This window comes from Arachis hypogaea, chromosome 6 (assembly GCF_003086295.3).
Source record: "Arachis hypogaea cultivar Tifrunner chromosome 6, arahy.Tifrunner.gnm2.J5K5, whole genome shotgun sequence".
NCBI lineage: Eukaryota > Viridiplantae > Streptophyta > Magnoliopsida > Fabales > Fabaceae > Arachis > Arachis hypogaea.
The window spans coordinates 62,403,428-62,475,516 of NC_092041.1; the positions used below are offsets into that span (position 1 = coordinate 62,403,428).

Here is a 72,089-nt window from a genome sequence, read left to right on the forward strand (position 1 = left end):
CCTAAGTTACTAGTTTAGTATAAAAACTACCTTTAGGGATTCATTTTGTAACTCATGACATTTTTACATTTTATATTGTATCTTCTAAGGCATGAGTCTCTAAACCCCATAAGTGGGGGTGAGGAGCTCTGCTGTGTCTTAATGGATTAATGCAATTACTATTGTTTTCTATTCAATCACGCTTGATTTTATTCTGAGATACTCACTCATACTTCAAAATAGAGAATATGATGATCCGTGACACTCATCATTATCCTCAACCTTATGAACGCGTGCTTGACAACCACTCCCGTTCTATCTGAGCTCAACGTAGTCATTGGGTGAGAGCTTGAGTGCGTATCTCTTGGGTCTCTGATCTATGGACCGATTCCATGAGATTAGAACCTTCGTGATAGAGGCTAGAACCAATTGGCAGCTGATGAGCGGATATTTTATACGCTTTTTGGTAGTGTTTTCATATAGTTTTCAGCATGTTTTATTCACTTTTTGTTGTATTTTTATTAGCTTTTATGCAAAAATCACATTTATGGATTTTACTATGAGTTGGTGTGTTTTTCTATAATTTCAGATATTTTTTGGCTGAAATTGAGGGACCTGAGCAAAAATCTGATTCAGAGGCTGAAAAGGGACTGCAGATGCTGTTGGATTTTGACCCTCCTGCACTCGAAGTGGATTTTCTGGAGATACAAAAGCCCAATTGGAGTGCTCTCAATCGCGTTAGAAAGTAGACATCTTTGGCTTTCCAGAAATATATAATAGTCCATACTTTGTTCGAGATTTGATGGCCCAAACTAGTGTCAAACGCTAGCGAGAGACCCTTTTTTGGCGTTAAACGCCAGAACTGGCACACTTCTTGGCGTTAAACGCCCATTTCGGCACCCAGGGTGGCGTTTAACTCCAATTTAAGGCATATGCACGTGAAAGCTTGGAAGCTCGGCCAAAACACTCACCAAGTGGGCCTCGAAAGTGGCTTTATGCACTATCTGCACCCAGTTACTCATTTTCTGTAAACCTAAGTTACTAGTTTAGTATAAAAACTACCTTTAGGGATTCATTTTGTAACTTATGACATTTTTACATTTTATATTGTATCTTCTAAGGCATGAGTCTCTAAACCCCATAAGTGGGGGTGAGCAGCTCTGCTGTGTCTCAATGGATTAATGCAATTACTATTATTTTCTATTCAATCACGCTTGATTTTATTCTGAGATACTCACTCGTACTTCAAAATAGAAAATATGATGATCCGTGACACTCATCATTATCCTCAACCTTATGAACGCATGCTTGACAACCACTCCCGTTCTATCTGAGCTCAACGTAGTCATTGGGCGAGGGCTTGAATGCGTATCTCTTGGGTCTCTGATCTATGGACCGAGTCCATGAGATTAGAACCTTCGTGATAGAGGCTAGAACCAATTGGCAGCTGTTGAGCGAATATTTTATACGCTTTTTGGTAGTGTTTTCATATAGTTTTTAGCTTGTTTTATTCACTTTTTGTTGTATTTTTATTAGCTTTTATGCAAAAATCACATTTATGGACTTTACTATGAGTTGGTGTGTTTTTCTATAGTTTCAGATATTTTCTGGCTGAAATTGAGGGACCTGAGCAAAAATCTGATTTAGAGGCTGAAAAAGGACTGCAGATGCTGTTGGATTTTGACCCTCCTGCACTCGAAGTGGATTTTCTGGAGCTACAGAAACCCAATTGGCACACTCTCAATCGCGTTGGAAAGTAGATATCTTTGGCTTTCTAGAAATATATAATTGTCCATACTTTTTTCGAGATTTGATGGGCCAAACTTGCATTTAAACGCCCACAAGAGACCCTTTTCTGGCGTAAAATGCCAGAACTGGCACCAAAGCTGGAGTTTAACGCCCAAACTAGCATCCAAACTAGTGTTTAACTCCAGAAATGGCACATGCACGTGAAAGCTAGGAAGCTCAGCCCAAATACTCACCAAGTGGGCCCCAGAAGTGGATTTCTGCACTCTCTGCATTTAGTTACTCATTCTCTGTAAACCTAGGTTACTAGTTTAGTATTAAAACTACTTTTAGAGATTTATTTTGTAACTTATGACATTTTGAAAAATCCTATTGTATCTTATACATTATGAACCTCTAAACCCCATAGGTGGGGGTGAGGAGCTCTGCTGTGTTTCCATGGATTAATGCAATTACTACTGTTTTCTATTCAGTCACGTTTGCTTCTTTTCTAAGATACTCACACGTATTTCAACATGGAGAATGTGATGATCTGTGACACTCATCATCATTCCCTAACTTATGAACGCATGCCTAACAACCACTTCCGTTCTACATGAGCTCAACATAGTCATTGGGTGACAGCTTGAGTGTGTATCTCTTGGGTTTCTAATCCACGAGTTTGACCTGCATCTCTTGAAAACAGAGCACTCAAACTCGTGAGATTTGAACCTTCGTGGTAGAGGCTAGAATCAATTGACAACATTCCTAAGATCCAAAAAGTCTAAACATTGGCTGTGGTATTCCGAGTAGGATCTGGGAAGGGATGACTGTGACAAGTTTCAAACTCGTGACTGTTGGGTGCAGTGATAGTGTGCAAAAGGATCAATGGATCTTATTCCAACACAAGTGAGAACCGACAGATGATTAGCCCTGCAGTGAGAACCGTAGCCGGACCATTTTCACTGAGAGGACGGATGGTAGCTATTGACAACGGTGATCCACCAACATAAAGCCTGCCAGAGAAAGAGCCATGCGCGTTTGGAGAAGAAGACAGTAGGAGAGCAGCGATTCAGAAGACAGAGCGTCTCCGGAACCTCAACCTATTCCTCATCACTGAATCACAAGTATCATTTATTTCATGTTCTTTTACTTTTTACAAATAAAACTAAGAATTGTTATTTATATCCTGACTAAGAATAATAAGATAACCATAGCTTGCTTCATGCCGGAAATCTCCGTGGGATCGATGATAAACCACTATTTTATGGTTTATATTGTGTATAATTATGTGGTTTTATCATGATCCTAACCCACTTATTCATTAATTTAGCATGCATTTATATTTCCTTTCTGGAATTATTACATGGTTGAAAACTGCTTCCTAGAGACTTTTTATTATGCATTTTAGTTCTCCTTTATCCCATTCGATGCCGTGATCTGTGTGTTAAGTGTTCAGGCTTTATAGGGCATGGATGAGTTGGAAATTAGAAGGGAAGCTAGCAAAAATGGAAGGAACACAAGAAATTGAGGAGACAACCAGCGAGAAGTGACTCGGCCGCATGGCTCACGCGTTCGTGCGGAAGAGGAGAAATCGCGGTGACGCGGCCGCATGGCTCACACGACCGCGCGGAAAGGGAAAGCACAAGTAACGCGGAGGCGTGGACGACGCGAACGCGTGGCACGGAAAAACGCAAATGACGCGTCCGCGTGGACGACGCGATCGCGTGACATGTGCGATCTGCATAATCTGCAGATTTCACTAGGGGCGATTTTGGGCCCTGTTTTAACCCAGTTCTCGGCCCAGAACAGCAGACTAGAGCCAGAGGACATGCAGAAACGAAGAACAACATTCATTCTACACAGTTTTGAGTTTTTAGATCTAGTTTTACTCCTCCTCTAGGTTTTCTCTCTACACAATTGATACTCTTAGGATGTTATTTTTCTATTACTTTTGCATTGGGATATTGAGAAGAGTCGTTACCTCATCAAGATTTCGTCATTCTAGTTCGTTTTCTTTACTTGGCTTTACTCTTCCATGTCCTTTGCTTTGTTAATTTTACCATTGGAATATTATTAGGATTTATTCAATATAAGGATTATTCTTATTTTAATTGGATTATTTTTAATTTCTATTTACAACGTCTTTCTTTAATTTCTTCTCGTATGTTATGAATTTTGCATTTACAATGAGCGAGTAGTTCCCTAACTTGATGGGGAGTTGATTGAAAGGAACCTATTGAGTTGGAAGGCTTGAAAGAGAGATTGTAATTGGGTTTACTGTTGGATTGCCTCCTAGTCACTAACACCAATCCCTTTTAATTAAGTGGATTGCAATTTGTGAACAGACGTAGCATTCCAACTTGTTTGACTTTCCTTTGCTTAGTAAAGGATAACAAAACAGAATAACTTTTAATTATCAATTAATCTTGAGAGTATTCCAACTATAATAGGGATTCCAACTAATCAACTCCTAGTCAAGGCCTTTATTTACATTGTTCAAATTCATCAATTTAATTTCCTGTTATTCAACTCAAACCTTTTTGAAAACATCTGATTAATAAAATAGCACACCTTTCTGCAACTCGTCGGGAGACGACCTAGGATTCATACTCCCAGTATTTAAAATTTGAATTTCTGTGACATATTTCTAAATTGATATGTGGATTTTCGGTGAGTTAAGAACTATACTTGCAACGTACACATTTTAATAATTTTTTTAATTCACCAATTTTCGCTGCATCAATTTTTGGCGCCGTTGCTGGGGAGTTGCAACAGTGTGTTAATTTATTGATTGGTATTTATTTCTATTGCAATTTTTTTTCTTTTCATTTTATCACTATGAACTGCACGTTTCTTTCGTTAAATGACGCGTTCGCTTCTTGATCCAAGCTTGCCAGCATTTGACCCTGAAATTGAAAGAACTATTTCGCATATAAGGCGAGCAAGGCGTAGGCGACTCCTCTTTGAGGACGAACCTGAACCGTCATTTAAGGAAGAAACAACCCCCCTTTTCTACTGATCCAGTTCATTTACGTGCAGGTGACATGGCAGCACCTAGAAGAGTCACCATCCAGTAAGAAGGAGCCCCTGATTTTACGCACCAACCGTTCCAGGCGCACCACCCAGCAGTAGCTATAGATTTTGAAATAAAATCTTCACTACTCAACTTGATGCCCAAATTTCATGGCTTACCTGCTCAAGAGCCTATCAAGCATCTCATGGATTTCCAAACCGCTTGCTCTACTGTTAAGCATGATAGAGCTGATGAAATCTCTATTCTATTAAAAGCCTTCCCGTTTTCTCTGGAAGGAAAGGCAAGAGAGTGGTACTACACTCAGCCCAGAGAAACTATTTCCAACTGGGATACACTTAGGAGAGAATTTCTGGATAAATTTTTTCCAGCTAAAGTTGCTGATAAGCTAAGAAAGGACATGTCTATGATCGTCCAGGACGAATTTGAAACCCTCTATGAATACTTGGAACGCTTCAATACACTTCAAAATGCATGTCCCCATCATATGATTGACAAGATAGTCTTACTCGGTTACTTTACATAGGGTCTGAGACCTCAAGATAGGACCATACTGGAAGGTGCTTGCAATGGTTCTATAAAAAAGCACAAGACTACGGACGAAGCATGGCAATTGATCAGAGACTTAGCTGGCTCTACTAGGAATCATTGGCAGAGACAAAGTCAGTCAAGAGCTGTTGTGAAGGTATCCACTAATACAGAGACTACCACTATAGCCCAGAATCTATGTGAAATTACTAACTTGCTGAAGCAGATGCAACTGAATCAATAACAACCTCAGCAAGTTCAGCCTTCTCCACCACAGCACAGCTAGCAGTTAGTCCCACAAAGAGTGTGTGGCATCTGTGCAGATTATAGTTACTATACCGATGAGTGTCCGCAGCTCCAACCAGAAGACAATACTGTAGCAGCCACTCACAACTTTTATGACTGCTCCAATCAAGGGTACAATCAAGGTGGCAACTATAACCAAGGATGGCAGGATAATTCCAACCAAGGCTGGAGAGACAATTCTAACCTGGGTTGGAGGGACAATTCTAACAGAGGAGGCAAAGATAACTGTTCCGAGGGTTACCTGAAACGTGTAGCTCGGTCGTCTGGAAAGACCCGAGGTGGGGGTTCAGGGACCCGAGCTTGATATGTAGAGTGGTTGGTGGTTGTACCTGCAATGACACTCCGATGCTTAAGTTAGCATGGGTCCAAGCAGATATGTGTAGAATGTGGAATGAATGCCATACATGGGTGCTCCAGTGTATTTATAGTAGTTGGCCGCGATCTTCCCTGGATAAGATATTCTTATCTTATCTTATCTTTGGGAGTTTTATCTCTATCTTTGTGGAACCGCCTTTTCTAGGCCTTTTCGGCCTTTAGCTTTTGGGCTGCGTTCCTTTTGATGGGCCTTCCTTGCTTTATTTGTCCGAGGTCCGACCTGTAGGTGTAAGCCTTAGGGCGAGGTCGGACCTTTTTATGGGTTTGCCGAGTTGGGGGAGCTCGGTCAGGGTATGAACAGTGCCCCTGCCCGAGTTCGTCCTTTTTGGGAGGTCGAGCTCGGGCATAGTAGTTTTTCAAAATTCAAAAATGGCCGTTCCTGCATTTATTGCATGTTACCGTTTTTCCTCGATTTCCGTTCGGGCTCTTGTGAAGGCTTTATTTATTTGCCCCTTTCCTCCTTTTTCTGCGTTTTTTGTTTTTCCTTATCCTTTCCGAGCACTGCTTCTTCTTTCTCTTTGCTCTGCTTCCCCGAATCTCTCCGTGTGTCTTTCTGGGGTTCCCTCTGCGCCGTCGTTTCGTTCTCCTTGCTTCGGAGCTCGTCGCCTTCGTTTCTTTCTTCCAGGTTTGTTCCCATGTTTCTCTTTTCTTGTGCACATATGCTTCTGTTCTTCGTGTGGCTCTTGTTTGTTTTCTTTTTTCTTTATGCCTGGGTTGCCCCGAAAGAGGCGCCGCCATTGCTTGTTGTTTGCATATGGGGGGGGCTCTTTTTTTGTTCTCCGGTATTTTTGTTCCGGGTTGCCGCGTTCTTGCTTTGCTGAATGGGTTTTTGCTGTCTTCTTTATGTGATTTTTGCTTGCTGCTGTATTCTTCTTTGTAGGTAAAAATTTTATGTCTCGAAAGGTTCTTCAAGCGATGTCGACTAAGATTCCATGTGGTCTTGGTTGGGTAGACCCTCTTCCTCTAAGAGTCCCTTCTGTGGTAGATTCTGAGTATTTAGCTAGGTTCCGTAGGCACTGTAGCATATGTGAGAATAGGGAGTCTGAGAGGGATTACGAACTAGTGGCCCCGGAATCCGAGGAGAGAGTGTGCTTCCCGCCTTTAGATAGTTCCGAGAAGCTCTTCTTTTATGCTTATGATTGTTTTTTCTCTAAGCTGAGTGTCCGACTTCCCTTTACCGATCTGGAGTCCGAGGTGTTATGGTCTTGTAACCTTGCCCCTACGCAGCTCCATCCAAATTCTTGGGCGTTTTTAAAGCTGTTTCAACTTTTGTGTCAGTTTTTGGGCGTCTCTCCCTCTATTTCTCTTTTTTCCTATTTGTTTGTGTTGACGAAGCCGGGGTCGGGTGGAGGGAAGGTATCTTGGGTCTCTTTTAGAGCTAACCAGGGGAGGAAGTTTTGTACCTTGTATGATGAGTCCTTTCATGATTTTAAGAACTTTTATTTCAAGGTCCGGGCTACTGGAGACGTCCGACCTTTCTTTCTAGACGAGAGTGGGGAGCCTTCTTTTCCTCTTTATTGGCAGGAGAATGTAGTGTCTGTTAAGTATACCTTTGAGAGTCTAGATGAGGTGGAGCAGGCTTTTGTGGGTGTGGTAAGCAGTTTATGGGGTCGGGCACCTCACTTGGACACGAAGAAAATGTTGGGAGATCCAAGCCTTCTCCGTTCCGAGTTAGGTAGTTCCCGACCTCTCAGAGATTCATCTTTTTTAGTATTTTGGTTTTCCTTGTTTTGGTGGAATTTCTGTTGTGGTAATCCTTTTTCTTTTATTTCTGCAGAGATGTCTTCTCAGGCGGATTCCATGAAGTTCCTTCGTCGGACGAAGAAGTCTGTGGCTGCTCGGAATATCGAGGCTGGGGAGGCTTCTGCCCGATCTTCTCCGAAGAAGACTACTGTGGGTGTCACTACTCGGTCGAAGACTATTCCGACTCCCCAGTTCCGAGCTATAAATCAAGATCCCCCGACCTCTGGGCCTGCTACCTCTTCTCCGCCTTCGTCCTCGGGTCCTCCTCCCAAGAAACAGAAGACCTCTCAAGAGCTTGCGGGTTTTAATGACAAGGATTTTGATGCTCTTGGTTGGATTGAGCAGCATATTCTCCCTCAGACCTTTATTTCTACTGATGATGTATCTATGGAGCATCATTTTCAGTATATGGCGCGGAGTTGTGTCCGGATGGCTAGTCTTCATGCCGCTATTGCCCGGGAGTTCAAGAAATCCCCCATTGGTGCGACCAGCTCCCGACTTGAGAAGGCTCAGTCTGAGTTTGAGAGGATTAGTGAACTGAAGGCTGCTAGGATTACTGAGCTGGAGGCGTCTCTGGAGAAGGAGAAAACTAAAGCTACCGCGGCTGTGGCGGCAGCGAAAGCATCTGAGGAGATGGCGAAGGCGGCGACGGAGAATTATACTCGGATATATGCCGAGCTTGTGGAGACAAAGGAGAAGTTGCAATCCGCTCAGGATGATTTTTACAAGCTAGAAGGTCATGTGGCTAAGGGTATGGATGCTATGTTTGAAAATTTGAAGGCTCAGGTCCGGGTTCTTGCTCCTGACCTGGATCTGAGCTTATTTAGTACGGATAACGTTGTTGTGGAGGGAAAGATTGTTCCTGCTCCCAACGAGGATGAGGTTCCGGTGTCCGACCCCAAAGTTCCGGTTGCGAACCCGTCTTCACTTTTGGCCGAGGAGTGGTCTGGTGTGGAAGTTTTGAACCGAGATGACGGTGCCGTCAATGCTGTCCCGATTTCTATGTTTCCTCTGCAGCCTTCTGTTGATGTGGAGTCCGGAAAGGACCTTGAATCTCTGTAATCCTTTTATCTTTGGTTTTTGCCCGGCCTGTGGGCTCTTTTGTTTTTGAATGGTTTCTGTGGACGCTTTGGACACCTTTTTGCTTTTAGCTACTTGTAGTAACTTTTTAGCTTATTATGCGGTGTTTTTTGCTCGCGTTTTGCCTTTTTGTTCCGCTTTTATGCTTTTTAGTTGTCTTTGGATAACAACCTTTTAGCTAGCGCTTTTTGAACTTTCCTTTGATTTCGTTTTTTCGCTTGTACTTTTTAGTTGTTTTTGTATAGCAACTTTTTAGTAAGCGTTTTCGAAATCTTTGCTTTCGCCATTTTAAGGCTTCTTTCTTGGATCCGGGTTTTTTCTCGGACCTCGGGCGTTCGAGTACCTCCCTTTGTTGGGTCCGACCTTGTCGTTGGTCGGCCTTTTAAGTTATTTTTGTAATCTCTTTTTATTTGGCTTTTTGAGCCTTTTCAGAGTTGCTTTATAACTTCTCACATTAATTTTCAGGATTTGTTTCAACACGAGGAAAATAGAAAAATTTGATTAGTATTAAAAAAAAAGAAAGAATATTTACAGAGTGTTTACCCTTGACTAGGTCGGGTGTCTTTTTGACCGGGTGTCTCATTAAAAAACCCTTGTAGGGAAAAAGAGTACACCTCGGGTTATCTTTTTCTAGCTGTAGTATCGTCTTAGATTGCAGGCGTGCCAGGCCCTGGGCAACTCGTTGCCTTCTAGGTCGGATACTTTGTAGTAGCCTGTTCCTAAGACTTCTGTTACCTTGTAGGGCCCTTTCCAATTTGCAGCTAGCTTTCCTTCTCCCGACTTTTGTGTTCCAATGTCGTTTCGGATTAGAATCAGGTCGTGAATGGAGAAGCTTCGTTTTATTACTTTCTGATTGTATCTGAGGGCCGTTCGCCGTTTTAAGGCTTCTTCTCGGATCCGAGCTCTTTCTCGGACCTCGGGGAGGAGGTCGAGTTCTTCTCTTTGTGCCTGCGGGTTACCTTTTTCGTTGTAGAAGATGGTTCTAGGTGACCCTTCATCTATTTCAATAGGAATCATTGCCTCCATCCCGTAAGCTAGTCGGAATGGCGATTCTCCTGTTGTAGAGTGCGGAGTTGTCCGATATGCCCATAGCACCTGGGGGAGCTCCTCGGCCCATGCCCCTTTGGCCTCTTGGAGTCTTCGTTTTAACCCGGCCAAGATGACTTTATTTGCAGCCTCTGCTTGTCCATTGGCTTGTGGGTGCTCGACCGAGGTGAATTGCTGTTTGATTTTTAGTTCGGCCACCAAGTTCTGAAAACTTGTGTCCGTGAACTGTGTTCCATTGTCCGTTGTGATGGAGTAGGGGACTCCGAACCTTGTGACAATGTTTTTGTATAGGAATTTGCGGCTTTTCTGAGCCGTAATGGTGGCTAAGGGTTCAGCTTCGATCCACTTTGTGAAGTAGTCGACCCCTACTATGAGGTATTTGACTTGCCCCGGTCCTTGTGGGAACGGGCCGAGTAGGTCAAGTCCCCATTTTGCGAAGGGCCATGGTGCGGTGATGCTGATAAGGTCTTCTGGTGGTGCCTTGTGGAAATTGGCGTGTTTTTGGCAGGGGGGCATATTTTCACAAATTCCGTTGCGTCTTTCTGCAAGGTCGGCCAATAGAACTCGGCTCGGACTACTTTTTTGGATAATGCCCGAGCTCCAAGATGGTTCCCACACATGCCTCCGTGGACTTCTTCGAGGACGTTCTTTGTTTCTGAGGTCGGGACGCACCTAAGGAGGGGATTTGAGAATCCTCTTCTGTATAATGCGTCGTGAATTAGTGTATAATTCTGAGCGTCTTTCGTGAGTCTTTTGGCTTCCTTTCTTTCGGCAGGAAGAGTTCCCGACTTCAGGTAGTTGAGTATGGGGGTCATCCATCCTTGCTGTTGGTTGGATATGTTTAGCGTTTCTTCCTCTCTTAGCACGGAGGGGGATTGTAAGGTTTCCTGGAGGAGACTTCTGTTGTTGCCTCCGGGCTTGGTGCTGGCGAGCTTTGAGAGGGCGTCTGCCCGGGCGTTTTGTTCCCGAGGTATGTGCTGAATCTGTATCTCTGAAAAGTTGCGTAGTTGTGCCTGTGTTTGGTCCAGGTATTTTTTCATGGTGGGGTCTTTGGCCTGGTAGCTTCCATTTACTTGTGATGTGACGACCTGGGAGTCGCTGATGATCGTGATTTTCCGGGCTCCGACCTCTTCGGCTAGCTTTAGACCTGCTAGTAGGGCCTCGTATTCGGCTTGGTTGTTCGAAGCCTGGAACTCGAATTTTAGGGATAGTTCTATCCGCGTTCCTTGGTCGCTTTCGAGTATAACCCCGGCTCCGCTTCCAGTTTTGTTTGAGGACCCGTCGACATACAGGTTCCATGAGAGTGGGGTTCCAGGGGTCTTAGTGTATTCTGCGATGAAGTCGGCTAGATACTGAGATTTTATGGCAGTCCGGGTTTCATAATGGAGGTCGAACTCGGACAGCTCCACCGCCCATTGTAGTATTCGTCCTGCCAGGTCTGTTTTCTGGAGGATGTGTCTCATGGGTTGGTTTGTCCGGACTTTGATGGTGTGGGCTTGAAAGTAGGGACGGAGCCTCCGAGCTGTGAACACTAGGGCGTAGGCGAATTTTTCTATCTTCTGATAATTTAATTCGGCCCCTTGTAGTGCCTTGCTTACAAAGTATATGGGGTGTTGTTCTTGGTCATTTTCTCGTATTAACGCTGAAGCGACTGCTCGATGTCCAACCGAGAGGTATAGTACGAGTTCTTCTCCCTTTAAAGGTCGGGTTAGGATTGGTGGCTGCCCGAGGAATTCCTTGAATTCTTGAAAGGCTTTTTCGCACTCCGGGGTCCATGAGAAGGGTTTTCCTTTCTTTAGGAGTGAGTAGAGAGGTAGTGATTTTATTGCTGATCCTGCCAAGAATCTTGATAGGGCGGCTAGCCTTCCATTCAGTTGTTGTACTTCTTTGACACACGTCGGGCTCTTCATATTGAGTATCGCTTGGCATTTGTCCGGGTTCGCTTCGATGCCCCTTTGGGTCAGCATGAAGCCTAAGAACTTTCCGGCTTCTGCGGCGAAGGTGCACTTTGTCGGGTTAAGTCTCATGTTGTGTTTTCTGAGGGTGCCGAAGACGCTGGTGAGGTCGGTCAGCAAGTTTCTGTCTTCTTGTGTCTTTACCAGCATGTCGTCGACGTACACCTCCAGCTGTAGTCCGATGTGTTCTGAGAACACTTTGTTCATTAGCCTCTGGTAGGTTGCCCCTGCGTTCTTCAGCCCGAAGGGCATTACTACGTAGCAGTAGTTTGCCCTTGGGGTTATGAACGAGGTCTTTTCTTGGTCGGGTCCGTACATCGGGATTTGATTGTATCCCGAGTATGCGTCCATGAAGGAGAGATATCTATAGCCTGAGGCTGCGTCTACTAAGGCGTCGATGTTTGGTAGAGGGTATGGGTCTTTGGGGCAGGCTTTGTTGAGATCCGTGTAATCGACGCACATCCTCCATTTTCCGTTGGGCTTTTTTACTAGGACCACGTTTGCGAGCCATAGGGGGTATTTTACTTCCCTAATGAACCCTGCATCTAGCAGTGCTTGTACTTGTTCTTCTATTGCTTGCATGCGCTCGGGTCCGAGCTTTCGGCGTCTTTGTTGGATAGGTCGGGATCCCGGGTAAACTGATAGCTTATGGCACATCAGGTCGGGACTTATGCCTGGCATGTCGGAGGCTTTCCAGGCGAAGAGGTCGGAATTCTCCCTTAAGAGGGTTGTGAGTTCCTCTTTTAGGCCCGTTTCGAGGTTTGCTCCTATGTTTGTTGTTTTTTCGGGTGTGTTCCCGATCTGGATTTTTTCGGTTTCTCCCTCTGGTTGTGGCCGAAGATCTTCTCGGGATTGAACTCGTCCGAGTTCTATTGTGTTGACCTCTTTCCCTTTTAGGCTCAGGCTTTCGTTGTAGCATCGCCGCGCTAGCTTTTGGTCGCCTTTTAGGGTAGCGATTCCTTTTGTGGTAGGGAACTTCATACAGAGGTGTGGGGTTGAGACTATAGCTGCCAGTCTGTTTAGGGTTGGTCGCCCAATGAGGGCATTGTATGCTGAAGTGACGTCGACTATAATGTAGTCGATGCTTAATGTTTTAGATTGCTCGCCTCTTCCAAAGGTAGTGTGTAGCGAGATGTATCCTAAGGGATGGATCGGGGTATCCCCTAGCCCAAATAGGTCGGTGGGATAGGCCTTTAGTTCTTTTTCCTCAAGTCCGAGCTTGTCGAAGGCCGTTTTGAACAGGATATCTGCTGAGCTTCCCTGGTCAATCAGGGTTCGATGTAGGTTGGCGTTTGCTAGGATAATGGTGATTACCATTGGATCGTCGTGCCCGGGTATTATCCCTTGAGCATCTTCTCGGGTAAATGAGATGGTAGGTAATTCGGGCAGGGGACTGTCTTCTCGGACGTGATAGACTTCTTTGAGGTGTCTTTTTCGCGAAGATCTGGATGTTCCTCCGCCTGCAAAACCTCCATTTATCATGTGAACGTGTCTTTCAGGGGTTCGCGGGGTTTGTTCGGCCCGATCTTCGTTATCTCCCCGCCTTCTCTTCCTGGTCTCTTCTCCTTTCTCTGCTATGTATCTGTCGAGTTTTCCTTCTCTGGCTAGTTTTTCTATAACATTTTTTAGGTCGTAGCAGTTGTTAGTAGAATGACCGTAGAGCTTGTGATATTCACAGTATTCGGACCGATCTCTCCCTGCCCTCTTGTGTTTTAGCGGTCGGGGCGGTGGGATCCTTTCGGTGTGGCATACTTCTCTGTAGATGTCTACCAGGGAGACTCGGAGGGGGGTGTAGCTGTGGTATTTCCGTGGCTTGTCCGAGTTGGGTTCTTCTTTCTTCCTCTGTTCCCGATCTCGATCTCGGGGTGGGTAGGTTGATTCCTTCCTAGAAGAGTCTCTTAGCTGGGAGGTTTCCTCCATGTTGATATATTTTTCTGCCCGCTCCTGCACCTCGTATAGGGAGGTCGGGTATCGTTTGGATAGGGATTGGCTAAACGGTCCCTCTTTTAGGCCGTTTGCTAGTCCCATGATGGCTGCTTCAGTGGGCAAGTGTTGTATGTCTAGGCAGGCTTTGTTGAATCGCTCCATGTATTCTCGGAGAGTTTCTTGGTTACCTTGTTTGATCCCGAGTAGACTGGGGGCATGTTTTGTCTTGTCCCTTTGAATAGAGAACCTTGTCAGAAATTTTTTGGTTAGGTCTTCGAAGCTGGTGATTGATCTTGGTGGTAGGTTGTCGAACCACTTCATGGCTGACTTGGTGAGAGTGGTGGGGAAGGCTTTGCACCGAATCGCGTCGAAGGCGTCGACTAGGTACATTCTGCTTCTGAAGTTGCTGAGGTGGTGACTTGGATCGGTGGTGCCGTCGTAGAGATCCATATCGGGTGGTTTGAAGTTCCGCGGTACCTTCTCCTTCATGATCTCTTGCGTGAAGGGATCATGGTTACCTTCAAGGGTGGTGCCGCGTTCTGTCCGGTCTTTCAGGTTAGCCTCTATTTTCCGCAGTTTTTTCTCTAATTCTCTGCGCTTTCGAGTCTCCCTTCTCAGATCTTGTTCAGTTTTTTTCTGCTTTTTTATGTCCTTTTCGAGTTGTTTCAGCCGGTTTTGTTGTGCCCGGACTGTTTCTAGAATTTCCGAGCTCTTCTCTTTTTCGGAAATTTGTGGATCTTTGTTTGGGAGTGATGTCTTTGGGCGATTCTGTTTCTTTCCTCCTGGAGTGCGTGGTGATAGAGGGCTGTCCGGTCGTTCTCCGGTGTCAATTTCATCCTCTTGTTCAGATGCAGCGCGATCATTGTTGTGAGGATTGTCCGCCATGGTAGAGGGATGACTTCCAGGTCCCCGGCAACGGCACCAATGTTCCGAGGGTTACCTGAAACGTGTAGCTCGGTCGTCTGGAAAGACCCGAGGTGGGGGTTCAGGGACCCGAGCTTGATATGTAGAGTGGTTGGTGGTTGTACCTGCAATGACACTCCGATGCTTAAGTTAGCATGGGTCCAAGCAGATATGTGTAGAATGTGGAATGAATGCCATACCTGGGTGCTCCAGTGTATTTATAGTAGTTGGCCGCGATCTTCCCTGGATAAGATATTCTTATCTTATCTTATCTTTGGGAGTTTTATCTCTATCTTTGTGGAACCGCCTTTTCTAGGCCTTTTCGGCCTTTAGCTTTTGGGCTGCGTTCCTTTTGATGGGCCTTCCTTGCTTTATTTGTCCGAGGTCCGACCTGTAGGTGTAAGCCTTAGGGCGAGGTCGGACCTTTTTATGGGTTTGCCGAGTTGGGGGAGCTCGGTCAGGGTATGAACAATAACAATGGAAATCAGAGGTGGAATAACAATAACAACAGGCAGCAGAATCCACTTCCGGGGCCCACTTGGTGTGTGCTTGGGCTGAGCTTGAGCTTTACACGTGCAGAGGCTGCTTTTGGAGTTGAACACCAAGTTGTAACGTGTTTTTGGCGTTAAACTCTGGTTCGTGACGTGTTTCTGGTGTTTGACTCCAGAATGCACCATGGAACTGGCGTTGAGTGCCAGTTTGCGTCGTCTAATCTCGAATAAAGTATGGACTATTATATATTGCTTGAAAGCTCTGGATGTCTACTTTCCAACGCGGTTAAGAGCGCGCCATTTGGAGTTCTGTATCCCCGTAAAATCCATTTTGAGTGCAGGGAGGTCAGAATCCAATAGCATCAGCAGTCCTTTGTCAGCCTCCTTATCAGAGTTTTGCTCAGGTCCCTCAATTTCAGCCAGAAAATACCTAAAATCACAGAAAAATACACAAACTCATAGTAAAGTCCAGAAATGTGAATTTTACATAAAAGCTAATGAAGACATCCCTAAAAATAGCTAGATCTTACTAAAAACTACCTAAAAACAATGCCAAAAAGCGTATAAATTATCCGCTCATCAGTGCTCCAGTGTATTTATAATGGTGTAGAGTGACCTTTCCGGAGATAAGATAGTTATCTTATCTTATCTTATCTTATCTTTGAGTGAGGTCATCTTATCTTCAAGGGAACCACCCTTATCTCTATAGGCTTGGACTGCCTTAGGATTTGGGTCGTGTTCCTTTATTTGGGCCCTTCGTTGGGCTATCTTGGCAATTTGGCCGAGCTCTTTGAGAAGAGGTCGGGTAGCTTGACCTGAGGAGGTTGGTCATCTAGTTGCTAGTCATCCTGGGTCGGACAGCTCGACTCAGGGTATGAACACTTTCATATACAAAATCATTTTTATCATTAATCTCCTAACTAAGATTTACAAGGTAACCATAACTTGCTTCAAGCCGACAATCTCCGTCGGATCGACCCTTACTCACGTAAGGTATTTCTTGGACGACCCAGTACACTTGCTGGTTAGTTGTGCGAAGTTGTGAAAAGTGTGAATCACATATCTTTGTTTTTCTTCCTAAGTAACCTCTTTCTCATGCTTACTTGTTTGTTTTCCTTTCTCTTTATTTTTCTAATTTTCATGGGTATTGTGGGTAGAGATTCCTTTTACATTGGTGGGTTAGTTTATTACACTTGATTTTCTTGCAAATGTGGTGCTCTATGATGATTGATATTGCCTTGTGGGATTCTACATTACCCTATTTCCTCTATTTGTTCATTATTTAAGGGGTGCACACCAAGTGTTTGATGAAAGATATACATGACTTTTTGAGTCAAATTTGACTTAGTGCTTCCTACTTAGTGTTCTTTCTCACTCACTTGCTTATTCTTATGTGCATTGAGCATGTCATACTTAGTGTTATGGCCGCCAGTGTTCCTCGTGAGACTAGGGATCGGAGGGCCACAATCCCGGTTGATGGTGATATTATTCCAACCGAGAAATATCTCAAGCCCCCGATAGACACCGGGAACTTTGACATGGCCATGCCCGCAAGCATCCGACTACTTCATCCGCACCACCTAAATCATCCCACCAGTGCATTGAGAATCTTTACAAGAAGGTGGATCATTATGAACGCGCAACCAATGCCAGTATGCTTATGTGAAGAAACTTCTAAGTGTTGTCACCCCACCTATGGAGGAACCCGATATTTCCACATCTACCGCAACATCAAGTGAAGATAACGGTGATGAGGGAGATGATGGACATTCTGGAGCCGGTCTCCTATTACGCATCACGTATAGCACGGGGGACCATACTAAGTTTTAAGTGTGGGGAGGTCGGTCGACCGATCTCCATAGGTAACACCAAATAAATTTTGAATCTCTTTTGTTGATTAGGATAGGTTGCATGATTAGATTTTGTTCTTTTCACACCATTTGCATGATAGTATGTCTTGTTAGGTCTACTTGGTAGAGCAATGACCTCTTTCCCGAGAAACCAGGAACCTTAGGGCAATCCCAATAATTTTGAAAAATTTTCTTGATGCTAAACTTGTTTGAAGGTTGTAAATTGGAACATGGACTTTGAATTGAGAACACAATCAAGGGAGTTTTGAGCCTAACTGCGTGGCTACATCTTATAGCTACTTATATCCCTTCTTGTGTATATGTTGTTCTCTCTCTATGATTGTGATCCTTAATTTGTTTGACTCTATATGTCTATTGTTGTATGTGTGAATGCATGTATATGATTGAGGCCATTAATTCACTTAGCCACTTGCCCGTGGCCTTACCTTATAAACAACCTTTGCAACCAACTTTGAGCCTACGTTTAACCCACTCTTAATTTTAGCACAATACAAGCCAAAAGCAAAAAATCATGAATGTCCCTATTTGAATCTTTGATTAGCTTAGGCTAGTGTATGTGTCATTCAATTGTGGGGAAACCGAGGGAGGGGACATTGGTTGAGGTAAGAGCATGTTGTTGTGTGTTATGAAATATTGGGAAGTGGACACATACTCATGTATTGATTAAAAATGTGGACCGTATGCATTGACAACAAAAACAAAAGAAGAGGAAGAATGAATAATGAAGAAGAAAGAAAAAAATTTAGTAGAAAAAAAGAGAGAGAAAAAAGAAGTAGAAAAGAAAGAAATAAAAAAAAGGGACGAAAATGCCCCAAAACAAGACTCAATAATAATCAATGCATATGTGTAGTAATCAAAAGTGAATGCATGAGTATGTGAAAGAGTGAGAAATGGGTAGTTAGGCTAGTACATATTGTATAGGATATTATATAGGTTAGGTAGGAAGCTTAAGTTAATCAAAGGATTCAAATTTTAGTCCACTTAGCCAAATATATAACCTACCTTTACCCTAACCCCATTACAACCTAAGGAAAGACCTCATAATATGTGTATGCATGCATAGAACAATTATTGATTGTTAGAGGAAGAACAAATTTTGGAAAAGCATGAAGTAGAGGAGAATTGAGTGATTAACCCTATACACCGAGCGAATTGAGTGAAAACACTTCCGGTGAGGGTTTGAAGCCCAATTCCTTGTTTCCGGCTCTCGTGAGTGTTCTTCATGCAAGTTGTGCACATTTCACCTTGATGATTAAAAATTGGTAGAGTTCACGCATTACCTATCATCTTGCCCTATGTGCTTCTATGTATGTTCTAGGAAGATTGAGTTATTTTTGACCAAGTAGATAGTAGCATCCATCTTAGTTGCATTCATGTAAGTAGATTGCATCTCATGAATCTCATTCTCTTATGATTCTTTGGTCTTTTGCTTTCCTTTAGCATGAGGACATGCTATAGTCTAAATGTCGGGAGGTTGATAAAACCCATTTTTAGGGTTTATCTTGTATAGATTTTGAGGGTTTTATCCATGATCTTTCACACTTATTCATATAAAAATGTATGATTTTGTGTTCCTCTCCCAATTTTGCCTCATGAATAAAAACATGTTTCTTTTGCATTGCATTAGATATATTTTAATCCTCCTTTATTACCATTCGATGTCGTGATCCATGCGTTAAGTGATTTCAAAGATTATAGGGCTAAGATGGCTTGGGGGAGAGGATGGAAGCATGCATAAAGGGAAGGTGCTGAAAATTGAATCTTTGGAATTTTGAGCAAGGACGCGCATGCGCACCTGGCACGTACGCGCGGATGCGCGCCGTTGTGACCAGTGCGAGGGAGCCGAAGCCAAAAGCCGACGTATTTAGCGGCTGAGCCAGAGCCTCAAGGGACACGCCCGGGTACCTTACGCCGGCGCGCGGATTGCTAAAGCCCCAGGGAGGCGTACGCGTGCTGTGCATGTACGCATCAATGGTCGCACATGATTTTTAAGAAGAAAACGTGACCAGCGATTTCAGGTAGTTACTAACCTTGTTTTGGGGCAGAGTTCTGGCGGGAGAAGCATAAGAAGACCAAGGATTGAAGGGCTTGGGATCCATTCACTCATTTTTACATATTTTCTTGATATTTTCCATTAGTTAGTTACATTTTGTAGAGAGAGAAGCTTCAACTTCTCTCTAGGATTTCACTCTCCATTGCAATTCTCCTTTGATTTTCTTTGGTGAGATCAATTGCTAATTCACTTTTTCTTTGGTACAAGTTGTAGATCTACTCTTCTCCTATTCTCAATGTGTTCTTTTGATTCATTCACTCTATATCTATGAATGCTTTGTTATTTTGATTTGTATCAATGAATTGAGATATTTTCATGTTCATTAATTGTAATTATTTGATTGTTGATGATTACTTGAGATAGATAGTTTGAATTCAATTCCTTTCTCTCAATTTCATAATGTCTCTTATGAATGCTCACGAAATGTTTGATGAAATGATAACCCTAGCTATGGAGTAGAATTCTCTTACTTGACTTAGGGGTTGAGTTATTGGAGACACTTGAGTAGTGGATATCAATTGTTGATTAGGAATTTAGAATTGCTAATTGACTTGGAGGTCACTAAAGCTAGACTTCCCAAGGGTTAGACTAGGACTTGGGACTCAAGTTAGTTATTTTCACTTGACTTTTTCTCCATAATTAGGTGTTAACTAAGTGAAGTAATAATCAATTGTTATCACAATTGAAGGAAGCTATAGTGATAGAACTTCCAAGGCTCACCCTTAGCCAAGGCTTTTATCTTAATTGATTGTTGCTTACTTTCGTTAGCTTGAATTCTTGCACTGACTCTCAAAACCACAAAAGACTTCCTAATCAATAATGTTCATTCTAAGGCAATTCCTAGGGAGGACGACTCGAGACTAATACTATCGGTTATAGATTTTAGAATTGTTTGATGCGAAATTTGCGTGTTGGTTAGACTATACTCACGATTGAATTTACTAATAGCTTCTATACCGACATAAAAATATCATTCATCACTTATCCCGAGTTGTCCAGGAGTCCCCAATTTGCGCTACCAAGGCCTTCATGGAGGATGCTAAATCTGAGTATGATAGGATTAAGGCTTTGAAGGACGAGCTGGATGCCAGGGTGTCTAAATTAGAGTTTGATGTTGAGAAGAAGAAGTCTCTCGAGCTACTACAGTGCAAGCGTCTGCCATCCTGGCCGAGGAGATGGCCAAGAAGTCCAAGGAGAGCTATACCCGCACATATGACGAGCTATTGGAAACTAAGGAGAAGCTTCAATCTCCGCAAGATGACTATGCCGAGCTTCAGGGCCATATGGTGAGCAGCATGACCGAGATGTTTGAGAATCTAAAGGCCCAGGTCTGGGTTCTTGCTCCCGAGCTTGACCTCACCTTATTTAGTATGGACAACATGGTGAAGGATGGCAAGATTGTGCATGCCCTTGATGATGAGGATGAGGGTCCTTCCCCTGCGCCCCCGGCCAAGTCTGCTGGAGCTTCAGCTTCTGTGACCCCTTCTGCCGAGGTGGTCCTTTCTGAGCCTGAGCCCGATGTCAACGTTTTGATTGGGTCGGATGGAGTTGATAATGCCGCCCCGATCTCAATCGTGCCTCCTCCTTCGAAGGATGTAGCTTCTGGAACAAACTTAGATCCTTTATAGTATCTCTTTTTATCTTGCTTTGGTAATTGTATAGTCCGACTTGTGGACCCATTAAACATTTTGGTATGTATGTGTGTTTGGGTGACTTTCTGACATTTTGCAAAGTTGCTTCTTAGCAACTTTTTGCCTTAAAAAAATTAAACTTTTTGACTCTCAGGTTGTCGTTTAGGCAGCTTTTAAGTCTTTAATGCTTTAATTTGTGTGGAATGATAAATTGACTTTGCGTGTGTCGATATACTTGTATTCGGGGGTTGTTTTTCAACCTTTTTGTTTGGAGGATACCGCTCTTCCGCCTTTATGTAGGTACCTTAGGTCTCCTTGGTTTGACGCCTTTGGAGGTGGCATTTCCCTTACGGGTTTCCCTTTTTGGCCTTCTAAACTATGCCTTTTTCTTTGGTTACCTTGCCGTCTTCTCTTTAGTCAGCTATATCGTCTTTATGACTAGCCGCCCGGGCTTCTTAGTCGAATTCCACTAACTTTACGTGTAAAACCCTTTTGGTCGACCTTCTTAGCCTTGTCTTGGGATTATCCTTTTTTAGTAGTATCTCTTTTCAGGAATTTTGTACCCTTTTAGCTAGGTTCTTCGGCCTTGAGCTTTTCGACCTTTGGACTTTTACTTATTCTCTTTTTTTTTTGTTTAGATCATATTTGTCTCTTTGGATCACCCCACTTTTTGTGTTGCCCTATATGCCTTTGCTATCCGGGCTTTTAGTCATATTCCAACAACTTTTTAGGTAGTGTTCAGATGGAGAACCTTTTTCTTTATAGTTTGTTTGAATGACTTTTTACCTTCTTCCAACTTGTGCTTTTGATTTTTAAGTGAAGACTTGTACCTTTCAGCTAAGCACTTTTAGCCTTGGTTTTTTAACCTTTATTTGGCCTTGACAAGATGTTTTTGTCCCTTTTTAATGATCCTTTCATTGGTCCGACTTCCCTATCGGGCCTTCTTAAGTTATTTTTAGTTAGGCCTCGTCAGGTCACTTTTCTGGGTTACTTTTTATAACCTCTTGCATTAACTTGCTTCTATCGCTTCACCTTGCCGACCTCTTTGTAATCGGGCGATGAATTTTTGCATTTTGTGAGCGTAGATTAATGCGTCTTCGTAGGAAACTTTTTAGGGAATTGATAACTTTTATTTGAATAATAATAAGATAAAAAATAAAAAGTGTGTACATGTGAGTGCTTACCCTTCTAGGTCGAGCAGTGTTTTAGATCTCTGCTTGGTGCTGATGATAATTTATACGCTTTTTGGCATTGTTTTTAGGTAGTTTTTAGTATATTTTAGTTACTTTTTGTTATATTTTTATTAGTTTTTATGAAAAAATTACATTTCTAGACTTTACTATGAGTTTGTGTGTTTTTCTGTAATTTCAGGTATTTTATGGCTGAAATTGAGGGATCTGAGCAAAAATCTGATTCAGAGGCTGAGAAAGGACTGGATATTCTGTTGGATTCTGACCCTCTTGTACTCGAAGTGGATTTGCTGGAGCTATAGAAGCCCAATTGGAGCGCTCTCAATCGCGTTGGAAAGTAGACATCTTTGGCTTTCCAGCAATATTAATAGTCCATACTTTGTCCGAGATTTGATGGCCCAAACTGGTGTTAAACGCTAGCGAGAGAGCCTTTTCTGACGTTAAACGCCAGAACTGGCACACTTCTTGGCGTTAAACGCCCATTTCGGCACCCAGGGTGGCGTTTAACTCCAATTTAAGGCATATGCACGTGAAAGCTTGGAAGCTCAGCCAAAACACTCACCAAGTGGGCCCCGAAAGTGGCTTTATGCACCATCTGCACCCAGTTACTCATTTTCTATAAACCTAAGTTACTAGTTTAGTATAAAAACTACCTTTAAGGATTCATTTTGTAACTCATGACATTTTTACATTTTATATTGTATCTTCTAAGGCATGAGTCTCTAGACCCCATAAGTGGGGGTGAGGAGCTCTGCTGTGTCTTAATGGATTAATGCAATTACTATTGTTTTCTATTCAATCACGCTTGATTTTATTCTGAGATACTCACTCATACTTCAAAATAGAGAATATGATGATCCGTGACACTCATCATTATCCTCAACCTTATGAACGCGTGCTTGACAACCACTCCCGTTCTATCTGAGCTCAACGTAGTCATTGGGTGAGAGCTTGAGTGCGTATCTCTTGGGTCTCTGATCTATGGACCGATTCCATGAGATTAGAACCTTCGTGATAGAGGATAGAACCAATTGGCAGCTGATGAGCGGATATTTTATACGCTTTTTGGTAGTGTTTTCATATAGTTTTCAGCATGTTTTATTCACTTTTTGTTGTAATTTTATTAGCTTTTATGCAAAAATCACATTTATGGATTTTACTATGAGTTGGTGTGTTTTTCTATAATTTCATATATTTTTTGGCTGAAATTGAGGGACCTGAGCAAAAATCTGATTCAGAGGCTGAAAAGGGACTGCAGATGCTGTTGGATTTTGACCCTCCTGCACTCGAAGTGGATTTTCTGGAGATACAAAAGCCCAATTGGAGTGCTCTCAATCGCGTTAGAAAGTAGACATCTATGGCTTTCCAGAAATATATAATAGTCCATACTTTGTTCGAGATTTGATGGCCCAAACTAGTGTCAAACGCTAGCGAGAGACCCTTTTTTGGCGTTAAACGCCAGAACTGGCACACTTCTTGGCGTTAAACGCCCATTTCGGCACCCAGGGTGGCGTTTAACTCCAATTTAAGGCATATGCACGTGAAAGCTTGGAAGCTCGGCCAAAACACTCACCAAGTGGGCCTCGAAAGTGGCTTTATGCACTATCTGCACCCAGTTACTCATTTTCTGTAAACCTAAGTTACTAGTTTAGTATAAAAACTACCTTTAGGGATTCATTTTGTAACTTATGACATTTTTACATTTTATATTGTATCTTCTAAGGCATGAGTCTCTAAACCCCATAAGTGGGGGTGAGCAGCTCTGCTGTGTCTCAATGGATTAATGCAATTACTATTATTTTCTATTCAATCACGCTTGATTTTATTCTGAGATACTCACTCGTACTTCAAAATAGAAAATATGATGATCCGTGACACTCATCATTATCCTCAACCTTATGAACGCATGCTTGACAACCACTCCCGTTCTATCTGAGCTCAACGTAGTTATTGGGCGAGGGCTTGAATGCGTATCTCTTGGGTCTCTGATCTATGGACCGAGTCCATGAGATTAGAACCTTCGTGATAGAGGCTAGAACCAATTGGCAGCTGTTGAGCGAATATTTTATACGCTTTTTGGTAGTGTTTTCATATAGTTTTTAGCTTGTTTTATTCACTTTTTGTTGTATTTTTATTAGCTTTTATGCAAAAATCACATTTATGGACTTTACTATGAGTTGGTGTGTTTTTCTATAGTTTCAGATATTTTCTGGCTGAAATTGAGGGACCTGAGCAAAAATCTGATTTAGAGGCTGAAAAAGGACTGCAGATGTTGTTGGATTTTGACCCTCCTGCACTCGAAGTGGATTTTCTGGAGCTACAGAAACCCAATTGGCACACTCTCAATCGCGTTGGAAAGTAGATATCTTTGGCTTTCTAGAAATATATAATTGTCCATACTTTTTTCGAGATTTGATGGGCCAAACTTGCATTTAAACGCCCACGAGAGACCCTTTTCTGGCGTAAAATGCCAGAACTGGCACCAAAGCTGGAGTTTAACGCCCAAACTAGCATCCAAACTAGTGTTTAACTCCAGAAATGGCACATGCACGTGAAAGCTAGGAAGCTCAGCCCAAATACTCACCAAGTGGGCCCCGGAAGTGGATTTCTGCACTCTCTGCATTTAGTTACTCATTCTCTGTAAACCTAGGTTACTAGTTTAGTATTAAAACTACTTTTAGAGATTTATTTTGTAACTTATGACATTTTGAAAAATCCTATTGTATCTTCTACATTATGAACCTCTAAACCCCATAGGTGGGGGTGAGGAGCTCTGCTGTGTTTCCATGGATTAATGCAATTACTACTGTTTTCTATTCAGTCACGTTTGCTTCTTTTCTAAGATACTCACACGTATTTCAACATGGAGAATGTGATGATCTGTGACACTCATCATCATTCCCTAACTTATGAACGCGTGCCTAACAACCACTTCCGTTCTACATGAGCTCAACATAGTCATTGGGTGACAGCTTGAGTGTGTATCTCTTGGGTTTCTAATCCACGAGTTTGACCTGCATCTCCTGAAAACAGAGCACTCAAACTCGTGAGATTTGAACCTTCGTGGTAGAGGCTAGAATCAATTGACAACATTCCTAAGATCCAAAAAGTCTAAACATTGGCTGTGGTATTCCGAGTAGGATCTGGGAAGGGATGACTGTGACAAGTTTCAAACTCGTGACTGTTGGGTGCAGTGATAGTGTGCAAAAGGATCAATGGATCTTATTCCAACACAAGTGAGAACCGACAGATGATTAGCCCTGCAGTGAGAACCGTAGCCGGACCATTTTCACTGAGAGGACGGATGGTAGCTATTGACAACGGTGATCCACCAACATAAAGCCTGCCAGAGAAAGAGCCATGCGCGTTTGGAGAAGAAGACAGTAGGAGAGCAGCGATTCAGAAGACAGAGCGTCTCCGGAACCTCAACCTATTCCTCATCACTGAATCACAAGTATCATTTATTTCATGTTCTTTTACTTTTTACAAATAAAACTAAGAATTGTTATTTATATCCTGGCTAAGAATAATAAGATAACCATAGCTTGCTTCATGCCGGAAATCTCCGTGGGATCGATGATAAACCACTATTTTATGGTTTATATTGTGTATAATTATGTGGTTTTATCATGATCCTAACCCACTTATTCATTAATTTAGCATGCATTTATATTTCCTTTCTGGAATTATTACATGGTTGAAAACTGCTTCATAGAGACTTTTTATTATGCATTTTAGTTCTCCTTTATCCCATTCGATGCCGTGATCTGTGTGTTAAGTGTTCAGGCTTTATAGGGCATGGATGAGTTGGAAATTAGAAGGGAAGCTAGCAAAAATGGAAGGAACACAAGAAATTGAGGAGACAACCAGCGAGAAGTGACTCGGCCGCATGGCTCACGCGTTCGTGCGGAAGAGGAGAAATCGCAGTGACGCGGCCGCATGGCTCACACGACCGCGCGGAAAGGGAAAGCACAAGTAACGCGGAGGCGTGGACGACGCAAACGCGTGGCACGGAAAAACGCAAATGACGCGTCCGCGTGGACGACGCGATCGCGAGACATGTGCGATCTGCATAATCTGCAGATTTCACTAGGGGCGATTTTGGGCCCTGTTTTAACCCAGTTCTCGGCCCAGAACAGCAGACTAGAGCCAGAGGACATGCAGAAACGAAGAACAACATTCATTCTACACAGTTTTGAGTTTTTAGATCTAGTTTTACTCCTCCTCTAGGTTTTCTCTCTACACAATTGATACTCTTAGGATGTTATTTTTCTATTACTTTTGCATTGGGATATTGAGAAGAGTCGTTACCTCATCAAGATTTCGTCATTCTAGTTCGTTTTCTTTACTTGGCTTTACTCTTCCATGTCCTTTGCTTTGTTAATTTTACCATTGGAATATTATTAGGATTTATTCAATATAAGGATTATTCTTATTTTAATTGGATTATTTTTAATTTCTATTTACAACGTCTTTCTTTAATTTCTTCTCGTATGTTATGAATTTTGCATTTACAATGAGCGAGTAGTTCCCTAACTTGATGGGGAGTTGATTGAAAGGAACCTATTGAGTTGGAAGGCTTGAAAGAGAGATTGTAATTGGGTTTACTGTTGGATTGCCTCCTAGTCACTAACACCAATCCCTTTTAATTAAGTGGATTGCAATTTGTGAACAGACGTAGCATTCCAACTTGTTTGACTTTCCTTTGCTTAGTAAAGGATAACAAAACAGAATAACTTTTAATTATCAATTAATCTTGAGAGTATTCCAACTATAATAGGGATTCCAACTAATCAACTCCTAGTCAAGGCCTTTATTTACATTGTTCAAATTCATCAATTTAATTTCCTGTTATTCAACTCAAACCTTTTTGAAAACATCTGATTAATAAAATAGCACACCTTTCTGCAACTCGTCGGGAGACGACCTAGGATTCATACTCCCAGTATTTAAAATTTGAATTTCTGTGACATATTTCTAAATTGATATGTGGATTTTCGGTGAGTTAAGAACTATACTTGCAACGTACACATTTTAATAATTTTTTTAATTCACCAATTTTCGCTGCATCAATTTTTGGCGCCGTTGCCGGGGAGTTGCAACAGTGTGTTAATTTATTGATTGGTATTTATTTCTATTGCAATTTTTTTTCTTTTCATTCTATCACTATGAACTGCACGTTTCTTTCGTTAAATGACGCGTTCGCTTCTTGATCCAAGCTTGCCAGCATTTGACCCTGAAATTGAAAGAACTATTTCGCATATAAGGCGAGCAAGGCGTAGGCGACTCCTCTTTGAGGACGAACCTGAACCGTCATTTAAGGAAGAAACAACCCCCCTTTTCTACTGATCCAGTTCATTTACGTGCAGGTGACATGGCAGCACCTAGAAGAGTCACCATCCAATAAGAAGGAGCCCCTGATTTTACGCTCCAACCGTTCCAGGCGCACCACCCAGCAGTAGCTATAGATTTTGAAATAAAATCTTCACTACTCAACTTGATGCCCAAATTTCATGGCTTACCTGCTCAAGAGCCTATCAAGCATCTCATGGATTTCCAAACCGCTTGCTCTACTGTTAAGCATGATAGAGCTGATGAAATCTCTATTCTATTAAAAGCCTTCCCGTTTTCTCTGGAAGGAAAGGCAAGAGAGTGGTACTACACTCAGCCCAGAGAAACTATTTCCAACTGGGATACACTTAGGAGAGAATTTCTGGATAAATTTTTTCCAGCTAAAGTTGCTGATAAGCTAAGAAAGGACATGTCTATGATCGTCCAGGACGAATTTGAAACCCTCTATGAATACTTGGAACGCTTCAATACACTTCAAAATGCATGTCCCCATCATATGATTGACAAGATAGTCTTACTCGGTTACTTTACATAGGGTCTGAGACCTCAAGATAGGACCATACTGGAAGGTGCTTGCAATGGTTCTATAAAAAAGCACAAGACTACGGACGAAGCATGGCAATTGATCAGAGACTTAGCTGGCTCTACTAGGAATCATTGGCAGAGACAAAGTCAGTCAAGAGCTGTTGTGAAGGTATCCACTAATACAGAGACTACCACTATAGCCCAGAATCTATGTGAAATTACTAACTTGCTGAAGCAGATGCAACTGAATCAATAACAACCTCAGCAAGTTCAGCCTTCTCCACCACAGCACAGCTAGCAGTTAGTCCCACAAAGAGTGTGTGGCATCTGTGCAGATTATAGTTACTATACCGATGAGTGTCCGCAGCTCCAACCAGAAGACAATACTGTAGCAGCCACTCACAACTTTTATGACTGCTCCAATCAAGGGTACAATCAAGGTGGCAACTATAACCAAGGATGGCAGGATAATTCCAACCAAGGCTGGAGAGACAATTCTAACCTGGGTTGGAGGGACAATTCTAACAGAGGAGGCAAAGATAACTGTTCCGAGGGTTACCTGAAACGTGTAGCTCGGTCGTCTGGAAAGACCCGAGGTGGGGGTTCAGGGACCCGAGCTTGATATGTAGAGTGGTTGGTGGTTGTACCTGCAATGACACTCCGATGCTTAAGTTAGCATGGGTCCAAGCAGATATGTGTAGAATGTGGAATGAATGCCATACCTGGGTGCTCCAGTGTATTTATAGTAGTTGGCCGCGATCTTCCCTGGATAAGATATTCTTATCTTATCTTATCTTTGGGAGTTTTATCTCTATCTTTGTGGAACCGCCTTTTCTAGGCCTTTTCGGCCTTTAGCTTTTGGGCTGCGTTCCTTTTGATGGGCCTTCCTTGCTTTATTTGTCCGAGGTCCGACCTGTAGGTGTAAGCCTTAGGGCGAGGTCGGACCTTTTTATGGGTTTGCCGAGTTGGGGGAGCTCGGTCAGGGTATGAACAATAACAATGGAAATCAGAGGTGGAATAACAATAACAACAGGCAGCAGAATCCACTTCCGGGGCCCACTTGGTGTGTGCTTGGGCTGAGCTTGATCTTTACACGTGCAGAGGCTGCTTTTGGAGTTGAACACCAAGTTGTAACGTGTTTTTGGCGTTAAACTCTGGTTCGTGACGTGTTTCTGGTGTTTGACTCCAGAATGCACCATGGAACTGGCGTTGAGTGCCAGTTTGCGTCGTCTAATCTCGAATAAAGTATGGACTATTATATATTGCTTGAAAGCTCTGGATGTCTACTTTCCAACGCGGTTAAGAGCGTGCCATTTGGAGTTCTGTATCCCCGTAAAATCCATTTTGAGTGCAGGGAGGTCAGAATCCAACAGCATCAGCAGTCCTTTGTCAGCCTCCTTATCAGAGTTTTGCTCAGGTCCCTCAATTTCAGCCAGAAAATACCTAAAATCACAGAAAAATACACAAAATCATAGTAAAGTCCAGAAATGTGAATTTTACATAAAAGCTAATGAAGACATCCCTAAAAATAACTAGATCTTACTAAAAACTACCTAAAAACAATGCCAAAAAGCGTGTAAATTATCCGCTCATCAGTGCTCCAGTGTATTTATAATGGTGTAGAGTGACCTTTCCGGAGATAAGATAGTTATCTTATCTTATCTTATCTTATCTTTGAGTGAGGTCATCTTATCTTCAAGGGAACCACCCTTATCTCTATAGGCTTGGACTGCCTTAGGATTTGGGTCGTGTTCCTTTATTTGGGCCCTTCGTTGGGCTTTCTTGGCAATTTGGCCGAGCTCTTTGAGAAGAGGTCGGGTAGCTTGACCTGAGGAGGTTGGTCATCTAGTTGCTAGTCATCCTGGGTCGGACAGCTCGACTCAGGGTATGAACACTTTCATATACAAAATCATTTTTATCATTAATCTCCTAACTAAGATTTACAAGGTAACCATAACTTGCTTCAAGCCGACAATCTCCGTCGGATCGACCCTTACTCACGTAAGGTATTTCTTGGACGACCCAGTACACTTGCTGGTTAGTTGTGCGAAGTTGTGAAAAGTGTGAATCACATATCTTTGTTTTTCTTCCTAAGTAACCTCTTTCTCATGCTTACTTGTTTGTTTTCCTTTCTCTTTATTTTTCTAATTTTCATGGGTATTGTGGGTAGAGATTCCTTTTACATTGGTGGGTTAGTTTATTACACTTGATTTTCTTGCAAATGTGGTGCTCTATGATGATTGATATTGCCTTGTGGGATTCTACATTACCCTATTTCCTCTATTTGTTCATTATTTAAGGGGTGCACACCAAGTGTTTGATGAAAGATATACATGACTTTTTGAGTCAAATTTGACTTAGTGCTTCCTACTTAGTGTTCTTTCTCACTCACTTGCTTATTCTTATGTGCATTGAGCATGTCATACTTAGTGTTATGGTCGCCAGTGTTCCTCGTGAGACTAGGGATCGGAGGGCCACAATCCCGGTTGATGGTGATATTATTCCAACCGAGAAATATCTCAAGCCCCCGACAGACACCGGGAACTTTGACATGGCCATGCCCGCAAGCATCCGACTACTTCATCCGCACCACCTAAATCATCCCACCAGTGCATTGAGAATCTTTACAAGAAGGTGGATCATTATGAACGCGCAACCAATGCCAGTATGCTTATGTGAAGAAACTTCTAAGTGTTGTCACCCCACCTATGGAGGAACCCGATATTTCCACATCTACCGCAACATCAAGTGAAGATAACAGTGATGAGGGAGATGATGGACATTCTGGAGCCGGTCTCCTATTACGCATCACGTATAGCACGGGGGACCATACTAAGTTTTAAGTGTGGGGAGGTCGGTCGACCGATCTCCATAGGTAACACCAAATAAATTTTGAATCTCTTTTGTTGATTAGGATAGGTTGCATGATTAGATTTTGTTCTTTTCACACCATTTGCATGATAGTATGTCTTGTTAGGTCTACTTGGTAGAGCAATGACCTATTTCCCGAGAAACCAGGAACCTTAGGGCAATCCCAATAATTTTGAAAAATTTTCTTGATGCTAAACTTGTTTGAAGGTTGTAAATTGGAACATGGACTTTGAATTGAGAACACAATCAAGGGAGTTTTGAGCCTAACTGCGTGGCTACATCTTATAGCTACTTATATCCCTTCTTGTGTATATGTTGTTCTCTCTCTATGATTGTGATCCTTAATTTGTTTGACTCTATATGTCTATTGTTGTATGTGTGAATGCATGTATATGATTGAGGCCATTAATTCACTTAGCCACTTGCCCGTGGCCTTACCTTATAAACAACCTTTGCAACCAACTTTGAGCCTACGTTTAACCCACTCTTAATTTTAGCACAATACAAGCCAAAAGCAAAAAATCATGAATGTCCCTATTTGAATCTTTGATTAGCTTAGGCTAGTGTATGTGTCATTCAATTGTGGGGAAACCGAGGGAGGGGACATTGGTTGAGGTAAGAGCATGTTGTTGTGTGTTATGAAATATTGGGAAGTGGACACATACTCATGTATTGATTAAAAATGTGGACCGTATGCATTGACAACAAAAACAAAAGAAGAGGAAGAATGAATAATGAAGAAGAAAGAAAAAAATTTAGTAGAAAAAAAGAGAGAGAAAAAAGAAGTAGAAAAGAAAGAAATAAAAAAAAGGGACGAAAATGCCCCAAAACAAGACTCAATAATAATCAATGCATATGTGTAGTAATCAAAAGTGAATGCATGAGTATGTGAAAGAGTGAGAAATGGGTAGTTAGGCTAGTACATATTGTATAGGATATTATATAGGTTAGGTAGGAAGCTTAAGTTAATCAAAGGATTCAAATTTTAGTCCACTTAGCCAAATATATAACCTACCTTTACCCTAACCCCATTACAACCTAAGGAAAGACCTCATAATATGTGTATGCATGCATAGAACAATTATTGATTGTTAGAGGAAGAACAAATTTTGGAAAAGCATGAAGTAGAGGAGAATTGAGTGATTAACCCTATACACCGAGCGAATTGAGTGAAAACACTTCCGGTGAGGGTTTGAAGCCCAATTCCTTGTTTCCGGCTCTCGTGAGTGTTCTTCATGCAAGTTGTGCACATTTCACCTTGATGATTAAAAATTGGTAGAGTTCACGCATTACCTATCATCTTGCCCTATGTGCTTCTATGTATGTTCTAGGAAGATTGAGTTATTTTTGACCAAGTAGATAGTAGCATCCATCTTAGTTGCATTCATGTAAGTAGATTGCATCTCATGAATCTCATTCTCTTATGATTCTTTGGTCTTTTGCTTTCCTTTAGCATGAGGACATGCTATAGTCTAAATGTCGGGAGGTTGATAAAACCCATTTTTAGGGTTTATCTTGTATAGATTTTGAGGGTTTTATCCATGATCTTTCACACTTATTCATATAAAAATGTATGATTTTGTGTTCCTCTCCCAATTTTGCCTCATGAATAAAAACATGTTTCTTTTGCATTGCATTAGATATATTTTAATCCTCCTTTATTACCATTCGATGTCGTGATCCATGCGTTAAGTGATTTCAAAGATTATAGGGCTAAGATGGCTTGGGGGAGAGGATGGAAGCATGCATAAAGGGAAGGTGCTGAAAATTGAATCTTTGGAATTTTGAGCAAGGACGCGCATGCGCACCTGGCACGTACGCGCGGATGCGCGCCGTTGTGACCAGTGCGAGGGAGCCGAAGCCAAAAGCCGACGTATTTAGCGGCTGAGCCAGAGCCTCAAGGGACACGCCCGGGTACCTTACGCCGGCGCGCGGATTGCTAAAGCCCCAGGGAGGCGTACGCGTGCTGTGCATGTACGCATCAATGGTCGCACATGATTTTTAATAAGAAAACGTGACCAGCGATTTCAGGTAGTTACTAACCTTGTTTTGGGGCAGAGTTCTGGCGGGAGAAGCATAAGAAGACCAAGGATTGAAGGGCTTGGGATCCATTCACTCATTTTTACATATTTTCTTGATATTTTCCATTACTTAGTTACATTTTGTAGAGAGAGAAGCTTCAACTTCTCTCTAGGATTTCACTCTCCATTGCAATTCTCCTTTGATTTTCTTTGGTGAGATCAATTGCTAATTCACTTTTTCTTTGGTACAAGTTGTAGATCTACTCTTCTCCTATTCTCAATGTGTTCTTTTGATTCATTCACTCTATATCTATGAATGCTTTGTTATTTTGATTTGTATCAATGAATTGAGATATTTTCATGTTCATTAATTGTAATTATTTGATTGTTGATGATTACTTGAGATAGATAGTTTGAATTCAATTCCTTTCTCTCAATTTCATAATGTCTCTTATGAATGCTCACGAAATGTTTGATGAAATGATAACCCTAGCTATGGAGTAGAATTCTCTTACTTGACTTAGGGGTTGAGTTATTGGAGACACTTGAGTAGTGGATATCAATTGTTGATTAGGAATTTAGAATTGCTAATTGACTTGGAGGTCACTAAAGCTAGACTTCCCAAGGGTTAGACTAGGACTTGGGACTCAAGTTAGTTATTTTCACTTGACTTTTTCAACATAATTAGGTGTTAACTAAGTGAAGTAATAATCAATTGTTATCACAATTGAAGGAAGCTATAGTGATAGAACTTCCAAGGCTCACCCTTAGCCAAGGCTTTTATCTTAATTGATTGTTGCTTACTTTCGTTAGCTTGAATTCTTGCACTGACTCTCAAAACCACAAAAGACTTCCTAATCAATAATGTTCATTCTAAGGCAATTCCTAGGGAGGACGACTCGAGACTAATACTATCGGTTATAGATTTTAGAATTGTTTGATGCGAAATTTGCGTGTTGGTTAGACTATACTCACGATTGAATTTACTAATAGCTTCTATACCGACATAAAAATATCATTCATCACTTATCCCGAGTTGTCCAGGAGTCCCCAATTTGCGCTACCAAGGCCTTCATGGAGGATGCTAAATCTGAGTATGATAGGATTAAGGCTTTGAAGGACGAGCTGGATGCCAGGGTGTCTAAATTAGAGTTTGATGTTGAGAAGAAGAAGTCTCTCGAGCTACTACAGTGCAAGCGTCTGCCATCCTGGCCGAGGAGATGGCCAAGAAGTCCAAGGAGAGCTATACCCGCACATATGACGAGCTATTGGAAACTAAGGAGAAGCTTCAATCTCCGCAAGATGACTATGCCGAGCTTCAGGGCCATATGGTGAGCAGCATGACCGAGATGTTTGAGAATCTAAAGGCCCAGGTCTGGGTTCTTGCTCCCGAGCTTGACCTCACCTTATTTAGTATGGACAACATGGTGAAGGATGGCAAGATTGTGCATGCCCTTGATGATGAGGATGAGAGTCCTTCCCCTGCGCCCCCGGCCAAGTCTGCTGGAGCTTCAGCTTCTGTGACCCCTTCTGCCGAGGTGGTCCTTTCTGAGCCTGAGCCCGATGTCAACGTTTTGATTGGGTCGGATGGAGTTGATAATGCCGCCCCGATCTCAATCGTGCCTCCTCCTTCGAAGGATGTAGCTTCTGGAACAAACTTAGATCCTTTATAGTATCTCTTTTTATCTTGCTTTGGTAATTGTATAGTTCGACTTGTGGACCCATTAAACATTTTGGTATGTATGTGTGTTTGGGTGACTTTCTGACATTTTGCAAAGTTGCTTCTTAGCAACTTTTTGCCTTAAAAAAATTAAACTTTTTGACTCTCAGGTTGTCGTTTAGGCAGCTTTTAAGTCTTTAATGCTTTAATTTGTGTGGAATGATAAATTGACTTTGCGTGTGTCGATATACTTGTATTCGGGGGTTGTTTTTCAACCTTTTTGTTTGGAGGATACCGCTCTTCCGCCTTTATGTAGGTACCTTAGGTCTCCTTGGTTTGACGCCTTTGGAGGTGGCATTTCCCTTACGGGTTTCCCTTTTTGGCCTTCTAAACTATGCCTTTTTCTTTGGTTACCTTGGCGTCTTCTCTTTAGTCAGCTATATCGTCTTTATGACTAGCCGCCCGGGCTTCTTAGTCGAATTCCACTAACTTTACGTGTAAAACCCTTTTGGTCGACCTTCTTAGCCTTGTCTTGGGATTATCCTTTTTTAGTAGTATCTGTTTTCAGGAATTTTGTACCCTTTTAGCTAGGTTCTTCGGCCTTGAGCTTTTCGACCTTTGGACTTTTACTTATTCTCTTTTTTTTTTGTTTAGATCATATTTGTCTCTTTGGATCACCCCACTTTTTGTGTTGCCCTATATGCCTTTGCTATCCGGGCTTTTAGTCATATTCCAACAACTTTTTAGGTAGTGTTCAGATGGAGAACCTTTTTCTTTATAGTTTGTTTGAATGACTTTTTACCTTCTTCCAACTTGTGCTTTTGATTTTTAAGTGAAGACTTGTACCTTTCAGCTAAGCACTTCTAGCCTTGGTTTTTTAACCTTTATTTGGCCTTGACAAGATGTTTTTGTCCCTTTTTAATGATCCTTTCATTGGTCCGACTTCCCTATCGGGCCTTCTTAAGTTATTTTTAGTTAGGCCTCGTCAGGTCACTTTTCTGGGTTACTTTTTACAACTTCTTGCATTAACTTGCTTCTATCGCTTCACCTTGCCGACCTCTTTGTAATCGGGCGATGAATTTTTGCATTTTGTGAGCGTAGATTAATGCGTCTTCGTAGGAAACTTTTTAGGGAATTGATAACTTTTATTTGAATAATAATAAGATAAAAAATAAAAAGTGTGTACATGTGAGTGCTTACCCTTCTAGGTCGAGCAGTGTTTTAGATCTCTGCTTGGTGCTGATGATAATTTATACGCTTTTTGGCATTGTTTTTAGGTAGTTTTTAGTATATTTTAGTTACTTTTTGTTATATTTTTATTAGTTTTTATGAAAAAATTACATTTCTAGACTTTACTATGAGTTTGTGTGTTTTTCTGTAATTTCAGGTATTTTATGGCTGAAATTGAGGGATCTGAGCAAAAATCTGATTCAGAGGCTGAGAAAGGACTGGATATTCTGTTGGATTCTGACCCTCTTGTACTCGAAGTGGATTTGCTGGAGCTATAGAAGCCCAATTGGAGCGCTCTCAATCGCGTTGGAAAGTAGACATCTTTGGCTTTCCAGCAATATTTAATAGTCCATACTTTGTTCGAGATTTGATGGCCCAAACTGGTGTTAAACGCTAGCGAGAGAGCCTTTTCTGACGTTAAACGCCAGAACTGGCACACTTCTTGGCGTTAAACGCCCATTTCGGCACCCAGGGTGGCGTTTAACTCCAATTTAAGGCATATGCACGTGAAAGCTTGGAAGCTCAGCCAAAACACTCACCAAGTGGGCCCCGAAAGTGGCTTTATGCACCATCTGCACCCAGTTACTCATTTTCTATAAACCTAAGTTACTAGTTTAGTATAAAAACTACCTTTAGGGATTCATTTTGTAACTCATGACATTTTTACATTTTATATTGTATCTTCTAAGGCATGAGTCTCTAAACCCCATAAGTGGGGGTGAGGAGCTCTGCTGTGTCTTAATGGATTAATGCAATTACTATTGTTTTCTATTCAATCACGCTTGATTTTATTCTGAGATACTCACTCATACTTCAAAATAGAGAATATGATGATCCGTGACACTCATCATTATCCTCAACCTTATGAACGCGTGCTTGACAACCACTCCCGTTCTATCTGAGCTCAACGTAGTCATTGGGTGAGAGCTTGAGTGCGTATCTCTTGGGTCTCTGATCTATGGACCGATTCCATGAGATTAGAACCTTCGTGATAGAGGCTAGAACCAATTGGCAGCTGATGAGCGGATATTTTATACGCTTTTTGGTAGTGTTTTCATATAGTTTTCAGCATGTTTTATTCACTTTTTGTTGTATTTTTATTAGCTTTTATGCAAAAATCACATTTATGGATTTTACTATGAGTTGGTGTGTTTTTCTATAATTTCAGATATTTTTTGGCTGAAATTGAGGGACCTGAGCAAAAATCTGATTCAGAGGCTGAAAAGGGACTGCAGATGCTGTTGGATTTTGACCCTCCTGCACTCGAAGTGGATTTTCTGGAGATACAAAAGCCCAAGTGGAGTGCTCTCAATCGCGTTGGAAAGTAGACATCTTTGGCTTTCCAGAAATATATAATAGTCCATACTTTGTTCGAGATTTGATGGCCCAAACTAGTGTCAAACGCTAGCGAGAGACCCTTTTTTGGCGTTAAACGCCAGAACTGGCACACTTCTTGGCGTTAAATGCCCATTTCGGCACCCAGGGTGGCGTTTAACTCAAATTTAAGGCATATGCACGTGAAAGCTTGGAAGCTCGGCCAAAACACTCACCAAGTGGGCCTCGAAAGTGGCTTTATGCACTATCTGCACCCAGTTACTCATTTTCTGTAAACCTAAGTTACTAGTTTAGTATAAAAACTACCTTTAGGGATTCATTTTGTAACTTATGACATTTTTACATTTTATATTGTATCTTCTAAGGCATGAGTCTCTAAACCCCATAAGTGGGGTGAGCAGCTCTGCTGTGTCTCAATGGATTAATGCAATTACTATTATTTTCTATTCAATCACGCTTGATTTTATTCTGAGATACTCACTCGTACTTCAAAATAGAAAATATGATGATCCGTGACACTCATCATTATCCTCAACCTTATGAACGCATGCTTGACAACCACTCCCGTTCTATCTGAGCTCAACGTAGTCATTGGGCGAGGGCTTGAATGCGTATCTCTTGGGTCTCTGATCTATGGACCGAGTCCATGAGATTAGAACCTTCGTGATAGAGGCTAGAACCAATTGGCAGCTGTTGAGCGAATATTTTATACGCTTTTTGGTAGTGTTTTCATATAGTTTTTAGCTTGTTTTATTCACTTTTTGTTGTATTTTTATTAGCTTTTATGCAAAAATCACATTTATGGACTTTACTATAAGTTGGTGTGTTTTCTATAGTTTCAGATATTTTCTGGCTGAAATTGAGGGACCTGAGCAAAAATCTGATTTAGAGGCTGAAAAATGACTGCAGATGCTGTTGGATTTTGACCCTCCTGCACTCGAAGTGGATTTTCTGGAGCTACAGAAACCCAATTGGCACACTCTCAATCGCGTTGGAAAGTAGATATCTTTGGCTTTCTAGAAATATATAATTGTCCATACTTTTTTCGAGATTTGATGGGCCAAACTTGCATTTAAACGCCCACGAGAGACCCTTTTCTGGCGTAAAATGCCAGAACTGGCACCAAAGCTGGAGTTTAACGCCCAAACTAGCATCCAAACTAGTGTTTAACTCCAGAAATGGCACATGCACGTGAAAGCTAGGAAGCTCAGCCCAAATACTCACCAAGTGGGCCCCGGAAGTGGATTTCTGCACTCTCTGCATTTAGTTACTCATTCTCTGTAAACCTAGGTTACTAGTTTAGTATTAAAACTACTTTTAGAGATTTATTTTGTAACTTATGACATTTTGAAAAATCCTATTGTATCTTCTACATTATGAACCTTTAAACCCCATAGGTGGGGGTGAGGAGCTCTGCTGTGTTTCCATGGATTAATGCAATTACTACTGTTTTCTATTCAGTCACGTTTGCTTCTTTTCTAAGATACTCACACGTATTTCAACATGGAGAATGTGATGATCTGTGACACTCATCATCATTCCCTAACTTATGAACGCGTGCCTAACAACCACTTCCGTTCTACATGAGCTCAACATAGTCATTGGGTGACAGCTTGAGTGTGTATCTCTTGGGTTTCTAATCCACGAGTTTGACCTGCATCTCCTGAAAACAGAGCACTCAAACTCGTGAGATTTGAACCTTCGTGGTAGAGGCTAGAATCAATTGACAACATTCCTAAGATCCAAAAAGTCTAAACATTGGCTGTGGTATTTCGAGTAGGATCTGGGAAGGGATGACTGTGACAAGTTTCAAACTCGTGACTGTTGGGTGCAGTGATAGTGTGCAAAAGGATCAATGGATCTTATTCCAACACAAGTGAGAACCGACAGATGATTAGCCCTGCAGTGAGAACCGTAGCCGGACCATTTTCACTGAGAGGACGGATGGTAGCTATTGACAACGGTGATCCACCAATATAAAGCCTGCCAGAGAAAGAGCCATGCGCGTTTGGAGAAGAAGACAGTAGGAGAGCAGCGATTCAGAAGACAGAGCGTCTCCGGAACCTCAACCTATTCCTCATCACTGAATCACAAGTATCATTTATTTCATGTTCTTTTACTTTTTACAAATAAAACTAAGAATTGTTATTTATATCCTGACTAAGAATAATAAGATAACCATAGCTTGCTTCATGCCGGAAATCTCCGTGGGATCGATGATAAACCACTATTTTATGGTTTATATTGTGTATAATTATGTGGTTTTATCATGATCCTAACCCACTTATTCATTAATTTAGCATGCATTTATATTTCCTTTCTGGAATTATTACATGGTTGAAAACTGCTTCCTAGAGACTTTTTATTATGCATTTTAGTTCTCCTTTATCCCATTCGATGCCGTGATCTGTGTGTTAAGTGTTCAGGTTTTATAGGGCATGGATGAGTTGGAAATTAGAAGGGAAGCTAGCAAAAATGGAAGGAACACAAGAAATTGAGGAGACAACCAGCGAGAAGTGACTCGGCCGCATGGCTCACGCGTTCGCGCGGAAGAGGAGAAATCGCGGTGACGCGGCCGCATGGCTCACACGACCGCGCGGAAAGGGAAAGCACAAGTAACGCGGAGGCGTGGACGACGCGAACGCGTGGCACGGAAAAACGCAAATGACGCGTCCGCGTGGACGACGCGATCGCGTGACATGTGCGATCTGCATAATCTGCAGATTTCACTAGGGGCGATTTTGGGCCCTGTTTTAACCCAGTTCTCGGCCCAGAACAGCAGACTAGAGCCAGAGGACATGCAGAAACGAAGAACAACATTCATTCTACACAGTTTTGAGTTTTTAGATCTAGTTTTACTCCTCCTCTAGGTTTTCTCTCTACACAATTGATACTCTTAGGATGTTATTTTTCTATTACTTTTGCATTGGGATATTGAGAAGAGTCGTTACCTCATCAAGATTTCGTCATTCTAGTTCGTTTTCTTTACTTGGCTTTACTCTTCCATGTCCTTTGCTTTGTTAATTTTACCATTGGAATATTATTAGGATTTATTCAATATAAGGATTATTCTTATTTTAATTGGATTATTTTTAATTTCTATTTACAACGTCTTTCTTTAATTTCTTCTCGTACGTTATGAATTTTGCATTTACAATGAGCGAGTAGTTCCCTAACTTGATGGGGAGTTGATTGAAAGGAACCTATTGAGTTGGAAGGCTTGAAAGAGAGATTGTAATTGGGTTTACTGTTGGATTGCCTCCTAGTCACTAACACCAATCCCTTTTAATTAAGTGGATTGCAATTTGTGAACAGACGTAGCATTCCAACTTGTTTGACTTTCCTTTGCTTAGTAAAGGATAACAAAACAGAATAACTTTTAATTATCAATTAATCTTGAGAGTATTCCAACTATAATAGGGATTCCAACTAATCAACTCCTAGTCAAGGCCTTTATTTACATTGTTCAAATTCATCAATTTAATTTCCTGTTATTCAACTCAAACCTTTTTGAAAACATCTGATTAATAAAATAGCACACCTTTCTGCAACTCGTCGGGAGACGACCTAGGATTCATACTCCCAGTATTTAAAATTTGAATTTCTGTGACATATTTCTAAATTGATATGTGGATTTCCGGTGAGTTAAGAACTATACTTGCAACGTACACATTTTAATAATTTTTTTAATTCACCAATTTTCGCTGCATCAATTTTTGGCGCCGTTGCCGGGGAGTTGCAACAGTGTGTTAATTTATTGATTGGTATTTATTTCTATTGCAATTTTTTTTCTTTTCATTCTATCACTATGAATTGCACGTTTCTTTCGTTAAATGACTCGTTCGCTTCTTGATCCAAGCTTGCCAGCATTTGACCCTGAAATTGAAAGAACTATTTCGCATATAAGGCGAGCAAGGCGTAGGCGACTCCTCTTTGAGGACGAACCTGAACCGTCATTTAAGGAAGAAACAACCCCCCTTTTCTACTGATCCAGTTCATTTACGTGCAGGTGACATGGCAGCACCTAGAAGAGTCACCATCCAGTAGGAAGGAGCCCCTGATTTTACGCTCCAACCGTTCCAGGCGCACCACCCAGCAGTAGCTATAGATTTTGAAATAAAATCTTCACTACTCAACTTGATGCCCAAATTTCATGGCTTACCTGCTCAAGAGCCTATCAAGCATCTCATGGATTTCCAAACCGCTTGCTCTACTGTTAAGCATGATAGAGCTGATGAAATCTCTATTCTATTAAAAGCCTTCCCGTTTTCTCTGGAAGGAAAGGCAAGAGAGTGGTACTACACTCAGCCCAGAGAAACTATTTCCAACTGGGATACACTTAGGAGAGAATTTCTGGATAAATTTTTTCCAGCTAAAGTTGTTGATAAGCTAAGAAAGGACATGTCTATGATCGTCCAGGACGAATTTGAAACCCTCTATGAATACTTGGAACGCTTCAATACACTTCAAAATGCATGTCCCCATCATATGATTGACAAGATAGTCTTACTCGGTTACTTTACATAGGGTCTGAGACCTCAAGATAGGACCATACTAGAAGGTGCTTGCAATGGTTCTATAAAAAAGCACAAGACTACGGACGAAGCATGGCAATTGATCAGAGACTTAGCTGGCTCTACTAGGAATCATTGGCAGAGACAAAGTCAGTCAAGAGCTATTATGAAGGTATCCACTAATACAGAGACTACCACTATAGCCCAGAATCTATGTGAAATTACTAACTTGCTGAAGCAGATGCAACTGAATCAATAACAACCTCAGCAAGTTCAGCCTTCTCCACCACAGCACAGCTAGCAGTTAGTCCCACAAAGAGTGTGTGGCATCTGTGCAGATTATAGTTACTATACCGATGAGTGTCCGCAGCTCCAACCAGAAGACAATACTGTAGCAGCCACTCACAACTTTTATGACTGCTCCAATCAAGGGTACAATCAAGGTGGCAACTATAACCAAGGATGGCAGGATAATTCCAACCAAGGCTGGAGAGACAATTCTAACCTGGGTTGGAGGGACAATTCTAACAGAGGAGGCAAAGATAACAATGGAAATCAGAGGTGGAATAACAATAACAACAGGCAGCAGAATCAACCTTACTACAAGCCATTGATCAGAGACATCAGGCTATGAAAGATAATATTAAAGCAACTCTGAATACTTTCGCTTCTACTTTACAAACTCTCGTCTCACAGATGGGATCAATGCAAAATTCCAGTAACCAGTCCTCAAGCTCTGGTGGACTCCCCTCTCAACCATTCCCCAACCCAAAGGGTGGTATTAATGCCATCACCCTAAGGTTTGGAACCACACTGCAGGAGAGAAGTCAGGAGGAGCCAAGCCCACCAGAACACGCCTCAGTTGAAGAGGTTGTTGAATTAGAAGATGTTGAAGAGAAAGAGGACATACAGGACATAGCTGAGAGAGAAGAAGCTTAATCACAGGAGAAAGCACCAAAAGGCGTAGACACTGCCGAAAACACCACTCCGATTCTATTTCCACAACTTGCAAGGAAGCCCAGGAAGCAGTTGGAATCTGACCCCAAGATGGTAGAAATCTTCAAAAAGGTTGAGGTAACTGTTCCCCTTTTTGATGTCGTTCAACAGGTACCTTAATATGCAAAGTTTCTAAAAGATTTATGTATACATAAGTACAAAATTAATGAATTAGAAACTATCCCTTTAGGAAGTTCCATATCTGCTTTAATGGGAAGTTTACCTGAAAAATGTAGTGACCCAGGTCTTTGTATAGTTAGTTGTACTATTGGTGGTGTAGTAATTTATGACTGCATGTGTGATTTGGGAGCATGTGTTATATTATGCCTTTATCTGTATATGATGTTTTAAGGCTTCCTCCCTTAAAAAGGTCGCCAGCTCATTTTGTGTTGGCAGATAAAAGCATTATTACAGTAGCTGGAGTTGCTGAAGATGTTTTAGTGAACATTAAAGGGCTCACATTTCCCACTGATTTCTATATCTTGGAGATGCCCAATAATGACTCAGATAAGCCATCATCAATCCTACTTGGCAGACCATTCCTGAAGACATCAAGATTCAAATTAGATGCTTTTTCAGAAACATATTCTTTTGAAATAGATGGCCGAATAGTAATCTTCAATTTGAATGGAGTCACAAACAACCCTCCAGAAGATCATTCCATCTTCCAGTGTGATGTCATAGATGAAACTGTAGCTGAAATTCACCAGGAAGAGCTGGAAGAAAAGTACACAGAACAAAGTCCAAGTGGGGGACTCTATTAGCTAACAATAAGGACACTTCTGGATTTTCACAAGCTCCAGACAATCCAGAGCCTGCCCATGACCAGAAGATTGAGTTGAAATCTCTCCCTCCACATCTCAAATACGCTTTTCTTGAAGAAGGGCAGAAGTTTCCAGTTATTATTGCACAGGATCTTACCCCTGAACAGAAAGAACAACTACTTAATGTGCTGAGGAAGCACAAGAAAGCAATTGGGTGGAGTTTGGCAGACATTGTAGGCATCAACCCTCAAATATTTGAGCACAGAATATTTTTAGAGGAAGGAGCAACACCTGTCTGCCAACTGATGTGTGGAAAACGATCCAACACAAAACTCACCGGCAAGTGTACCGGGTCGCATCAAGTAATAAAACTCACGGGAGTGAGGTCAATCCCACAGGGATTGAAGGATTGAGCAATTTTAGTTTAGTGGTTGATTTAGTCAAGCAAATCAAGTATTGGTTGAGTGATTTTGTTTCCAACAGTAAGTAAATAGCAGGAAATGTAAAGGGAGAGGGATAATTTGCAAAAATTAAAGAGACTTGAAAGTAAAGGCACTGAATCTTAAAGAACAAGAAACTAAATGACTGAAACTTAAAGTGCAAGAAATGTAAATTGCAGTAACTTAAAGTGCAAGAAATATAAATTGCTTGAATGGAAAAGGGATTTGAGGACTGGGAATTCAGAATTTAAGCAAGGGAAATTAAATTGCAACAATTAACTAATCAAGAGATAAATTGAAATTGACTAGATCTTCAAACAGAAATGGAAATTTGAATGCAGCAGTGGTTCAGCAGAAGAACCTAAAAGAGAAAATCTGATCTCAGGACTTCAGAGACTAGATATCAGAGTCTAGATCTCAATTGCCTTCCCAGATCCAAGTTCACAAAGTAATTAAAGATAAATTGAAGATTGCAGCAGTGAAGGAAATGGAATCTAACTCAATTATGCAGTAAGAAAAATCAAAGAGATCTTGGATGGAGATTGAGACAGAAGTTCCTCAATTCTTCACACTCAAGACTCAACAAAACCCAGTAAAGAAAACAAAACGAACATAGGAAGAAGAAGTGAATTCTCTCCTCCAATTCTCAAGACAAGTTTGCAGAAAAACAGAAAAATGGAGAGTGCTCTCAAGTGACTAAGGATGAAAATTCAAAATGAAAATAAGCTGTCAAAAACACCCCCGAACTCCCCATCTAATCCTAACTAACACCTATTTATACACTTTCTATTTTGGATCTAAGAATTTTGAGTGGGCTTTTTGATTTGGTGAAGAAATGAATTAAGTTAGATTTTTTAGTGAAATTTAGCCCATGTTGCTCCCAGGAGGCTGCCCTGCCCTTGTGGAGGGCAGAGCAGGGAAATTGTGTGATGAAGCATGTTGCGTGACAAGTGTGGGAATGGCAATCAGGATGCTGCCCTGCCCTTGTGGAGGGCAGGGCAATGTTGCCATGGTGCACCTTGCCTCCCTGCCCGTGCGTCCAGGCTGCGCGCGCCCAAGCTCCTGGCCGTGCCAATTTGTGTGCCATGCACCAAGAAATGCTGCCCTGCCCTCCACAAGGGCAGGGCAGCGCAGGCTTTCCTTGTCCTTGGGTGAGGTCCCAGGTTCGAACCTTGCTGGATGACTTTTTGTTGCATTTCTTCCTTGGGTTCCTTGGCACCAAAGTAGCGCCTAGTTCTTTGCTTCCTCAAGGTGCTATGTTCGATCCTTGGAGGTTGAAAACAAACCAATTTTTGCTTGTTTTCCTTGTATTTGAGCGCTACTTCTTTCCTTCTTGTTCTTGGGTTCGAAACCCATGGGTGGCACTTGGAGACAATTTCCCTTTATTTATTTTGGTGAGAGCCCGATATTGCTCTTGAGGGGGGCAGGGCAGAATTTTTCCTTCCTTTGTTTCTTGGCCTAGAATTGTGCTCCGCCCTCAAGGAGGGCAGGGCAGTGTGCTCTCGTGGAGGGCAATGTGGCTTCCTCCCTTCCATGCGCTACATTCTTTTCTTCCTTGGGCCACGCTTTCTTAGGCCACGCTTCCTTCTTTTCTTCTTTTCTTCACCTACAAATAATCAAATCAACCAATTAAAGTATCACTAAATTCACAAGGTTTATAAATCAATTAAAATTCAAATAAATTTAGCTTAAACCTCATGATTTAGCATCAATTAAGTGGTGGTTGATTGATTCAAATAAAACATGCAATTCCACTCTAAATTGCTTACTTATGGTGCAATAAAGTGCATAAAAACTAGTGAAACAAGTGAAATTAGCTTGAGAAATGGGTATATGATGACTTATCATCACAACACCAAACTTAAATCTTACTTGTCCCCAAGCAAGCATCAAAATTAAGAGGAAATAAAATGAAAATAAAGAAAAGCATGCATATCCTTATTAGACATATAGCAGAACATGGTTCATGGAGTTTTTATGCAGACAATGATAACTCAGTTATTGTTTGCTGTTACATAATGTACACTTTTCCTCAAAGGCTTACTAAACTTGCTGTTGTAAGGTTTACTTTTTACTTGCTCCCTTGCTAACTTTTCTTTTCTTATTTTGCTTAACAAGCTTATTATTCTTTGAAGGCTTGGTGTCAAATGTTGCAGTAGCCTTTGGCTTTATTTTTACTCAACATCTCTTCACCATAGACACATGGCTCACTATTTCCTCCTAGGATCATTGATGCCCAGCATCTCTTTGGATAACTAAATGTTCTATAGCTAGGTTGCCCTTTATTGTGGACTTTCAATTGGCCATCCCAAATCAGTTGATCTAAGTGGCCAGGTTTTGAAATACCCCTTAGAATTTACTTATCCAAGCATATCCTAGTACAAGAACACCACAGGCATGTGTCCTAGGGTCCAAGCTATTGGTGCCCAGCCTTTATTCTTTATTTTTCTTGCCACATTGGCTTTTTCTTCTTCCTTTTCTTTCTGTTTTATTTTGTTCTCAAGGGATTTTTTGCTTTACTGATAGGAACCTTTATGACAGCAAGCTAGCTCACACTTCAATGAAAATGACATTATGCAGCAATTATTTCATGAGTTATGCATTTAATCAAACACATATACCACCATTAACTTCCATTCTAACTTATGCAACATTGGATATCTACTTTCTAATTCAAACATTTCTCTTTTATTCAAGCATATGGGAAACAAAACAAAATCTAAAGCTAAGTGATGAATGACAAGCATTATGCAGATTAACATACTTAATCAAACAACTTCACTTGCAACTAGATAAACACTTTAGCAAGATATATAAGGGTTTCCAGATTCAAAACAATTTATAGCAGCAAGGATTAAGTCTAGATACAACCTCTGAAGTTGCAGCCGTTTGATTCTTCCTTCTGTTGTATCCCATTTGAGTCACAATGCAAATTGTCTTCAATTGTTGGCTAATTTCCTGCATATTTCTCAAAAGTTGCTTGCTTCTCAAGCCTTTGTGCAATTGGTTAGTCTAAAAATGATTATGGCTTTTTGAACTTACTGTGATATGTGAACACCAAACTTAGTTCCTTGCCACTATTTTTCATGCATCAACTTAACCATATGTGAAACCTTGTGTCCTTGCTAAAGGTTATGGAATTAAAACTAGAAAGCAGTTAAGTAGTTGAATAATCTGTCCGATTGCTTGGAGCTAGTATTGTGAAGGAAGTGAGAATGTGCTTTTAAATGAGATTTTGGTGGAACACCAAACTTAGAATCTTTCATTCTCCCTTAAATTGTTTTGGTGTGCACAAACTTAGCTCCTTGCAATGCATACCAATTATTCAACAATTTTTTTTGAAAAAAGCTATGAAAAAAAACTACCTCGGGTTGGGTTGCCTCCCAACAAGCGCTTCTTTATTGTCACTAGCTTGACAACCTTCATTCTGTTGATCATGGAAATTGAAGATCACAGTGCTTTAGCTTGTCTTTCTTTACCGTGAACTTCCTTCCAGTTTCCTCTTTGATGACTTCTATGAATTCCCGTGGAAGGATCTTAGTCACAATATAGTGATCAGATAGTTGTGGGGGCACCTTCATGGTTTGAATGTTTAGTAGTACTTTATCCCCTAGTGAAAATTTCTTAGTAGGGATTTTCTGATCTTCTTGGATTCTATCCTCTGCCTCTCCTTGTAGGACTTTCTTGTTGTGTTTTTCTTGGCTGGTACTTTCTTTGTCCAAGGTGTTCTTACTTTCCTCTATGATCTTTTTCCATTCTTCCCTTTTTGCAGCATTTTCGTTGTTAGTTGGTTTGACTTCAGTGGCTCTGGGGGAAAGTAATTGACCTCTTCTCACCCATTTCTGCAAGGTGCTTAGCAGTTGTTCTATCTGCCTCTCAATTCTTCTGATTGAAGTCTCCTGGTTCTTTGTTGTCTCCTCTTGGTGCTTCATCATTCTCTCTATTAAGATCTCCAAGTTAGTGATCCTCTGAGAGTCTTGTGAGATTGGTTGGTTGTGGGATGTTAGGGGTTGGAAGGGTGGCTATTGTGGTGGTGTGTAGTGGTTGTTGTTAGCATGATGGTATTTTTGCTGGTTTGTGAAGTTGGAGTTGTTGTAATTAAAGTCCCTTGGTTCGTGATTTTGGTGCTCGATCCTTCTCCAGTTGGAATGAGTCTGGAAGTGTATGTTTTGTGAGTATTGGTTTTGATTGCCATTATTGGATGAGTGACGTTGGTTGTTTGTGGTCATGGATTCGCCCTGGTTGAAACCTCTTTGTTCTTGATGTTGATACTCCCCCATTCTCAGATAAGAATGAGGCCTCCATAGTGGAAATTGTGCATTCACTGCAGCAGAATGCAGGCGATTAAATTTTCTATCTCTCAACTCCATGTGATGCTGGGTTTGATGGTGCATTTGTTTGTTCAGGTTCATGAATGCATTCACTCCTTCAAGATTCATCACTTCTTTTTCTGAAATTGCATTCTGTGGTTTCTCGAATGAGTGTTGGTTGTTGACTCCTTTGTCACTAAAATTTGCAGTTCCTTGGGCAGTTGTTATCACTTTGAGTAGGCCATCTGAGAAGTAATCCACTGCTTTTCTTGTTTCTGGGGTTAATCCTTCATAGAAGTTCCTCAATTCTTCACACTCAAGACTCAACAAAACACAGTAAAGAAAACAAAACGAATAGAGGAAGAAGAAATGAATTCTCTCCTCCAATTCTCAAGACAAGTTTGCAGAAAAACAGAAAAATGGAGAGTGCTCTCAAGTGACTAAGGATGAAAATTCAAAATGAAAATAAGCTGTCAAAAACACCCCCGAACTCCCCATCTAATCCTAACTAACACCTATTTATACACTTTCTGTTCATACCCTGACCGGGCTCCTCCAACTCGGCAAAATCCATGAAAGGTCCGACCTCGTCCCAAGGCCCACGCCTGAGGTCGGACCTCGGACAATAAAGCTAAGAAGGCCCATCAAAAGGAACGCAGCCCAAAACCTAAAGGCCGAAAAGGCCTAGGAAAGGCGGTTCCACAAAGATAGAGATAAAACTCCCAAAAGATAAGATAAGATAAGAATATCTTATCCAGGGAAGATCACGGCCAACTACTATAAATACACTGGAGCACCCAGGTATGACACACATTCCACATTCTACACATATCTGCTTGAACCCATGCTAACTTAAGCATCGGAGTGTCATTGCAGGTACAACCACCAACCACTCCACATATCAAGCTCGGGTCCCTGACCCCCACCTCGGGCCTCTCCAAGACGACCGAGCTACACGTTTCAGGTAACCCTCAGAACATTGGCGCCGTTGCCGGGGACCTGGAAGTCATCCCTCTACTATGGCGGACGACCCCTCCAACAATGACCACGCTGCATCAGAACAAGAGGATGAAGTTGACACCGGAGAACGACCGGACAGCCCTCTATCACCACGCACTCCAGGAGGAAACAAACAGAATCGCCCAAAGACATCACTCCCAAACAAAGATCCACAAAATCCCGAGAATGAAAAGAGCTCGGAAATTCTAGAAGCAGTCCGAGCACAACAAAACCGACTGAAACAACTCGAAGAGGACATAAAGAAGCAGAGAGAAACTGAACAAGATCTGAGAAGGGAGGCTCGCAAGCGCAGAGAATTAGAAGAAAAACTACGGAAAATAGAGGCCAACCTAAAAAACAGGACAGAACGCGGCACCACCCCCGAAGGCAACCATGATCCCTTCACACAAGAGATCATGAAGGAGAAGGTACCGCGAAACTTCAAACCACCCGATACGGATCTCTACGACGGCACCACCGATCCTAGTCACCACCTCAGCAACTTCAGAAGCAGGATGTACCTGGCCGACGCCTCCGACGCAATTCGATGCAAAGCCTTCCCCACCACTCTCACCAAGTCGGCCATGAAGTGGTTCGACAACCTGCCACCAAGATCAATCACCAGCTTCGAAGACCTAACCAAAAAATTCCTAACAAGGTTCTCTATTCAAAAGGACAAGACAAAACATGCCCCCAGTCTACTCGGAATCAAACAAAGTAACCAAGAAACTCTCCGAGAGTACATGGAGCGATTCAACAGAGCCTGCCTGGACATACAACACTTGCCCACTGAAGCAGCCATCATGGGACTAGCAAACGGCCTAAAGGAGGGACCGTTTAGCCAATCCCTATCCAAACGATACCCGACCTCCCTATACGAGGTGCAGGAGCGAGCAGAAAAATATATCAACATGGAGGAAACCTCCCAGTTAAGAGACTCTTCTAGGAAGGAATCAACCTACCCACTCCGAGATCGAGATCGGGAACAGAGAAAGAAAGAAGAAACCAACTCGGACAAGCCACGGAAATACCACAGTTACGCCCCCCTCCGAGTCTCCTTGGTAGACATCTACAGAGAAGTATGCCACACCGAAAAGATCCCACCACCTCGACCACTAAAACACAAGAGAGCGGGGAGAGATCGGTCCGAATACTGTGAATACCACCAGCTCTACGGTCATTCTACTAACGACTGCTACGACCTAAAAAATGTTATAGAAAAGCTAGCCAGAGAAGGAAAACTCGACAGATACATAGCAGAGAAAGGAGAAGAGACCAGGAAGAGAAGACGGGGAGATAACGAAAATCGGGCCGAACAAACCCCACGAACCCCTGAAAGGCACGTTCACATGATAAATGGAGGTTTTGCAGGCGGAGGAACATCCAGATCCTCGCGAAAAAGACACCTCAAAGAAGTCTATCATGTCCGAGAAGACAGTCCCCTACCCGAATTACCTCCTATCTCATTTACCCGAGAAGATGCTCAAGGGATAATACCCGGGCACGACGATCCAATGGTAATCACCATCATCCTAGCAAACGCCAACTTACATCGAACTCTGGTTGACCAGGGAAGCTCAGTAGATATCCTGTTCAAAACGGCCTTCGACAAGCTCGGACTCGAAGAAAAAGAACTAAAAGCCTATCCCACCGACCTATTTGGGCTAGGGGATACCCCAATCCATCCCTTAGGATACGTCTCGCTGCACACTACCTTTGGAAGAGGCGAGCAATCTAAAACATTAAGCATCGACTACATTATAGTCGACGTCACTTCAGCATACAATGCCCTCATTGGGCGACCAACCCTAAAACAGACTGGCAGCTATAGTCTCGACCTCACACCTCTGTATGAAGTTCCCTACCGCAAAAGGAATCGCTACCCTAAAAGGCGACCAAAAACTAGCACGGCGATGCTACAACGAAAGCCTGAGCCTAAAAGGGAAAGAGGTCAACACAATAGAACTCAGACGAGTTCAAGCCCGAGAAGACCTTCGGCCACAACCAGAGGGAGAAACCGACAAAGTCCAGATCGGGAACACACCTGAAAAAATAACAAACATAGGAGCAAACCTCGAAGCAGGCCTAAAGGAGGAACTCATAACCCTCTTAAGGGAGAATTCCGACCTCTTCGCCTGGAAAGCCTCCGACATGCCAGGCATAAGCCCCGACCTGATGTGCCATAAGCTATCAGTATACCCGGGATCCAGACCTGTCCAACAAAGACGCCGGAAGCTCGGACCTGAGCGCATGCAAGCAATAGAAGAACAAGTACAAGCACTACTAGACGCAGGGTTCATTCGGGAAGTAAAATACCCCCTATGGCTCGCAAACGTGGTCCTGGTAAAAAAGCCCAACGGAAAATGGAGGATGTGCGTCGATTACACGGATCTCAACAAAGCCTGCCCCAAAGACCCATATCCACTACCAAACATCGACGCCTTAGTAGACGCAGCCTCAGGCTATAGATATCTCTCCTTCATGGACGCATACTCGGGATACAATCAAATCCCGATGTACGGACCCGACCAAGAAAATACCTCGTTCATAACCCCAAGGGCAAACTACTGCTACGTAGTAATGCCCTTCGGGCTGAAGAACGCAGGGGCAACCTACCAGAGGCTAATGAACAAAGTGTTCTCAGAGCACATCGGACTACAGCTGGAGGTGTACGTCGACGACATGCTGGTAAAGACACAAGAAGACAGAAACTTGCTGACCGACCTCACCAGTGTCTTCGGCACCCTCAGAAAACACAACATGAGACTTAACCCGACAAAATGCACCTACGCCGCAGAAGCCGGAAAGTTCTTAGGCTTCATGCTGACTCAAAGGGGCATTGAAGCAAACCCGGACAAATGCCAAGCAATACTCAATATGAAGAGCCCGACGTGTGTCAAAGAAGTACAACAACTGAATGGAAGGCTAGCCGCCCTATCAAGATTCTTGGCAGGATCGGCAATAAAATCACTACCTCTCTACTCACTCCTAAAGAAAGGGAAACCCTTCTCATGGACCCCGGAGTGCGAAAAAGCCTTCCAAGAATTCAAGGAGTTCCTCGGGCAACCACCAATCCTAACCCGACCTTTAAAAGAAGAAGAACTCGTACTATACCTCTCGGTTGGAAACCGAGCAGTCGCTTCAGCGTTAATACGAGAAAATGACCAAGGACAACACCCCATATACTTTGTAAGCAAAGCACTACAAGGGGCCGAATTAAACTATCAGAAGATAGAAAAATTCGCCTACGCCCTAGTGTTCACAGCTCGGAGGCTCCGTCCCTACTTTCAAGCCCACACCATCAAAGTCCGGACAAACCAACCCATGAGACACATCCTGCAAAAAACAGACCTGGCAGGATGAATACTACAATGGGCGGTGGAACTGTCCGAGTTCGACCTCCACTATGAAGCCCGGACTGCCATAAAATCCCAGTATCTAGCCGACTTTATCGCAGAATACACGGAGACCCCTGGAACCCCACTCTCATGGAACCTGTATGTCGACGGGTCCTCAAACAAAACAGGAAGCGGAGCCAGGGTTATACTTGAAAGCGACCAAGGAACGCGGATAGAACTATCCCTAAAATTCGAGTTCCAGGCTTCGAACAACCAAGCCGAATACGAGGCCCTACTAGCAGGACTAAAGCTAGCCGAAGAGGTCGGAGCCCAGAGAATCACAATCTTCAGTGACTCCCAGGTCGTCACATCACAAGTAAATGGAAGCTACCAGGCCAAAGACCCAACTATGAAAAAATACCTGGACCAAACACAGGCACAATTACGCCACTTTTCAGAAATACAAATCCAGCACATACCTCGGGAACAAAACGCCCGGGCAGACGCCCTCTCAAAGCTCGCCAGCACCAAGCCCGGAGGCAACAACAGAAGTCTCCTCCAAGAAACCTTACAATCTCCCTCCGTGTTAAGAGAGGAGGAAACGCTAAATATATCCAACCAACAGCAAGGATGGATGACCCCCATACTCAACTACCTGAAGTCGGGAACTCTCCCCGCCGAAAGAAAAGAAGCTAAAAGGCTTGCAAAGGACGCCCATAATTATACACTAATCCACGACGTGTTATACAGAAGAGGATTCTCAAACCCCCTCCTTAGATGCGTTCCGACCTCAGAAACAAAGAGCGTCCTCGAGGAAGTCCACGGAGGTATGTGTGGGAACCATCTCGGAGCTCGGGCATTATCCAAAAAAATAGTCCAAGCCGGGTTCTACTGGCCGACCTTGCAAAGAGATGCAACAGAATTTGTGAAAACATGCCCCCCTGCCAAAAACACGCCAATTTCCACAAGGCACCACCAGAAGACCTTATCAGCATCACCGCACCATGGCCCTTCGCAAAATGGGGACTTGACCTACTCGGCCCGTTCCCCCAAGGACCGGGGCAAGTCAAATACCTCATAGTAGGGGTCGACTACTTCACAAAGTGGATCGAAGCTGAACCCTTAGCCACCATTACGGCTCAGAAAAGCCGCAAATTCCTATACAAAAACATTGTCACAAGGTTCGGAGTCCCCTACTCCATCACAACGGACAATGGAACACAGTTCACGGACACAAGTTTTCAGAACTTAGTAGCCGAACTAAAAATCAAACAGCAATTCACCTCAGTCGAGCACCCACAAGCCAATGGACAAGCAGAGGCTGCAAATAAAGTCATCTTGGCAGGGTTAAAACGAAGACTCCAAGAGGCCAAAGGGGCATGGGCCGAGGAGCTCCCCCAGGTACTATGGGCATATCGAACAACCCCACACTCTACAACGGGAGAATCACCGTTCCGACTAGCTTACGGGATGGAGGCAATAATTCCTATCGAAATAGATGAAGGGTCACCCAGAGTCATCTTCTACAACGAAGAAGACAACCCGCAGGCACAAAAGGAAGAACTCGACCTCCTCCCCGAGGTCCGAGAAAGAGCCCGAATCCGAGAAGGAGCCTTAAAACGGCGAACGGCCCTCAGATACAATCAGAAAGTAATAAAGCGAAGCTTCTCCATTCACGACCTGATTCTAATCCGAAATGACATCGGAACACAAAAATCGGGAGAAGGAAAGCTAGCCGCAAATTGGAAAGGGCCCTACAAGGTAACAGAAGTCTTAGGGACAGGCTATTACAAAGTATCCGACCTAGAAGGCAATGAGCTGCCCAGGGCCTGGCACGCCTGTAATCTAAGACGGTACTACAGCTAGAAAAACTTAACCCGAGGTGTACTCTTTTTCCCTACAAGGGTTTTTTAATGAGACACCCGGTTAAGTAAGACACCCGACCTAGTCAAGGGTAAACACTCTGTAAATATTCTTTCTTTTTTAATACTAATCAAATTTTTCTATTTTTTTTTCCTCATGATGAAACAAATCCTAGAAAGTACCCCGCCAAGGCGCATTAATTTATGCTCGGCAAAACGCAAAAAATCATTTGCCAAGAGACCACACAAGGTCGGCAAAGATAAAGCGACGAGGTTCAAATTAATGTGAGAAGTTATAAAGTAACTCTGAAAAGGCTCAGAAAAGCCAATAAAAAGAGATTACAAAAATAACTTAAAAAGGCCGACCAACAACAAGGTCGGACCCAACAAAAGGAGGTACTCGAAACGCCCGAGGCCCGAGAAAGAGCCCGGATCCAAAGAAAGAAGCCTTAAAACGGCGAAAACAAAGATTTCGAAAACGCTTACTAGAAAGTTGCTATACAACTAAAAAGTACAAGCGAAAAAACGAAAACAAAGATTTCGAAAACGCTTACTAAAAAGTTGCTATACAACTAAAAAGTACAAGCGACAAAAAAAAAAAAACGAAATCAAAAGAAAGGGTACAGCAAAAGTTCCAAGCGCTAGCTAAAAAGTTGTTATCCAAAAACAACTAAAAAGCATAAAAGCGGAACAAAAAGTCAAAACGCGAACAAAAACACCGCATAAATAAGCTAAAAAGTTACTACAAGTAGCTAATAAGCAAAAAGGTGTCCAAAGCGTTCACAGAAACCATCCAAAAACAAAAGAGCCCACAGGTCGGGCAAAACACCAAAAATAAAAAGATTACAGAGGATCAAGGTCCTTTCCAGACTCCACATCAACAGAAGGCTGCGGAGGAAACATAGATATCGGGACTGCATCAACAGCAGCGTCATCCCGGTTTGAAACCTCCACACCAGATCCATCCCCGGCCAAAGGTAAAGTCGGGTTCTCCACCAGAACTTTGGGGTCAGACACCAGAACCTCATCCTCGTTGGGAGCAGGAACAATCTTTCCCTCCACAACAACGTTATCCGTACTAAATAAGCTCAGATCCAGGTCAAGAGCAAGAACTCGGACCTGAGCCTTCAAATTCTCAAACATAGCATCCATACCCTTGGCCACATGACCTTCTAGCTCGTAAAAATCATCCCGAGCAGATTGCAACTTCTCCTTTGTCTCCACAAGCTCGGCATATATCCGAGTATAATTCTCCGTCGCCGCCTTCGCCATCTCCTCATATGTCTTCGCTGCCGCCACAGCCGCGGTAGCTTTAGTTTTCTCTTTCTCCAAAGAGGCCTCCAGCTCAGTAATCCTGGCAGCCTTCAGTTGACTAATCCTATCAAACTCGGACTGAGCCTTCTCAAGTCGGGAGCTGGTCGCCCCAAGGGGGGATTTCTTGAACTCCCGGGCAATAGCGGCATGAAGACTAGCCATCCGGACACAGCTCCGCGCCATATACTGAAAATGATGCTCCATAGACACATCATCAGTAGAAATAAAGGTCTGAGGGAGAATATGCTGTTCAACCCAACCAAGAGCATCAAAGTCCTTATCGTTGAAACCGGCAAGCTCTTGAGAGGTCTTCTGCTTCTTGGGAGGAGGACCCGAGGACGGAGGAGGAGAAGAAGTAGCAGGCCCAGAGGTCGGAGGATCCTGACTTATAGCTCGGAACTGGGGAGTCGGAATAGTCTTCGACCGAGTCTGAACACCCACAGTAGTCTTCTACGGAGAAGATCGGGCAGAAGCCTCCCCGGCCTCGATATTCCGAGCAGCCACAGACTTCTTCGTCCGACGAAGGAACTTCATGGAATCCGCCTGAGAAGACATCTCTGCAAGAAATAAAGAAAAGGATTACCACAACAGAAATTCCACCAAAAACAAGCAAAACCGAAATACTAAAAAAAGATGAATCTCGGAAGAGGTCGGGAACTACCTAACTCGGAACGGAGAAGGCTTGGATCTCCCAACATTTTCTTCGTGTCCAAGTGAGGTGCCCGACCCCATAAACTGCTCACCACACCCACAAAAGCCTGCTCCACCTCATCTAGACTCTCAAAGGTATACTTAGCAGACACTACATTCTCCTGCCAACAAAGAGGAAAAGAAGGCTCCCCACTCTCATCTAGAAAGAAAGGTCGGACGTCTCCAGTAGCCCGGACCTTGAAATAAAAGTTCTTAAAATCGTGAAAGGACTCATCATACAGGGTACAAAACTTTCTTCCCTGGTTAGCCCTAAAAGAGACCCAAGATACCTTCCCTCCACCTGACCCCGGCTTCGTCAACACGAACAAGTAGGAAAAAAGAGAAATAGAGGGAGCAACGCCCAAAAACTGACACAAAAGTTGAAACAGCTTTAAAAATGCCCAAGAATTTGGATGGAGCTGCGTAGGGGCAAGGTTACAAGACCATAACACCTCGGACTCCAGGTCGGTAAAAGGAAGTCGGACACTCAGCTTAGAGAAAAAACAATCATAAGCGTAAAAGAAGAGCTTCTCGGAACTATCTAAGGGCGGGAAGCAAACTCTCTCCTCGGAATCCGGGGCTACTAGTTCATAATCCCTCTCAGACTCTCTATCTTCACATATGCTACATTGCCTACGAAACCTAGCTAAATATTCAGAATCTACCACAGAAGGGACTCTTAGAGGAACAGGATCTACCCAACCAAGACCACTTGGAATCTTGGTCGACATCGCTTGAAGAACCTTTCGAGACATAAAATTCTTGCCTACAAAGAAGAATACAACAGCAAGCAAAAATCACATAAAAGCAGACAGCGAGAACCCATTCAGCAAAGCAAGAAACAAAGATCTTTTAGAAGAAAAATACAGCAACCCGGAGCAAAATACCAGAGAACAAAAAAGAGTCCCCCCCCCATGTACAAACAACTGGCGGCGCCTCTTTTCGGGGCAACCCAGGCATAGGGAAAAAGAAACAAACAAAGAGCCACACAAAAGAAACAGAAGCATATGTGCACAAGAAAAGAGATGGGAACAAACCTGGAAGAAAGAAACGAGGACGACGAGCTCCGAAGCAAGGAGAACGGAACGGCGGCGCAGAGGAAACCCCGGAAAGACACGCGGAAAGATTCGGGGAAGAAGAACAAAAGAAAAAGGAAGCGGTGCTCAAAAACGAAGATGGCGAAAACTCAGAAAACAGGAAGGGAACAGAATAAACGAAGAAAAGGACGAAAGGGGCAAATAAATAATGCCTTCACAAAGCCCGAACGGAAATCGAGGAGAAACGGTAAAATGCAATAAATGCAGGAACGGCCATTTTTGAATTTTGAAAAACTACTATGCCCGAGCTCGACCTCCCAAAAAGGACGAACTCGGGCAGGGGCACTGTTCATCCCCTGACCGATCCCCTGACCGGGCTCCTCCAACTCGGCAAAATCCATGAAAGGTCCGACCTCGTCCCAAGGCCCACGCCTGAGGTCGGACCTCGGACAATAAAGCTAAGAAGGCCCATCAAAAGGAACGCAGCCCAAAACCTAAAGGCCGAAAAGGCCTAGGAAAGGCGGTTCCACAAAGATAGAGATAAAACTCCCAAAAGATAAGATAAGATAAGAATATCTTATCCAGGGAAGATCACGGCCAACTACTATAAATACACTGGAGCACCCAGGTATGACACACATTCCACATTCTACACATATCTGCTTGAACCCATGCTAACTTAAGCATCGGAGTGTCATTGCAGGTACAACCACCAACCACTCCACATATCAAGCTCGGGTCCCTGACCCCCACCTCGGGCCTCTCCAAGACGACCGAGCTACACGTTTCAGGTAACCCTCGGAACACTTTCTATTTTGGATCTAAGAATTTTGAGTGGGCTTTTTGATTTGGTGAAGAAATGAATTAAGTTGGATTTTTGAGTGAAATTTAGCCCATGTTGCTCCCAGGAGGCTGCCCTGCCCTTGTGGAGGGCAGAGCAGGGAAATTGTGTGATGAAGCATGTTGCGTGCCAAGTGTGGGAGAGGCAATGAGGATGCTGCCCTGCCCTTGTGGAGGGCAGGGCAATGTTGCCATGGTGCGCCTTGCCTCCCTGCCCGTGCGTCCAGGCTGCGCGCGCCCAAGGTCCTGGCCGTGCAAAATTTGTGTGCCATGCACCAAGAAATGCTGCGCTGCCCTCCGCAAGGGCAGGGCAGCGCAGGCTTCCAGCCGACAATCTCCGTGGGATCGATCCTTACTCATGTAAGGTATTACTTGGATGACCCAGTGCACTTGCTGGTTAGTTGTGCGGAGATGTGAAAAGTGTGATCACAATTTTGTGCACCAAGAGCCTCGTTAAAAAACCTTTTTAGGAAAAAGAGTGCGCCTTGACCTTGGTAGCTCTCGCCCTTCAAGGTCGGACACCCTATAGTAGCCTTTTCCTAGTACTTCTGTAACTCGGTAGGGTCCTTTCCAGTTAGCTGCTAGCTTCCCTTCTCTTGACCTACCTGCTCTGATATCATTTTGGATTAAGATGAGATCATTGGTGGCGAAGCTTTCGCTAAATTACCTTCCTATTATACCTCAGAGCCATTCGACGCTTTAGGGCTTCCTCTCTGATCTGAAATCTTTCCCTTTGAGCTTGGGAGTTGGTGTCTTCATTGTAGAGGATAACTCTAGGGGATCCTTCTTCTACTTCCACGAGAATCATTGCCTCAATTCCGTAAGCAAGTCAGAATGGTGATTCTTCGGTGGTGGAGTGTGTTGTTGTCTGGTATGCCCATAGGACTTGCGGGAGCTCTTTGACCCAAGCTCCCTTGGCGTCCTATAGTCTCCATTTTAACCCGGCCAGTATGACTTTGTTGGCGGCTTTCGGCTGTCCATTGGCTTGTGGGTGTTCTACAAAGGTGAACTGGTGCTTGATTTTCGAAACGGCTACCAAGTTTCTGAAGCCTGTGTCGGTGAACTGAGTGCCATTGTCTGTGGTAATAGAGTATGGGACCCCAAACCTTGTGATAATGTTTCTGTATAAGAAGTTCCGACTTCTTTGAGCAGTAGCAGTAGCTAAAGGTTCAGCCTTAATCCATTTTGTGAAATAGTCTATTCCTACAATGAGAAACTTAACTTGCCGTGATCTTTGAGAGAACGTCTGAGGAAGTCGAGCCTCCACTTTGTGAATGGCCAGGGTGAAATAACGCAAATAAGTTCTTCGGGTGGTGCGATGTGAAAGTTGGAGTGCTTCTGACATGGGGGGCATGTTTTGACGAACTCTGTTGCTTCTTTTTGCAAGGTCTGCCAGTAAAAAGCCAGCTCAGAATACCTTTTTGAAAAGAGCTTGCGCCCCGAGGTGGTTGCCACACATGCCAATGTGGACTTCCTCAAGAACTTCCCTTGTAGCAGAGGTTGGGACACATTTTAGGAGGGGTGTAAAGATTTCTCTCCTATATAAGACGTCGTGCACTATGGTGTATCTTACCCTAAATTGTCTGAGCTGTTCTCTGGTTTTGTCCATGTATTTTTTCATGGTGGGATCCTTAGCCTGATAGCTTCCTTCTATTTATGAGGTGATTACTTGTGAGTCACTGAAGGGTAAGCCGTCGAGCTCCCACCTCCCTAGCCATCCTTAAACCAGCCAGTAGGGCCTCGTATTCAGCTTGGTTATTTGAGGTAGGGAACTCGAACTTTAAGGAGAGCTCTATTTGGGTTCCCTGATCACTCTCTAAAATTACACATGTGCCACTCCCGGTTTTGTTCGAGGAACTATCCAAATAAAGGCTCCAATCTATGGGGTTGCCTGGGGTGTCAGTGTATTCTGCGATGACGTCGGCTAAGTACTGAGATTTGATAGCTGTCCGAGCTTCATATTTAAGGTTGAATTCGGATAACTTGACTGCCCGTGTAGGATTCTTCCAGCTAGGTCTGTTTTCTGTAAGATACCTTATATGGGTTGGTTGGTCCGTACTCTGATGGTGTGAGCTTGAAAGTATGGTCGAAGTCGCCGAGAAGCGAGTACAAGAGCGTAGACAAACTTTTGTATCTTTTGATAGTTCAATTAACCCACTTGTAGAGCCTTACTGATGAAGTAGATGGATTGTTGCCCATTTTCGTCTTCTCTGACAAGTGCTGAAGCTATTGCTCGACTTCTTACGGCGAGGTATAGAATTAGTTCCTAACCTTCCCTGGGTTGGGTTAAAATACGTGGTTGCCTCAAGAATGACTTGAAGTCCACTCGAACCTCTTTCCCTTCCTTAATATTGCACAGAAGGGGAGGGACCTTAAGGCCGATCCAGCTAGAAATCTGGATAGGGTTGCGAGTCTTCCGTTGAGCTGCTGTACTTCTTTGACACAGGTTGGACTTTTTATGCTAAGTATGGCCTAACATTTATCTGGATTTGCTTCGATCCCTCTTTGAGTGAGCATGAAGCCCAAGAATTTGCCAGCTTCTACTGCGAAGGTGCACTTCGCGGGATTAAGTCTCATCTTATGCTTTTTTATGGTTTTGAACACTTCAGTGAGGTCGGACAACAACGTTTCCTTTCTTTGTATCTTTACCAGCATGTCATCTACATAGACATCCATCAGCTTCCCAATATGATTGGCAAAAACTTTGTTCATCAGTCTTTGGTATGTAGCCCCTACGTTCTTGAGCCCGAAGGTCATGACTATGTAGCAGTAGTTTGCTATTGCGGTTAAGAATGAGGTTTTATCCTGGTCGGGTTGATACATTGCGATTTGATTGTATCATGAGTAAGCATCCATGAAGGAGAGGGACTTATACCCCGACGAAGCGTCGACTAGTGTGTCGATGTTCGGGAGTGGGTAGGGATCTTTTGGGCAGGCTTTGTTGAGGTCGGTGTAACCAGTACACTTCCGCCATTTCTCGTTTGACTTCTTGACCAATACTACATTAGCTAGCCATAATGGGTACTTTACTTCCCTTATGTACCCTGCTTCTAACAAGGCTTGTACCTGCTCCTCGACGGCTTGCAACCTCTCCAGGCCGAGCTTTCTACGCTTCTATTGCACTGGCCGAGACCCAGGATATACGGCTAACTTATGACACATTAGTCCGGGATCAATACAAGGCATGTCGGCAGCCTTCCATGCAAAGAGGTCGTACTTATCCCTTAGGAGCATTGTTATCAGTTCCTTTAGGTCTCCTCGTATATTTGCCCCTATGTTTGTTGTTTTGTCTTGAGTGTCTCCGATTTGAACTTCTTTGGTCTCACCTTCTGGTTGAGGGCAGAGTTCCTCACGAGCTCGGATTCCCCTTAGCTCTATAGTATTGGTTTCCTTTCCTCTGAGGTCACCTTTAAGGTTCAGACTTTCGTTGTAATAGCGTCGCATGAGTTTCTGGTCCCCTTTTATGATAACAATCCCTTTTATAGTTGGGAACTTCATGCATAGGGGCGGAGTGGAGACCATCACGGTGAGCTAATTTAACGTTGTCTGACCTATAAGGGCGTTGTATGCGGAGTTCACATAAACTACAATGTAGTCTATGCTCAGCGTTCTAGACCGTGTTTCTTTTCTAAATGTTGAATGCAATGGGATGTGCCCGAGTGGTTGGATCGGGGAATCTCCGAGTCTGAACAAGCTATTTAGATAAGCTCTAAGCTTTTTTCTCTTGTAGGATGAGTTTATCAAAGACGGATTTGAATAGGATATCTGCGGAGCTTCCTTGATCTATCAACGTTCAGTGGAGATTGGTGTTGGCGAGTATGATGTAATGACCACAGGGTCATCATGCTTTGGGATGATGCCTGTGGCGTCTTCTTGAGTGAAGGTAATAGTGGGGAGGTCAGGTGACCTGTGCCCTTCTCCAACATGATATACCTCTTTGAGGTGTCTTTTGTGGGATGAGTTAGAGATCCCTCCTCCTGCGAATCCTCCGTTTATCATGTGAACATGTCTCTTAGGGGTGTGAGAGGGATTTCAGCTCGGCCGACCTCTTCATCCCTTTTTCTCTTTTTCGGTTCATCCGCTCTATTGGCTAAGAACCGATCTAATCGCCCTTCTCGTGCCAATTTTTCAATGACATTCTTTTGGTCGTAGCACCCGTTGGTAGAATGCCCGTAGATTCAGTGATATTCGCAATACTCTGTCCGACTTCTTCCTCTATTGTGTTTAATCAGGCAAGGTGGCGGGATCTTCTCGGTGTTGCATATCTCCCGGTAAACATCCACAAGAGACACCCGAAGAGTGGTGTAGTTGTGGTACTTTCTGGGTTTCTCAGTAGGTTGGTCTTCTTTCTTCCTGGACTCTTTATCCTTGTCTCGAGGTGGGTAGAAGAATCCAGTATTTGAGGTCTTCCACCCGTTCTTGAACCTCGTTGAGAGATGTTAGGTACTTTTTGGATATGGAGTGACTAAAGGGTCTTTCTCGTAGGCCATTGATGAGACCCATGATGGCTGCTTCTGTTGGAAGATTTTGTATGTCCAAGTATGCTTTATTGAATCTTTCTATGTAGCTGCGGAGGCTTTCCCGATCTCCTTGCTTAATCCCTAGCAGGCTTGGAGCGCGTTTGGCTTTGTCTTTCTGGTTTGAGAATCTAGCTAAGAATTTCTTGTCGAGGTCATCAAAGCTTGTTATCGACCTTGGCGGCAAGCTGTCCAACACTTTATTGCAGTCTTGGTCAACGTGATCCGGAAAGCTTTGCAACTGATTGCGTCTAAGGCATCTCTGAGGTACATCTGACTTCTGAAATTGCTGAGATGATGACTCAGATCAGACGTATTGTCATATGGGGTCATATCGGTGGCTTTAAAGTCTTTTGGGACTTTAGCTTTCATGATCTCTTTATGAACAGATCTTGGTCCTTGTAAGGGCTATCTTCGCAGTTGGATCGAGTGGTTTTGAAGTCGGCTTCGAGCTTTAGAAGCTTGTCCTCCAGCTCTCGACACCATCTTGTTTCTTTCCAGAGGTCTCTCTCGGCCTCTCGCTGATGTTCGACCTCTTGTTTGGGCTATTTGAGGCGATCCTATTGGTTACGGATGACATCTAAGATTTATGAGTTTTCAGGTTTTTTGTCTACCTTGGGTTGGTGTGTGTCCTTAGGGGAGGTTGGTGTGGCATCCGTGTTCTTGAGTGGTGTTCCTTCTTCTAGTCCGGAATTATGCTAGTTGGCAGGGTTGTTTGCCATGGTGATGGGATGACTTCCAGGTTCCCCGATAATGGGGCCAATGTTCTAAGGGTTGCTTAAAACTGAAGGTCTATCTCGGACGAGATCAACTGATTTGATCACAGCTGTTGCGTCTGATTTGCTGGATCTTGAGGTGCTTGTTGATCTTCGATCACCGGAGGGTGGTGGTACCTGCAAAAGATTCCGATGCTTAAGTTAGCATGGGCTTTAGGCAGGTTTTTGTGTAGAGTTGTAGTGTGTGTTATACCTGGGTGCTCCAGTGTATTTATAGTAGCGTAAAGTGACCTTCCTTGAGATAAGTTAGTTATCTTATCTTATATTTTGTGGATCAGATCACTTATCTTTTCGTCAGCTGCCTTCAAGTGGCTTATGGGCCTCTGCATTGGGCCTGTATGGTGATTTGGCCGAGCTCTTTGGGAAGAGGTCATTGTCAACAGTCTTATAAGAGTTAGGCCGCCTTATCCTCGTCCAACCCGGACCGTACAACTCGGTCCAGGGTATGAGCAGTCAGGCTGATAGAAAATATAGTTGTCACAAGAAAACGCATAAAACAGGTAAATAAATAAAATGTTATTAGATAGGTGTGAAATCAATGGTATGAGAATGGTTGAGGCTTCGGAGATGCTTCTTCCATCTGCATAAACTTTTCTCACCATCTACTCCAACTTCTGATTGATTCATTCCATGGCAGACTGTAAATGATTAACGCAGGGTTAGCGGTCGTTAATCACCTTTACTTCAGATCAAACACCGGGTCAGCAGTCATTCCCTGGTAATCCTACTCAAAATGCCACACACAAGGTCGAATCTTCCGAATCAGAGAAAGCTGCTCCTTTGGTTCTAGCCTATACCAAAAAGGCCCTAATCGCCCTGCACCTCAGCTGAACTGATGTCTCGAGAAGGCCCTAACAAAACCATGGATTTGCCGTCTAAAAGATGTATAATCAAGCTTGTGGTTCAATACTATCCTGTCAAGGACTCACAAGAACCCATGTGAATAGGGATGACGGTCAAGTTACACTCCCAATTTGTTAGGATGAAGAATGAAGATACATCTTAGAATAGAATCAAGCATAGATTGAAATAGAATATTGATATTATTAATTCATAAGAATCAACAAAACTTCTAACCTTAACCTAAGAGATTAGTAACTCATACTATACAAAGAAACAATGAAAAACGTGTAGAGTGGGCCCACTTGGTGAGTGTTTAGTCTGAACTTGAGTGAGATCAACAAGCTTGTACTCCCTTTTGGGCATCCGACGCTAGCTTTGGACTCCGGAATGGGCGTTGGATGCCAGCTACTCCCCTTTGGGCGTTGGACGCCAGGAGTAGGTGACGAACAGATTTTCTATCGGTAAAAAAATTCACAAATATGATTGCGTTGTAAGTATAGTTTTTAAACCAATAGAGAATCCTTTCGTACAAAAGTTTTGGTTGTCACAAGTAACAAACCTAGTAAAATTTATAAACCGAAGTATTCAAACCTCGGGTCGTCTTCTCAAGGAATTGCAGGGAGGTGTGTTTTATTTTTGGTTATGGAAAATAGTATTTTTGGGTTTTTTCGAAAGGTTTGAACAATTGAAATAAATTGCAGGAATTAATAAATCAATAGCTAAGAAAACACTTGGCAAGGTATGAAAATTAGAAGTCATATCCTAGTTATCCTTATCAATTGTGATGAGAATTGGATTTTGCTCCCATCTTATTAACCTCTAACTATGAAGGTAAGTTAAGTGGATGAATCAATTTGATTCCTCAGGTCCTAGTCAATTCCTAAGAAAAGACTAAACTTAGGGGAATTCAAATCAATCAGCAAAGAATTCCAATTTTCAGTCAACAAGGAGATTTGATAACTCAAGCGTCTCCAATTACTCAAAGCTAAGAGTGTAAAAAGCTAAATTAAAGTAATAAATATGAGATACCTCAAATTGAATAAATAAGAGAAATCAAACTAAATATGAGAATTCATAAATCAGGTAGCAACATCAAATAATCAACAAGGGAAAATCAATAAAATAGAGTACTAGAAGAATTAAAAGTATAAGAGAAATCCTAATCCTCAAACCTAAGAGAGATGAGAGAGCCTCTCTCTCTAGAAACTACATCTAATCCTAAAATTATAAATTATGAATGTTGTATTTAGTATGAATGGATTCCTTCACTTTATAGCCTCTAATCTGTGTTTTCTGGGCCGAAACTGGGCCAGAAATAGCTCAGAAATTGCTGGATGCAAAATCTGCCATGCTGTTTTTCGTCACTGCGATGCATGCGCGTGAATCACGCGGGCACTTCGCCTAGCTGTACGGCCACTATGACAAATTATATACCATTTCGAAGCCCCGGACGTTAGCTTTCCAGCGCAACTGAAATCGTATCATTGGCCCTCTGTAGCTCAAGTTATGACCGTTTGAGTCGAAGAGGTCAGGCTGGATAGCTTAGCAATTTCTTCAACTTCTTTTATTCATTCCACTTTTGCATGCTTCCTTTCCATCCTCTGAGCCATTCCTGCCCTGTAATCCCTGAAATCACTTAACAAACATATCAAGGCATCGAATGGTAATAAAGGATAATTAAAATTAATAATTTTATGGTCTAGGAAACATATTTTCACATATATTAAGGAGTAAGGAATGAATTGTAAAACCATGCAATTTATATGAATAAGTGAGCCATGAATTGATATAAACCACTCAATCGAACACAAGATAAACCATAAAATAGTGGTTTATCTATAGGAGTGGTGGCTGGCATTGAACGATAGTTTTGGGCCTTTATTTCCAAAGCAAAGTATGAGCTATTATATATTTCTAGAAAGCCTGGATGTTAGCTCCTTCGAGTGCATTGAGGTCAGATCCTGACAGGATCTACAGTCCTTTCTCCGTCTCTGAATCAGACTTTGCCAAAACTCCTCAATTTCAACTAGAAAATACCTAAAATAATCATAAAATTCACAAACTCAAAGTAGAATCCAAAAATATGAACTTTGCACTAAAACCTATGAAAATATAATAAAACGTAAACAAAACATAATAAAAACTATATGAAAATAATGCTAGAAAGAGTACAAAATATCCGCTTATCAATAAGACAAGAAAGAATCAAATTAAAAGAAAAGATTTGAAAAGATTTAAAAAGACAAGATTTGAAATTTGAAATTTGACTTTACTAACAAGAAAAAAGGAACAAGATTTTTGGAAATTTTTGAATATATATATATATATATATATATTGATTTTTTGAATTAATGAAGAAAGAGAAAAACAACTAAAAGACACCAAACTTAATATTTTTAGATCAAAAGACACAAATTTTCGAAAATTAAAAAGAAAAACACCAAAAAACACCAAACTTCAAATTTTAAGATCAAAACAAGAAAAGAAACAAGAACAACTTGAATACAAAGAAGAACACTAAAGAATAGTTTTTGAAAATTTAAAGAAAATAAAGAACACACAATGGACACCAAACATAAGAACTGACACTAGACTCAAACAAAAGACAAAGAAAATATAGATTTTGAAAAAGTTTTTGAAAAAAAAAAACAAAAGACTCAAACAAAAGTAAAAAGTACCTAATATAAGCAACAAGATAATCTAGTAGTTTGTCAAATCCGAACAATCCCAGCAACGATGCCAAAAACTTGGTGCACGAAATTGACTCCATAAGTTTTGCACAGATAAATCGCCAAGTGCATCGGGTCGTCCAAGTAATACCTCAGGTGAGTGAGGGTCGATCCCACAGAGATTGTTGGTTTGAACAAGCAATGGATACCTTGCAGATCATAGTCATCTGGATAGAAAATATAGTTGTCATGAGAAAATGCATAAAATAGATAAATAAATAAAACGTTACTAGGTAGGTATGAAATCAATGGTATGAGAATGGTTGAGGCTTCGAAGATGCTTCTTCCTTCTGGATCAACTTTTCTAGCCATCTACTCTAACTTCTGATTGAATCATTCCATGGCTGGCTGTATATGATTAACGTCGAGTCAGCAGTCATTAATCTCCTTTGCTTCACATCAAACACCAGGTCAGCGGTCTTCCAATCTGAACGGGGGTGAAGCTCTAGCAATCTATTCCCTTGTTGATCCTACTCAAAGCGCCACAGACAAGGTCGGATCTTCCAGCTTAGAGAATGCTGCTTCCTTCGTTCTAGCCTATACCACAAAGGCCATAATTGCCCCGCCACCTAGGCAGAACTGATGTCTCGAGAAGTCCCCAATGAAGTCATGGATTAGCCGTCTAAGAGATGTATAATCAAGCTTGTGATTCAATACTATCCCGTCAAGGACTTGCAAGAACCTATGTGAAGAGGGATAACAGTCAAATTACACTCCCAATTTGTTAGGATGAAGAATGAAGATACATCTTAGAATAGAATCAAGCATAGATTGAAATAGAATAGTGATATTATTAATCCATAAGAATTAGCAGAGCTCCTAACCTTAACCTTAGGAGGTTAGTGACTTATGCTGTACATAGAATAAAAGTGAATTGTGTAAAGGTGGGTAAGAGTCTAGGTAGAAGATCCTAAACAAGGGTGATCTCCTATTATATATACTAATCTGATAGCTAAAAATTACAGAAATAAGATAAACTAGTCTTGTAGTGCAAAAATCCACTTCTAGAGCCTACTTGGTGAGTGTTTGGGCTAAGCTTGATTGAGATTCATGAGCTTCTACCCCCTTTTGGGCGTCCAACGCCAGCTTGGACTCCAGAATGGGCATTAGATGCCAGCTACTCCCCTTTGGGTGTTGGACGCCAGGAATGGGGCTGGTGGCTAGCGTTGAACGCTAGTTTTGGGCCTTCATTTCCAAAGAAAATTATAGACTATTATATATTTCTAGAAATATTTAGATGTTAGCTTTTCATAACCGTTACGAGCGCGCCATTTAGACTTCTGTAGCTCCAAAAATGTTCCTTTGAGTGCATGGAGGTCAGATCCTAACAGCATCTGCAGTCCTTTCTCTGTCTCTGAATCAGACTTTTGCTCAAGCTTCTCAATTTCAGCCAGAAAGTACCTAAAATCACAATAAAACACACAAACTCAAAGTAGAATCCAAAAAAGTGAGTTTGCACTAAAACCTATGAAAATATAATAAAACTTAAAAAAATCAGAATAAAAACTATATGAAAATGATGTCAAAAAGCGTATAAAATATTCGCTCATCAATTGGGATTGCTTAAGTGAATTTAATATGCTTAATTGTTATATTTGCTAACTACAGTTCTTGTATTCTTCCTGTGTTTGCCATTGCCTGCTTGTTTATCTGTGTAGTTTCACCGGTGTTAGAGGATCAGAGGACCACCTCGTTTATGATTTTTTTCTTTAAATCTTTAAGGTTTATAATCTATGTGTCAGAGTTCTAGGATTGTCTCTGGCTTTTCCAGGACCTTATATCTTATGTATGTGGTACCATTACATGCTGAGAACCCCTGGTTCTCTTCCCATACAGATATTTGTGTTTTCATATGCAGGTCAAGAGGCACCTCGCTAGGCGTCTGGAGTTTTCTGTAGTGAATAGGGCTTTTGAGATTTTACTTTTTGTTCTATTTTGTTATATCTATATTTATAACCTCTCCTTATGTATATATGTTTTAATTTTTTACCTCATAGAGGTTTATGGAGAACTAGGGTCTTTTTTACGTATTTTGGGCTATGAATTCTATATGTATATATGTAAATAATCTCTGGCCAGCCTTAGCTTCGCAAGCTTAGATAGGAGCTTTTTTTTCTGTACCCTTGACCTTCTATTATGACCTTCTACATATATATATATATATATATATGTGTGTGTGTGTGTGTGTGTGTGTGTGTGTGTGTGTGTGTGTGTGTGTGTGGGCTTAAGTTTTCTTCGTACGTAGGTAAAACTTATTCCTGAGCATTGCGCTTTTAATTTTGCGATTTTTCTTTACCTATTCTTCAAGGCTCCTTATATACTCCATTCTTTCAATTATTATTCGTATATTTTTATTTTAAAGGTCGTAATACCACACCATCACAGTTTTACGACTTAAGCGTAAAGCTTTGTGTGGTAGGTTTAGATTATGGTATCAGAGTAGTTCGTTCCTGTAGAGCATGAGGGACGGACTGACTACGCTTCTGTGCATACTCTGTGTCTGTGTCTATGTGCTATTAGAATATCCAATTGATATATGTGTGTCATAAACGTTCATGAGCATGCATTGTGGACTTTGAAGCATTAGACTTACGATATTGGGACTGATCACCTTGATATTAGTTGTTTGGTGTGTATAGGAACCAGATGGTACCTCATGGACACAGTTGTGGTTGAGAAAGAGGTTGAACTCATAATGTGGAACCTGAAACTAATACAAATAACCTAGTTAACTTTATGGTTGCTTTGGAGAATTTAGCTGCTGCGATGTAGGCCACTACGGAAGCACTTGGGCAATAGATGAATAATGGTAATGGGGGAAATGGCGGAAATGAAAATCAGGTCCCAATAACACTAACAACCTTCTTGAAAGTCAATCCACTAATATTAAGAGGAATCACTAATCTGATTAAAGCCGATAACTGGTTTCAGGAAATGAAGCAAGCATTACAAGAACAATTAGTGTTGGAAGATCAGTGCATTGAATTTGCAATCTATCGGCTTACAGGAGAAGCACTGCATTGGTGGCAAGGTACACAACGCATACTATAGCAAGGCGGTAATCTTATACCTTGGGATGCCTTTCAGGTTGAATTCTACCAGAAATACTTTTCGAATTCAGTCCTCCAGTGAAGGAACTTGAATTACTGCTACTGAAGCAGGGTGCAATATCAGTGACAGAGTATACGAATAAATTGGAGGAACTATGCCTATTTTCCTAAATATGTCAGGGTGCTTCAGGATACTTCAAGGAGTGGAAATGCATAAAGTATGAGGGAGGACTCCAGAGAGACATTTTGAGCTCCGTTTGGTCGATGGAAATAAGAATCTTTTCTGAGCTTGTGAACAAAAGCCGAGTGGCAAAAGAATGTGTGGAGAAGGCAGCATTGAAGAAGGGAAGTCAAAGGATGCCTTTTCAGATGACTCAAGGAAGGAATTTTGCACCGAGTTGTAGAAACTTTAAGCATAGAAGCTTTGTCCTACAGCAGAATCAAGGCAAAACAAATTGAAATGGCCAAACAACAATGGTAACCAAGGGAGAAGGTTTGGGAAGCAGCCACAGAATGAGCAAAGTTGTCAGAGGTGCAGGAAGTATCATCCTGGAATTTTGTGCAGACTAGGCTCGGGAGTATGTTACTTTTGTGGACAATCGGGGCACATGGCCTAGAATTGTCCAAAAAAGAAGAAGTTTGAGACCAGTAGAGTACAATAACCGAAAAGAGTGTTCACAACTTCTGTAGCTGGTGTTGAGAGATCCGAGACATTGATTAGACGTAACTATGAAGTGGCTGGTAAAATTTAAATGTTTTGTTTGATTCTAGAGTGACGCATTCATTTATATCATTTGAAAAGGCTAATGAGTTAGAATTAAAGATGGTAGTGTTGGGTTATGACTTGAAAGTGCATAATGCTACTTCTGAAGCCGTTGTGACTAGAATAGGTTGCCCACAAGTGTCATTCCGAGTTAAACAGCGATTTGCCTACTGATGACTGGTTTTGAGATTCGATTGGTTATCTAAGAACCGTATTTTGCTAAACTGTTCTTAAAGGACATTGCATTTTATGTTGGAATGGTCGGAAGAGCCGGTTGTGACGAAGGATTATTATCTAAACTCTACAGTTGTGAACTGCAGTAGGTGCGAATACGAGGATGTTGTACTATTGGCAGCAAATATGTTGGGTGTGGAACAAAGCTTAGAACGAATTCCAGTTGTATGTGAATTTCCTGAAGTGTTTTCAGACGATATTCCTGAATTCCATCCTGCTTGAGAGATCGAGTTCGCGATTGAGTTGCTACCTGGGGACGGGCCAATCTCAATTGCTCCTTATCGAATGTCGCTGTTGGAATTGACTGAACTCAAATCTCAGCTGGAGGAACTAATGGGTAAAAGTTTTATCCAGCCAAGTGTTTCTCCATGGGGAGCGCCAGCGTTACTGGTAAAGAAAAAGGATAGGAGTGTGCGTCTGTATGTAGACTACTGATGCAATTGCATATTTGTTATATTAGCTAGTTAGTTTAGTTGGTTTTAGCTTAATTTCACTCATTTTCTCTAAATAAACAAGTTCTTTTATGAGTTTTGTCTTCATGCATGAGAATACCAAGGAACATGTTGATTCTAGCCAAATTCATGCAAATGATTTAAGGAATACATACATGAATGAGTATGAATGAATCTCATGAAATTTATTGCATGAATTGGTAAGACTTTGAAGCTATTTCCTTTGTTGATGATAGGTGATGAAACAAGAAAGCATGGAAGCAAGAATGATGCAAGCTGGGCAAGAAGAAGAAAAGTTGTTGGCGTTGCCAACTTGGAGAAAGGGTGCGTGTTTGAAGGCAACGCCAGGCAGCCCTGGAGAAGCACATTTGGGCGTTGCCAACTTGAAGAAAAGGGTGAGTTGTTGAAGGCAACGCCAAGGCAGCCCTGGAGAGCAAATGTTGGCGTTGCCAACTTGGAGAAAGGAGTGAGTGTTTGATGGCAACGCAGGCAAGCAAAGAGCTGAGCCAAGGAGAGCTCGAGGGCGTTGCCAACGTGGGAATGAAGAAGCATTATTCAAGGCAACGCACACAAGCAAGGCTTGGCCCAGGAGGAGATTAAGCTGGCGTTGCCAACGCCAGGAACAAGGGAAGTGTTCCTTGACAACGCACACAAGCAAACTTGGCCCAAGAGGAGGAGAAGCTGGCGTTGCCAACGCCAAGAACCATAGGCGTTATTCAAAGCAACACCAAGCAATCTTGGGGAGCTAGTTTAGAGCCTCGAGCACGTTGCTGGCCTAGAGATGAGGGGC

General features: G+C 42.3%; 3 non-coding genes across 3 annotated transcripts; all 3 read right to left on the bottom strand.

Moving 5' to 3' along the window:
- Positions 1–5,123: 5,123 nt before the first annotated feature.
- Positions 5,124–5,231, bottom strand: LOC112700345 (small nucleolar RNA R71). The gene has a single exon (XR_003153253.1). It is a non-coding gene; the product is annotated as a small nucleolar RNA R71 (small nucleolar RNA).
- A 22,352-nt stretch (positions 5,232–27,583) lies between these two features.
- On the bottom strand, positions 27,584–27,691 carry LOC112700346 (small nucleolar RNA R71). The gene has a single exon (XR_003153254.1). It is a non-coding gene; the product is annotated as a small nucleolar RNA R71 (small nucleolar RNA).
- A 13,526-nt stretch (positions 27,692–41,217) lies between these two features.
- On the bottom strand, positions 41,218–41,325 carry LOC112700347 (small nucleolar RNA R71). Its single transcript, XR_003153255.1, has one exon. It is a non-coding gene; the product is annotated as a small nucleolar RNA R71 (small nucleolar RNA).
- Positions 41,326–72,089: the final 30,764 nt, after the last annotated feature.